This window comes from Strix uralensis, chromosome 1 (assembly GCF_047716275.1).
Source record: "Strix uralensis isolate ZFMK-TIS-50842 chromosome 1, bStrUra1, whole genome shotgun sequence".
In the NCBI taxonomy this organism is placed as follows: Eukaryota; Metazoa; Chordata; class Aves; order Strigiformes; family Strigidae; genus Strix; species Strix uralensis.
In genome coordinates this window covers 32,957,023-33,029,111 of record NC_133972.1, presented here as the reverse complement: position 1 = coordinate 33,029,111, position 72,089 = coordinate 32,957,023, and the positions used below count along the sequence as shown (strand labels likewise).

At 40.9% G+C, this 72,089-nt stretch overlaps 2 protein-coding genes across 6 annotated transcripts in view; one reads left to right on the top strand and one right to left on the bottom strand.

Moving 5' to 3' along the window:
• Positions 1 to 25,981, top strand: part of WIPF3 (WAS/WASL interacting protein family member 3) — a 35,765-nt gene extending 9,784 nt beyond the window's left edge. For 2 of the 5 annotated variants that reach the window (XM_074861794.1, XM_074861829.1), the window contains exons 2-8: positions 4,552 to 4,684; positions 18,843 to 18,975; positions 19,617 to 19,745; positions 21,275 to 22,048; positions 23,606 to 23,752; positions 24,452 to 24,553; positions 25,501 to 25,981. In XM_074861794.1, the coding sequence (XP_074717895.1) occupies positions 4,607 to 4,684; positions 18,843 to 18,975; positions 19,617 to 19,745; positions 21,275 to 22,048; positions 23,606 to 23,752; positions 24,452 to 24,553; positions 25,501 to 25,541 (1,404 nt within the window). In that variant the 5' untranslated portion in view covers positions 4,552 to 4,606 and the 3' untranslated portion in view covers positions 25,542 to 25,981. Of the gene's footprint in view, positions 1 to 3,616; positions 3,710 to 3,782; positions 3,863 to 4,105; positions 4,685 to 18,842; positions 18,976 to 19,616; positions 19,746 to 21,274; positions 22,049 to 23,605; positions 23,753 to 24,451; positions 24,554 to 25,500 lie in introns of those variants that run through there. The other 3 variants (XM_074861810.1, XM_074861821.1, XM_074861804.1) reach the window with 3 other exon arrangements.
• Positions 25,982 to 29,074: 3,093 nt separating this feature from the next.
• SCRN1 (secernin 1) lies at positions 29,075 to 69,736 on the bottom strand. Its single transcript, XM_074861839.1, has 9 exons — positions 69,586 to 69,736; positions 58,995 to 59,154; positions 47,202 to 47,383; positions 40,075 to 40,277; positions 36,944 to 37,138; positions 35,156 to 35,321; positions 33,105 to 33,285; positions 30,875 to 31,034; positions 29,075 to 30,604 (listed from the first exon to the last, which is right to left on the bottom strand). Exons 2-8 carry the CDS (start codon positions 59,151 to 59,153, stop codon positions 30,876 to 30,878), a joined length of 1,245 nt encoding a protein of 414 aa, XP_074717940.1. The 5' UTR covers position 59,154; positions 69,586 to 69,736; the 3' UTR covers positions 29,075 to 30,604; position 30,875.
• Positions 69,737 to 72,089: the final 2,353 nt, after the last annotated feature.

The following is a 72,089-nucleotide window of genomic DNA, read 5'->3' as shown; positions in this document are numbered from 1 at the left end:
GTAACAAATCAGTTATTTTGCAGTCCTTTCTCCAAATTGATTAAAAGGGTTGCATTTTCAATTCTAACCATGTTGTTTTGTATTAATGACTATACCACGTAAAGACCTCAGGACTATAGCCATTTAAAAAAAAAAAGCTCCTAGTTAAGAAATATTTTTGTGTATAAATGCATATTATGTGCATTTAAGTAATTGTGACTTTTTCCTCTGTCTTTTCCCCTTCTAGATATTATTCTAAATTGAAGGTACAGCTGTTTCGTACCTTCCCTTTCCACGATGGGTGAAGGTATTTTAGCATAGTCTTTGCAGACAGACCTGTGGTGGTTCTGCTGAGTGTCAGTGTGGCAGGAGACGTGTGAGCTGCTGTCAAAAACCGCGTTGTTTCTTAGTGTGGCTCTGTGCTCCCAGCAGGACTTTGGCGTAGTGTGAGCCCAGCACTGTGGCAGTGACACTTTAGAAGGAGACCTTTGGGAAGCACTTGGATCAGAGCTTGTGTACATCTGTTAGCTGGGCAAGGTGAGACCAAATCTACATAAAAGCTTAGGCAGAGGTATCAAGTTTCCCACAGATGAGTTCAGCACAGGACTGAGAGCAGTCCATGAAGAAGAAAGATCTGCACCAACTGTCTTGTCTGACACTTCAAAATGAAAGTCTGGGTGAAGACTTTATTTGGGCCTTCAAGAAATTTGAAGCTTGAATTCTGTGTTGATGACTGCACTGTGGTTCTTAAACCCAGCTACTATTCAAGCAAGCAGTGTGAGAAGTAAGGAACAATCTGTGACATCTGAAATTACCAGTTTTAGAATTACCCTTACCAAGAGAACAAAAAAAAGACCAATTATTTTGAGCTCAGAGAGCAATAATAATGTTCACTGACTGATGGGATGACTTGTGAGAAGTAAAACAGCTCAAAAAGCATAACTAGTCCTTGTAAATGTATTTCTGATTTGTAATTCTTCTATTTCACAAAGCTGCTGCCAGGGAGTAGGAGAAACTTTTGCTTGGTACAAGGTAGAGTGATCTGCAGTGGAGTGCAAATGGGATCAACTAAGAAAAGGAGAAATTAGGCTGAGCGTCAGGCAATCTGAACAATGACAGTTATTTGACTGTGAAAGAGCTTCCCAAGGGAAATAATACAAGCCACGTTATTTGGGACACCTAAAATTAGACTTCAGAAAGCCCTAAAAAAAAGGTACAACCTTTCTTTGGTAGGGAGGTGGACTAGAAAAGGCAGGGTGTGGGATTTTCCTTTTTTTGCAATAAATTCTGCAATTGTTGGGCCTGATTCTGTTCTGAGTTGGAAGTCAAGGGAAGATTTACATTACTTTTTGCGTGAGAAAACAGGCTAAACACACAGTCTTCTCCCCTCCACCTATTGCCAGCTTTTTAAACTGTATGTTTTTATTTCTGTCCCTCAGGGTTAGTTCAGACCCCTCTCTTCAATTATAAATATGTATATTTAGAGGAGAGGAGAAAGGACATGTGTGCCTTAAGGATTCTTTGTGACATTTCCCTGTTGTCTGGCTCTTAATGGGCACTAGAACTGATCAACGTGATAATCCTTTTTTGTTTTTAATTCAGAATTTATTTAGCTTGTCATGTGCAAATACATAACCCTGGCACATTCTGAAGCTATTGTCTGAAATTGCCATGTTTTAACTAGCAGCTTAATGGGGGCAGAGGGAAGAGGCAAATGAAATACAGCCTTTAACCAAGGAGTAGAGGCCTCCAAGTAACATGTGTTGATATACTGAAAGTGTTGCAGTCTTCTCCATAATTTTCTTTAAATACAAACCACGTAAGTGAGATAGGTGCAGTAATACAAAAGAAGTTCTCATAGCCAGTTCTACATATTAAAATGTGCAGTTATAGCTAAATTTCAAGAGCCAATTTCTTTTATTATAAGTTTGAAGATGCCTACCTTTATCTACATACAGTCCTTCTTTGCTGTCAGTGTCTGCTTGCATGAATGACAGCACTTCTTCCAAAGTCTGCTTGAACAAATAGAGCCCTTATGTGGAAAATGGTTCTTCACTGTGTAGGGATTAGATGTGATCACCTTCACACTGCAATAGTACTGGTATGAAAAAACATGAATTTGTCTGTGTGCACAAAAGCACGCTAAGGTCAGGACATCAAGCCTCTGAATTTGTGATGAGACAAAGGAAGGCACATACATGGAATTTTCTGAAAGATAGTTCATCTGTAGAGGATTTGAAACAGCATGAGACAAAAGCTATAGGGCATCTCTGGTATTTCATTCAAGGGCTGTGGGTTATAACCCCCTGAGATGCAGTCTTCTCCTCTGTCACCAGACAAGAGGATTCAGGATAGGGGAGTGGGATACATGGTGAAGTGAACGCTTCCTCTGCACTGAATTTTGAGTTGTAGATGGCCACACAGTTTCTGGTCCTGGAACTTAGGCTGCATCACTTGGAGGAGCGGGTACAGGGACTGGTGAGAGGGGCAGCTAGAAAAGTAATCTGATTGCACTTCAGATTGTGACTTCTGAATACCAAGAGCCAGTTCCCATTTCCTTTCTCCCACTGCTGCTCGCCTCCAGTGTGCTTTACCTCCTGCTGCCATGCACATGGTCTGCCACAGAAGCGTGGGTTGTATTTTTTTTCTAATTTGACTAAGAGCATATTTCCCAATCTAAATCCTTAATGAAGACAAAAGGCCTGTATTGCAGGGTAGGAAGATACTAACCCGAAACATATTATTAGCAGGGAAGACTCATTCTCCTTATGTCCGTGTTTTTGAATGACTTAATTGAGGAAAAGAGATATCTTCTGATAATAGCTTTTTGCATAGGGCAACAATGAGGGTGGAATGGTGGAGATGCTGTGATGCTGGCTTTCTTGGAAAGCTTCATTAAGCCATTATTAAAGTGATTGTAATCATTTCTGTTACAGACCCAGAGTGCTTTGATATGCTAGTCCTGTACATAGCGATCTCGCAAGGGAGAAGACAAGTGTTGCAGAGGCTCTGCATGTTTAATTTTTGATCGATCTCCCATCAAGTATTTTACAAGATACAGCAGAAGGAAGATACTCAGTTATTATCTGGATATTGTTCATGTACACTAGGTAGGAAGTGGACAAGGCTGCACGTACATTTTAACTCCGTTGCCTCTTCTAATCTATCCCTAACAAAACAGTTAAGTATTCCCCTAAAGACCGTAACTTGCCTCATTTCTGTCTTGTTTTCCCTCCTGAAGTTCTCCAGATTTAACTGTCTCATGCCTCCTGCTTACACAGGTGATACTTCAGTTACTTGAACAAAAGATTTCAGACAGCTGGAAAAGTATGGAGTGCCTGCTTTTATAAAAAGAAGGGAGGGGTGAGAGGAATAGGGCTTGGGAATTGTGGTCCTTTCAACTTAACATCAATTTCTAGGAAAACAGCAAAATGAGTATAATGATTCTAAATGCTTGGCGGAGACAGGAAAACAAATTATCATCTACAGAGATGTATAAAGAGCAAATGTGTCAAATCAGTGTAATTTCCTGCTGAGATAAAGCCTTACAGAAAGGACAGAAATAGTGAATGTCATATTTTATGTTATTGTAGGGCCTTTGACACTGTTTCACATGATGTTGTGAAGAGTCTCAGAAGACAGCCATGACATGATGGACATAAAACTAGATGTAAAGCCTCATCCGGAACATTTATCCAAGAGTCACTATCAAAATAAAAGAAGTTATCAAGTATGGCTTGCAGAGGGCTCTCTTTGGCACTGCCTAGTACTTTCATTTGCAATTTTACTGATGAAATACAGGGGTTGCTTGTTAACTTTACAGATTACTTCAGATTGAGAGGGGATGAAGTCATGCCAGGGTCTGGGTTAAAGATGAAAGCTGGTAAGTGATGCACTGTCATTCTGCAGGAGAAATAAAAAAAAAAGCATATAGCTTTTGTTGGAAGGTATAAATCTTTCTCGTCAGAGTATTACTAAAGAATTGTGAAAAGTTAACATTTAAAAATGGCAGGAAAAACACATGACTTTAATACTTGAAATATCTGGTCCTTATATGCTGTCATTTGGTAACAGAAGCTTTAATGTGTAGGATTATATCTTCGTTTATTATTCAATCACATCTTTTTTCTTTTTCCAGTGAACCTTACAAAGTTCCTTACTCTGTCCTTAGCTTACTCTGGCTTAAAGTCAACAGAGTTTTTGTCCCAGCAGGAGTGTCTACGTGTAGTTGACTGTGATTTGTTCTCTGCAGAATTGCATTTCAGGGCTATGGGCTAGATTAAGGCAAGGCGTAATAGTTAAATCTGGACGGGAGGGCATCTATGCATTTGGTACTCATGGCACTTGTCCAGATCTGTGAGCTTGCTCTTTAGATGAATGTTGTCGTCAGATAACTATAACGAGGCTGTTCGTACTGTAGTTTTGGAAGCAGTGCACTATAAAAGTCTTCAGTCTGCTGAGAGCTAGAAATTTGGCTGATCTTCAGCTTACAGTGTATAAACACATTCCTCTTCTTTTTTTTTTTTTTCTTTTTATTTTTCACACTCTTCTTTCTCCTCCCTTTCCTTCAAGGACATAGACTTTGGCTATATTTTTCATAACTGCGTGAAGCTAGAAATCTTAACGGATGCCTGTGCCACCGCCGCCACCTCCTCCTCCACCGCCTCCACCACCTTCTGGAGGGCCCCCTCCACCACCGCCTCTGGTAAGATTGACTTTTCATCTCCATTAGCAAAAGCTTAGCTATAGTAGCCAGCTCAGAGCCCCTTAGAAATTTGGCATGGATATTCGTAGCAAATACCTGGGGCAGGTGCTTGTTTTGCTGGCTTTTGTTCTTCTGTTCGTTAGAGCAATAGTCTCCAAAGTAGGGTGTGCGAGATGATCCATTGGGGTGTGGGAAGAAAATATTAGAACTTCATATATATGTATAATTTATAAATAAATAAATTGGGGTGCACGCTCAAAAGTTTTTTTACCACTGAGGTTGCGGGATCAAAAAGTTTGAAGATGATTGCATTTGAGTGCATATGATGAGAATTTAGCATTTGTGAATATTTCTTCGGTCACAGGGAACTCATTTTTGTATTGGTAATGTGCAGGTGGTAAGTGTTAATTTCTCCATCCTCTTTCTTACAGCTTCTATTAAGACTCACAGTGTTCAGCTGTAGGTGTTGCCCTTTCTAGCACGCGCCGTCTTCCTGGGGATACAGCACAATATGCTTTTATATATGTGCAGGAACAATTACTGCTTGTAACAGATCATTACTGTATGTGTCATGAAGTAGAACATGTGCCCTGCCAGCATTTTTGCAGTAAGAGGAGGATGCTCTGAGTGGAGTTCCAGGGTATTACATTTTCATACCGTCACAATCCATTATTGTACCTATAGTAAAACATATTTAAGTAATTCCTTGTATTCTGCAATCGTTTGTTAATAGCCTGTTTCTGCACTGAAATTCTTAGACCATTTTTGAAAGTGAAAGCTGGTATGGTTGTGTTCAAGACATAAAATCTCTCCTGACTTTTTTTCATATATTTTTCTGTCACTGCTGTACTTATTTGCAGTGTATGTTAGTCCCTGTAGCAAAACAGTACATGGTACTTCAAATGTGCTTCAATTTGTTGGTTTGGGTTTTTTTTTTTTAAGAACTTTGTTTCTCCCTTGCATTTCCTGACATCTCTGCCTGTTTTGCTTCCATGAAGGTCTGTTGATTTTGTTTGATAATGTCCTTTACGTTATCTTCTTCCAGAAGGAGGTTTCATTGCATGCTCTTCTGCTATTTTGCAGGCTGAACCATTTTGTAAAACTGTCCGTGAATTGTGGAGATAAAGAGGAGGAAGATAAAGACAGGACATGAAATAAACAGTCCTTGATTCCTTTTATCATTCTGTTTTAACTTTGGGCACCATAAGCAGGGTTTTCAGTTAGCAGCTCTTCTGGGTTGGTACACAGCCTATAGTTAGATACTGAAATAAGTGGGCTGAATTTTGTGAGCAACTTAATGCCCGTAAATGCAATTAAAGTCAACAGAAGCTGCAAGTGTTCTTATCCTAATAAATTTAGCTCAGTAAAGTATCTGGAGACATTTTTAGACTCCTCTAACATACGCCAATTGTAAATGACTTGAGAAAGCTAAGAGGAAACTGCCTTGAGAAAGCTAAGAGGACCCCTGAGGACCTGTATGAACAAGTTTGGGGTTTTTTGTTTCCCCTCCTTTTCTGATAACTAAAACCACTACTATGATAGGGTTTTGATACGAAAAGATTCATACTGTATTTCCATATTTTAGTTAGATCATTCTATTTCAAATGTGATCTTCTGTGTGTAAGACACAGAATTTAGGGTCAGTTTTATCTTGGTGATATGATACAAACTAAATGTATTTCTAATTGATGTCTGATATTGAAGTCTTCCTTTTAATAAGTGCTGACACGAAAAAGAGCACATAAACCAACATAAAAAATTAGTAAAATAACATGGCAGAACATTGTTTTTTCTGTAACAGCAAAAGGATTTTTCCCTGTCAAAACTGATTGAGAGAGGGCTAACTTTGAAAGGATCTGTAGTCTGCCTGGTGAGTTCAGCAGAAGCGCAGTGTAAGAGTCAGCTCTCCAAGTTGCTGCCAAGTTGCAGAGTAAAATCTTATAATTGGGGAATCCATGAAAACTTGCTGGGGACCCTATTTTCTCTTACTAGGAAGTTATTTTCTAGAAATTGGCATCTGTCTTTTACAGCTGCCAAACTGTCCAACTGTTGTTACAGCTGCTAAATCTGCAGTTGGAGGACAGAAGAAGAAAAAATTCTAACAGGCATGTAGCTTTAAGAAAAACCTTCAAAACAAGTAAGTTTTATTTGGCCAACACCTGGAAACATTCCAGAGTAAACGGCACTGTGATTTTTATTATACTGCTATAATTAAACTAGAGTTACATTTACATGTTAGCAATTAAAAGTTAGGTTTTAATTTTGCTATTGATATGCGGCGAGCTGCTAGTTTAACTTACTTGATTTATGTTAGAAGAGAAATGTCTGTGTGTAGGTTGAGGTTTTAGAATCCTGTCATTTTGCATGATGCCATTGCATGGGTACCATAGACTTGCCTTGCTTTTCTAATTATATGGATAATAGCCGTACTTTCCTCTTGCTTTCGTTTAGAGATTTTTAGCAAAAGTAGTCACCACATTATCTTTTTTTCTGCACATTTTCTTAGTGAACGTTATGAGCCATGGTCCCAAATGATTTTACAGTCCTTACTTCATTGAAATCCTAAGCACTGTTGGCACTTGACTTTTTTGTACTGTTAACTCCCTCTTAAGGCAGAAGAAAGTTAGGATCTTTCCTACTGTTTTCAAAGATTTCGGACTAGTAGATGTTCTGTAAGTACTTGTACTGAATTCTGCTCACAAAAGGTGTGGCAAGGCAGTACTAAAGTGATTGGGAGATGGTATTTAAGACATGCTGGGAGCCACCTGTGCCCAACAGCTGAAAAGCTACTGGCTGTTAGAACACTTAAAAGGAAACCAGGTGGATTTTTCAGGAGGGGATGGTAGGGTATCTGCAGTAGCAGATGTAGGTGGCTGAGTCAAAATGTAAATATAGCTTATTGGATTAATTGAGCATGTCTTCAAATGCCTGCCTTCTGGGGGTCATAGATAAAGATGAGAGGGATGAGGAGGTAGAATAAAATTGTGTCCCAATATATTTTCTGGTGCTGGCTTACAGAATTCAGATTTTTTCTCTTTCCATTTTCCCCTCCACCCTAATAAAGGAAACTTAGAGAGGAGGCATTAGGATGGATGTTCTACAGCTCTTTCAATTTTGTAGGCATATGTACATCATGTAAGATCTTTTTTTCGTAGGTTTTTGTTGTTGTTTTCTGGGAGGAGGGTGTTGGTTTGTTTTTTGTTGGTTTTTTTTTTTTTAAAGCTTTCTGCTTGTGAAAAACTTCTTTTTATTCCCCCTCAATTTCTTTTACTTTTGCCTTTTAGTTTGGCATATGAGGCATTCTGGTTAGTTTTGGTTTGTCATATTTCCTCAAGTAAGATACCACCAGTGAGACTGATTAAAAATTTTCTCTGCTGAATCTCCCAAGAGAAGATCAAGAGAGAATTTTGCTTTGATAAACCATGTTCGCTTTTTACGTGCAGTAAAGGCTGCTCAGTGCTGTGCAGTGTTTGTCTGTACATTTGAATTCCTAATGTTATGATCAGTCATCTCCTATTAGTATTGAAGGAAGTGTGGATGTGTAGCAGCCCTGCTGGGTTGTGCCTTATTCAGAGAAGATGTTTGTTTAATGATTCATATGTTTGTGGAGTTCAAGAAAATACTTCTGTTCTCTTTAGAACTGTTATTACTAAAGTCTTAGCATAGAAATTAACCCCCAAAATCACAATGGATCAGACGATTAAAGCCAGTAAAGTAGTACTGGAGTTTATGTGCCTTATTGGCATACTAAAACGTAGGAGAGCAGGAAAAGAAAGGAATATGCTTACTTTGGTGAGAGAAATGTGAAACTTGAAATAATGCTGAATGCTAGAGCGGCATGTAGATTAATCTTAATGAATACCTCACTCTTATTTAGTTTAAAAAAAAAAAAAAGGAATACAATTTCTGTTGTAGGTAAACATGTGTCAGTGTTTACCAAGTTTGTTATTCTGACCTTATTTTCTACTCTTGTAATAAAAAACTCAGAAAAGCAATTCCTCATGATATAACACTGTATCATTTACACAGAGGAAACATTTCCAAGGTTAAGAAAACCATCAGCTGATAGTTTTCCTTGGGGGTTGGCTTTTCCCCTCCTTCTTGCATTTGTCAGAGCACAAACCTTGTTGAACTGTTTCTTTCAACCTTCCCAAGAAATTCAGAGAGCTGCATTGCTTATCTGAAGTTGTGTGGGAGTAGGTTTTGCTCCTATGACATTTAGCACTACTGTTCTTTGAAAAGAGAAAAACAACGTATGTAAAACAGCTTGGCTGAAGATAATGATGATTTATGGTATTTTGATTTGGTCTTACCAAATATGAGAGAATGTGCGCATGTAAGTGTGTGTATGCATAAATGTGTGTGGGTGCTTGCTAATTATTTACTGTAAAAATTAAGGTAATTTCTCAAGTTTTCATTTAGACCTCTAGACATGCAAGCATAACACTGAAAGAACAGAGTCATGCATAGTGCCAATTACAAAATATGTAGGAATGTGTTTATTAAAATTTTATGCGAGCTGTGAGTAAGATGATATTTAGTACTTTGTCATGAAGTCCCTAGGTCAGAAGATACGAAATCATGATGTTTATTGCTGATAGGTAAAACATACCAGAGTGAGGGAGAGTGCAGGCTTGGTAATCTTGTTGATGACTGGCCATCATACAGACTGTGCTAAGGACTGGGCAAAGTGCAGCTGAAAATTTTGAGAATGCTTTGTTCCAGCCAAAACAAAGGAAACTGATTTATAGTGTTTTAATAATGTATCACCTCTCACACCAGTCTGCTTTCATAAAGAAGTGAGAGGCAATTATGTAGAAAAGATGCTGTGTCTCTGTGTGGTTTATTTCACTTAATTTTCAGATAGGGGAAAATGTGGGATTGCATAGCTATCTGGAAGTGTTGCTGCTGTAGTCTTCTACACTTTTAGTCAACAAATACAAAAGGGGTAAGTGGGAGCTGTGAAAGGTGGGGAAGATGTAAAGAAAGCAAATACTAGGTTGGCATTGCTCCTTGTGTTTCATCTGAACAGGGCATGTACTGCATATATTCATATGTGCTAATCTTCTTGAATGCTTTACTTGAGATCTCTTAGGTCACCACTTCTCATGTATTTAGGTGGTGAGTTCTGTTTCGCAGGTTTCTTCATAATGTTGGTGTTGTACATGTCTGAATGGAATGGAAAGCATTTAAATATACTTTTGTTATTCTTGCTGTCTGATTTTCATTTGTATAATTTTCCATATAAAAGTGTGAAAGTTGCAGTGTGTTGCGGAGGTACCAGCTGTACACGATCAAGCCCAGGTAACAGAAGCAGCCTAGCTGCAGAGAGCTGATAGGTTAATTTACCATTCTAATCACAGGATACTATTGCCCAGAAAAATCAGTACCCCATCTGTAGTGTATGCAGTGGCTACATATTACATTCCCTCTGTCAATTAATATTACACTTGTAGCCTTTTAATTAAAAGAGAACCCAGAACTATAGCAATACTTCAGTTGGACTTCTCTGCCTGGCTGGAAGGTGACATCGCAAGAAATGTTCGTTTCTCACTGTTCTCCTATTTGGGGCTGACCATAATTTTGCATGGATGCTAAAAGGCATTTCAGAGTGATCCATAGCATCTACACAGGTAGCTGGGTAGAAGAAATGGCCTAGAGTTCTTGGAACAGGGTGAGATTAAATTGTGATAGGTGTAGGTTGTGACATGTTGAATATTTTGTTATCACTACTCATAGTAGCCCTTGTCATTCTGGGGACCGTGCTGTGGTAGACAGAGAGAATAAACAGTGGTAGTGTCACCAGCTCCCATTTTCAGCCTTGTGCTGTTTGACATTTTCATTTCAATGCCAGGGCCTCAAGTTTTCTTGTTTATGTAAGAATTTTCACTTCTGTTTTCACTGATGCAGAGGAAATCTTGGAAATTTGAATCCCAAAAACTTAGAAATCAGAAGGTGAAGTTCAAAATTATTTTTTGAAGCCAGTCTCAGGGTATTTTTGGTATCTGACTTGCAGTCTTTCTGAACTGCTGGGAAACACTTTTAGAGTAGTTCTGTTTTTATACTGCCTCCGTTTTAGTGGCTTTTGTTATTGCATATTTTCTTTTAGTGAAAGCACAGCCAGAATTTATGTTTGAAATGTGGGTGTCAGAAAGTTAAATACCCACAGAAAAGCTAAATGGCTCGGCAAGTATGAATTATCATATTGATTCTGTTGCATTTTTGCATTCAGGTAGAGAAATTTAGCAACCCACACTGGAAAACTTTAAGTACACCCTTGTTAATAAGCCCACTGCTCTGTTTGAACCAGGAGCAATTGAACCTTTAAGTATACAAGATTTTACATTGTCTGATGGAGTGATGCTAACATAAAATGAAGAGGGTTTTATTGGGTGCAGTGGCATTGGTTACTGGTGGTGTTTGAAATGAGAAGTGGAATATAGATGTAGAAGAGAGTAACTCCTGCTATGCTTTTTTTTAATTTTTTGTTCCCTGCCATTGTGTCTGCTGGTACGCTTCAAGCAGGTTGATGCTAGCACAGAGCAGGCACTGGGCTCTGCTGACACTGAAACACTTCATTATTTGGGACTCATGCCAGGACTAGGCGGTGGCTACAATGCTGGGAAGAGATCTGTAACAACTTTTGCTCAGTACTTCCCTTGCTAGAAGTTGAGGAACAAGGCTGGTGTAGACACAGCCTATCTAAGTACACACATTGCTCGATGACCTTTTCAACCCAGCAGGTTCAGATTGCAGAACTTCGTGTGATGGAGACTGAGATCATGGTTAATCGTTATTGAGCTGGGTGTAAATGGAATCGTGAAATGCTGGTCCTGTCATTCTGTTAAAACAATGACTTCATTAGCTGCCAGGAAGCTATTTGGCAGGTCCCCTCATGTGGGTTCCCTCAGAAAAGTTGGCTGGAGAGTGACCCCTCGCATGGGAAGCGTTTGAAGCTCGGCTTGCTAGAAGGCTGAGAGATTGCCGTGTTTACCCAGGTAGACCAAGTGCCAAGAATTAATTAGTTTCATTCTATGCTACACAGCAGAAACACAAGAAGCGGCTCTGATCTTACGATTGACTATGCAGGTGGAGTCTTGCACTGTGGTGAGGTTTCCCATAATTAAAAAGCTTTAAATCAGAGGTCAAGGCTCTATTGTGAATAGGTGGACCAAACTCGCACATACCAGATCTCACAAGCTTCTTTATAAACGAACAGTTTAAAATATTTAAAATAAAAGAAGTTGTGTGTTTTGTTGTTGAGACTTACTGGATTTTTTCTTAAGATGGAAGGGGGTGTTGTTTTGATTATTTTATTTTGCGTTTGACAGTGCGTGAGTGAAACCACACCTGATGCATATTTAAAGTAAATGCAAGAAGGATGACAATGGTTTTTTCTGTTATAGTTCTGTTTGTGACTTGCTAGAAACTGGGTTTATTTTACTATTTTAATAAGCCCCTGGTTTTTGTTGCAATTGCATTTCTTGGCACATTCCCGGGGGAGACTTTAGCTGCTGGTTTGAGAATTCTTTGTAGAAGCAATGCTCTTGCCTGCTGGGCAAACTGCTTCTGCCGCAAATATAAAATCATGAATTCTTGGCATAATTCTAATCTACTAATAGTGGATTGATCTTGAGAAAACAAGTTCTTCTGGCATTTCAGATTTCATGCTGGGCTGCAAATGTACAGATGACTTTTATAATCCTATGCTATGTCAAGGAAGACATACTGGCTAGTTTACGCTGAGATTTCTGGTCATCTTTCATATTCTACCTTGTTCTAAACCAACCTCATTCTTTTAATAAAAAGTTAAGACATTGTAGCTTGTTAGAACGTTCTGGCATCTTACTGTTGATGTTTTTTTCCTGTCAGTTATGTTTTGGAAAAGGATACAGTGTTTTAAGAGTTGAATTCACTTAAACACATTAGTCCTGATGGTTACAGGGATCTCCTTATGGAACACTTGTGGTCAGCAGCTTGTGGTTAAGTGGAAGGAAGTTACAGAATAAGTTGCCCACAAGCAGGTCTCCCCTGTTCTTAGTCTACTTTTTTTCATCATCAGTCTTCCCAGAAGGGTATTTTAGCAGGGTGTTGCCCCTTAAGGCCCATTACTCTATGTCTGTGCCCTTCGAGACTGTTGTGAGCACCAACCCTGTGCCTGGCTTTCCTTCAAAGGAGCAGGAGCTTTATGGCTGGATGCAGACCCAGTCATCATCTCTCCATCAGTGCTCTCCTACTTAGAGAGCTTTGCTATGCCATATGGGTGATGAGAACACTCATCGTCCTTCCTCAGATGATTTACCACCCCAAACAAGCTGTGTTTTCCTCTTGATATTCTTAGCCATCTCTGACATGACGCACGTACAGTGTTACACAGCTAGTTTCACCTTTATTGTCCTCTTTCCTGAATGATCCGTATTTGTCTACGCCAGAATTCCGGTTACTGTTAATACAGGAATAATATTTGGGGGATTTTATTCTATTTCCAGTTGTTCAGGCTCTTCTTTGATGCTTTGCAGGTCCTTGAATTAAGGTTTAGATGTTTCAGTTGTCTCTCACTGTTGATGCATTGTTTCTTCAGCCAGACAGCACTGTCACATTACTGACTGCATTGCCTACACAACTGTTACTGGCTTTATGCTGTCTGTTGTTCTATGTGCTGGTCTTAATTGTCCATTGCCATGTTTGTAGACTTTTACATTTCTTAGTTTAAGTTTGGTCTCTGAATCATGTCAAGACTGCATGCCAGAGAAGGCCAGGACTGGCCCGGGAACTCTTGTTTTCATGAATGTGTGTCTGTGATCAAGCATCCGTTTTCCTGGAGCTTTCTGTTAATCCTTCTTTATCTTCCTGCAACGTCTTTCCCTTCCTTAAAAGCCAATCCTGAGGTGCTGCATGCTGCATTGAAGATCTCTTGCTCAGACCATATCTGTGCAGGTTTGGCTGAGCAGGGCAGAGAAAAATAATAAGAAAGCAAGGTTTTATTAAGGGGTGTCCTCAAACTCTTATTAAAATATATACTACGTATGCCTTCTGGCAGTATCTGTGCTTGATCTCTGCACTGACTCCTTTTTTTTGTCTGGGGGGAAAAATTGGGCATGGGAGAAGGAAGGGTGATTGTCACCAGATTCACAGAAGTAAATGAAATTGTCAGCAAAAGAGAGAGCTCTCTCTGCCCATAATAATATACTGCACGTCAAATTGATTGATTAATTTTTAATTTTATCATTATGTATCTCACCAAATAGGGATAAGCTAAATGTATTTTGACTTCTTTTTTTGGTTTATTGTTTATCTAGCTCAGATAAATAAATAGATTTTTTGCACAGCTTTTTTTCCCAATATTTCCTATAAAAAATGACCAGGAGAGGGAATCTACTGTGATGATACAATTCATTACATGTTTGGAGTATAAATACTCAATACTGTAAGTTCTCTGAAATAAAAGAGAATGTAGGGATAGAATGTTTGCATGGAATGGTGCTTTATTTTATTTTACTTATGGCTCCTACCTATTATAGAGCTGGAGTACTAGATCCTCTTTTCCCATCAGCTGATAGGCTTATTTTGAAACAAAAGTCCTCGACTGCCTGGCTACTGGATTGTCTAAAAGGCTGGAGGTACATTTGTGCTGCAACTGCCGTGTTTGTGAAGATCTACACTACCCTGAAGTATTTTTCAAATGCGGTAAAGAGCATGTTTAAAATCAGAGTAAATATAACCCATTTATGGGACAGTGTATGCATCCACTGTGACCTGAACCACCTGCCCAGAGTCCAGAGGATTTCCCCTTTTCTGTGTGCAGGGGTGCTCTTTAAAATCTGAAAGATAATAACTAGTACTACTATAAACTTTTTCAAATGCCTGGTGCCTTCTGCATTTACATCATTTTCGCATCTGAGCACGTATACGTCTTAAATATTTTAAGTATCATAGGAGCCCAGAGGGTAGGTCGATGCTCCCATCTGTCTTGCAAGATGTAAAGTGACTTTCCCAAGGTGATGCAAGTGTTGCAGCAGTAACGTACGCAGAAATGGAGCTCATTGCCATGGATTTTAGTCCATTTTCCTTAAAAAAAGTCTCTCGGCTCTTAATTTGTCTAATACAACCCAGTTTAGGGTATTAAGGTTATGATTATTCAGGGCCGAACCTGGCATGGTCCATATATACAATGTAAACAGAGTTGTTTTCCTAAACAAAATGATTCACAGAACTCATAACTGGAAGAAACTGTTAGGAACCACTGGCTACCTCCCCACTGCAAGGTATCACATGTCAGCAAGTCGCTCTGTGTGGGGCCCAACAACTTGTGCTTCACAAAAAGCACTTCTGCCAAAGAGGATCCAGCCTTGATCTGAAAACCAAGAAATTCATAGTCTGCTGCGTCCTCAGCCCTTTGCTGTGGGGAACGGTCAGTCTCACTGCTTCCATACTTGCTGCTTTCTAATCGGAGCTTGTCTGACTGTGTCCTACATTAATTCACCAGATACCTGTGTCTGCTGCCTGAGTCCTCAGCATGATTTCCCTGTAAAGGTTTCTGTGTTGTGCAGGCAGACCACCCCTCAGAAGGACTTCGGGGCTGATGGCCCAGACTGAGCTGCTAAAAACCGAACAGTTTCCTCTAGCTTTTTGAGTACCGTTTTGGCTCTTTCCTGGGCATCTCCAGTTTTTCAACATAATTTTAAAGACCTGGAGACCAGAACTGAACTTGTAATTCCATTTTTTCCCACATTATTTTTTCTGAAAGAATAAAATATATCAGAGAAGTGTGCTGTCCTCCTTGCCACAGCCCTGTGCTAGGAGGTCAGGCACACTTGCTCGTGCAGGCTCACTGCTGGAGCCCACTGCCGGGTTCAGGCTTGCAGCACTCTGGATGCAGGCTTTCATTCCAGAGGCATGGCCAGAACTTTTCATCCAATCATTTTCAGTTTGACATTTGTATATTGTGCATCTTCTTTTTTTTTTTTTTTTTCCTTCCCCCCACCCCCAAGCACTTGGGGAGCATGTTTTGGTTTGTTGTTTTTTTCAAATGGCCTCAAGTTGCAGTGATTTGGATCTCTCTGTATAACCACGCTGTCCTCATTCATTTTTCTGCAAGTCTGAGTTATCTCCTGCAAATTTTGAAATGTATATTTCCATCATTGGTGCTTTACACTCTGGAACATAACTCTAAATATTGTGATTTGATGGTATTTTCCTGTTTATAGGTACTTTGGAGACCTGTCAGGTTGCCCAAACATTGATCCTATCCCTTACTGAATGACATAACTGAGGGTGAAATTTAGGACATTGAAGACAAAAGTAGTGGAGTTTGGTGAGATGAAAAGGGAGCAGTTCTCTTAGGTTCAGACTATTTGCCTGTGTGGTTTGTTCCATTCTGTTTCCAAGTATGTACAATGAATGTGCCATTCTTTGTGTCTGAAATAGTAGCAGAATAACCTAATGGTTACTAAGGTAATGAGAACCCACCGTTCCCTTACCAATTCATGTAAATAAAGTATGGAATTTAATTTCACTGTGTTACCTGAGGCAGCTCTGGCATCTGATAAAACAAATGATCTTCACATTCTTCTCCACTTCCTTTCTGATTTTCATTGAAAGATCGAGATGTTTCTCTTTTTGTAAGTAAATGAGGCTGCCCTGCAGATGGTGGGGTAGAAAGTAGTCTTAAGAATTACATCTTTTGTCTTGCAGCTGTTTTTCCTCTGTGACCCAAAATATATTTGTCTTCATGCTGAAACATTTCTATTGCATGTGATCAGGATTGAAGATTTGACACCCATAAGAGTTCCTCTTTTTCTCTTGATACACAACTTGTACGTTTAGTATCTGTTCTTGTGCTATGGATTGCAGGCATAGCGTGAGTGTGAATCCCAGATTAATTTCTTAATCGAAGGAAGGAAGGTTTTTTCCTGATTGTGTATCAAAAAGCAATATGGTAAAAACATGGATTTGCAAATGCAGGACACCAGTAGATGAGTGGGAGATACTTACCTGGTGAAATGATTCTTGACAAGAACTGTCACCAGCCTTGGGAGTGTAGGCAGCAAACAAGAAATCCGAAGGAGCTCAGACCGCTGTGCAATGAAGCAACACTACACCCCAGACCATCTTGACTTTGTAATGGAAAAAGAGAATCCGTATCAAGCTACTCAGCAGCTAATCAATAACCCGAGTGCACCAGGCTGGGCATGGAAGATTGTATCTCTTATGTACATGAGGAGGAAGAAGAAACAGCTGGGGCATGGGATGGGGTTGTGCTTGAAGTAAGGGGATCTATTGTGAGAGAAAGGCAGCTTATTATGCTGCACTATGGGCCTGCAGAATAGCGTTCCTGCTTTTTTATCCTACAGATTGTGAACAAATTAATATCTTAACCATGTTAAAGTGATATCAAGTCATGGGTCACTCGCAAATGTTAAGTTGCCACAAGTGGGATATTTTAGCTTAATAGCTATTAGGATATCAAGACTATATTCCAACAGCCTACCTGCTCAGAGAGAAGTAGATCGGGGAGATGAAGTGGACAGCTGGCATAATATATGGACACTTGAACCCGGAAACGAAAAGACAGCTGCTGGATCTAATTTTAAACATAGGTCTTGATCAGATGCCCCTAGATCCTGGTTGTCCTGCTACAGCAAAGTCATTAGTGGGAGTAGAGAGGCGTGAAGTTGAAGATACCAGTAAAAAGCTTTTGTGAGAAGGGGAATCACCCTTGTTCCAGTTATGGTATTTCCATTTTTCACAGTAAGTATTGTCAACTTACTGAAAACGTGAGTGGAAACAGTTTCTGGCTGGTACGTGGTCTAACACTGCTTGTCACAGGCAACTTCTCTGGGTTGTCTTAACGGGCAGTGGGACTCGCTGTCCTGAAAGCACAAGGGCAGGCAGCGCTGTTTCAAATTAGGAAACTATGTAACAGAGTGGGTTTCTTCTAATATTTTAAATTAATATATGGTTACAGTATCAGTCACAAGATTATAATTCTGAGTTGTTACATCACGTGTCAGGAATGCAGCGGGCATTAGCAGCGATCTGGAGTGCCATCTAGTGGGGCTCTGCAAATCTGGCTTGCTATTTTTCTTTTAAAAAAAAAAGTACAAAAATAGCCACAATATCGTACTGGTATAATTCTTCATTTAGGATTAGCAAGTTAGACATTTTATTAATTCAGCAGCTGATTAAGTATTTTCAAGTGTCTGTTTTGCTTTCAGAATGCTATTATCAAGTTGGGGGGTTTGTTTTAAAGTGTGACAGCATTGTTCTGCTTTATTATGACTATGATGCTAAAATCAAGGGCTGTGGAAACATTTCAGGTACTCGTTCTCTTTCGGAAGTTAGCTGACCTGTGGGAATTTGCAGTAGACGTGGAAGCAGGCAGCACATTGCTCCTCTGACATGAAGATTCCTCTCTGTTAGATCACTCTGTTAACCACATGATAGGTTTGGAAATAACAGCTTTCTTGATTTATATCTGCTTCAGGAAAACGAAACTTTTTAAAGATTTTTTTAATAACCAAAAACTTGATGAAATAAGAATAAAGAATAATTTTGTTTGTTTTATTACAAAACTTTAAACTAGAGGTTGACTTTACATCTATGGACCTTGATTAGTCTAGAAAAGTTACAAAAATAGAATTATATTCTTCTAAAGACAGTCTACTTAAACTGGTGTAAATCTCTGACACAGAGACAGTCTAAATTAGTTAATTCAAATATAAATGCAATATCCAATTAGCTGTCTTTTTTCCTAAGGCAAAGTGGGTAAAACAGAAGGATGTTTATTCTCAGGTGGCATATAAAATCTTTGTTGTAAAGCATTGTAAATGGAATGAAAAGAGCTGAAGAGAGAGGCAATCAGAGCTGGAGTTGTGGAGCAGAGACCATAAATGGCCAAGCACATTTCATTTAAGTGTGTCCTCTAATATTCTTTCAACAGTACAAGCACAGCTAGTATTAGGTCTCTGTTATATTTAAAGTTTCAGCTTTCCTGCCTCCTATACAACTGAATGCTGTTCTTTCGACTCAAAGGCTTTGAAATGACAGCTGCCAAGGATGGTTTATTTCAAATCTTCTACCCCATGTTTGCTTATGTGTCCTTTCTAAGCATGTATTTTTGCCTGCACCTACCGTCTAATGCTCTTATCGCCAACAGGCAAGTTCAGAGGTACCAAAATTGCGAAAGGAAGACCAAAAAGCACGAAACGCTCTCTTAGCTGATATCCAGCAAGGAACTCGCTTAAGAAAAGTGACTCAAATCAATGACCGCAGTGCACCTCAGATTGAAAGTAAGTATGTGCTCCCGAGTAAGGTCCTTGGGTGAGCTTTGCTGAAGCCTCAGTCGTGGAGGTCAGCTGAACAGTTTTCAATTTGAAGGGCAGGTTTGAAGTTCAGCAGCTGAAGTTCATATGGCTTTTACGATGCGGAGAGGGGACACTTTATAAACTTGCATCCTGCTCTAAGGTCAATAACTATTAACAGTTCATAATAAATCTATAACTGGATATCACCTTAACAGGCATTCCTTGTCCAAAAAAAAGAATCACGAATGATTAAATCCTTGAGAGTTTCTCAATAAAATAATTGTTTAAGTGGGAATTGTTGGCTCTGGCAGAAGAATTGTTCTTTACTAGATAAAAAGAACAAAAAATGCCAAAAAATTCTTGAAGCATAAATTCAATGTTTAACACAACTTCTTGGTGTCATTATTAATGGGAGATTTAAAAGCACCAGAGGGTGCTGTGCTCCAAGGTATGGGTCAGAGAGTAATGGTAGTTTACTGTATTAACAGTGACTTTCCTTGCTGAGCCAGCTTGAAGAGGGAAACATTGGGTCTTGGCTGTGTTTGTTGGTGCCAAGTCTTAGCAGTCTGAGGGCAAGGATGAAATGACTTGCTGATATACCCTGTTTTTTTGTTTCTTTTTAACAGAACCCAAAGGAGCTAATAGAGATGGAGCTAATCCAGCCATTAATAAAGGTGGCTCTCAGCAGCCTCTGGGAGGCTTATTTGCTGGTGGCTTTCCTGTTCTCAGACCAGCAGGCCAGAGGGACATGCCGGGTAAGGGCTTCATTTGTTTGAAAGAGTAGCTATGGGGAACTGTGATTTGGGATAAAAGTACTTTGGGTTTAGCTTTATTGATTGATTTTCATTGTTGTTTTCTGAACCCTTAGTTCATTACGTGATCATGGAGGGCTCAATTAATAATGTGCTTGAAATCATTTTTCTAGATTTCAGGTGCCTTATTCCTTAAAATGTAAATATTAAGCTATCTCTACACTGGGTAGGAAAGAGATGGAATAGATTGTACAGAGTTATAATGGAGACTTTACATTAGTTTAATTAAAACTTTTAATCGTGCCTCAAATAGTGTATTGAAATCTGAGCTTATCAACTTCAGCACACATGGCAAAGAAGTCATATTTCCTTTCCTCCATTAGCATGTATTTCTGTGATACTACAGGCTTGTGTGCTACTTTAAAGATTCATATCCAAGATTTTTGCCCTCTGGATTTTATAAAGTACAGCTTTGATCCAGCAAGGTAATTTACTGACCTGAAAAAGGTTATGTTGCTTCACAAAGACAGGAGGAAGGCACGTGTGGGAGCCCTACTGCTGCTTTCAGCTCGGGAAGTGCCAGCATCAATGAGGGCTGACTTTTAGCGTCACAGCAATGACCTCTGGTGCTGTTGGACAGCTGGTGCCTGCTCAGACAGCACAGAGCAAAGTAGGCATTTGCAGGGAAAGACAGAACTTGGCTCTACCTGCAGGGTTTTTTTTTTCCTGGAATGCAAACCCAAGATGTGCAGCACTGCTTGGTGATAGGGCTTCCCCACATAGCTTCAGCTGCAGCAGCCTTTGAGTTGTTCTTAAAACTATGATGGTGCCTATCAGATTATGTGAATGTAGAATAAGATGCCTTTTTCTGACATCTTGCTTTGTGAAAAGTCCTTGACATTTACTCAGGAAAATACATTTTGTAAGATCAAGAGTCTCTGGGCCTTTGCTGTTGAAAAGGAAACATTTGAACCTGTGCCTTCTGGAAAGCCTTTGAGGCACTACTTTTAAGAACTCGGCTTTTATCCATGAGATTTATGTAACATTTGTGTGAATGTTTTAATCTTAAATACTTAACTTCAAGGATGCAAGTTGATGCATGTCAATCTACTTGTGTTCTTTGCGGCCTTTTCACTAGGACTGTGGATTCCTCCAAGCAGACGGCTCATCTGTGTTCGGTGGGCTGTGCTAGGCAGATGAGGCTGGTATGAAGGGCCCCAGGCCTCTGCAGAAAAGCACCTTCTCCTTAAACTGTTTCATTTTGCAGAAACTGAGGAACAGGGAGGGGAGCAGGGTCTCTCAGCAGATTGTCATATAACTAAGCAGAGTGTCCCTGGTGCCCACTGGAATACATCACCTTCTAAGCCCCATTGCACCAGCGGCAACCTGTTGGATAGGAGATGTTTTGAGAGAACTTGTCACTCAGAGTGACCGCTGGGGAGGGGAAATGAAGAGCTTGCTCTTTGCACTGTTTTGTCTGATGAGCAGGAACAAAATCCCGATGTATGTAACATGTGATGCCTGTTTTTCAGGCGGGAGGCCTGGGCAGCTCCCTGGAGTCCGAGCAGCAGCTCCCAAGACCTGTGCCCCACCGAACAGCAGCGCAGCAAAGGCGAGCGGTAACGCCTCGCACCCAGCCGAAGGCCCAAGGGCAGCTGCTCCACCAGAGCCTCCCAGCACCTCCCGAGCCGGAGCCGGAGCCGGCCCCGGGCGGCCCAGCCTGCCCGCCCCTCCTCCCCCTCCGCCTGCTTCCAGCAAACCTTCCCTCACCTTCCCCCCTCCTCCCCCTCTGCCCCCTCCAGCCGATCGCTCTCCCAAGGGGGTGTCCCCCAACGCTCCTCCTCTGCCCCCGCTCCCTCCTCCTCAGGCTGACAAACCCACGAAGCTTCAAGCAGGCGCTTCACACCCGCCGCCCCCTCCTCCTCCTCCTCCTCCTCCCCCCCCGCTGCCCCTCGTGCCCCCCAGCGGGTTTCCAGGCAGGACAAGCGATTTCTCCGCTGCTCCTGCCGCTTCCTCTCCGCCTGAAGGAAGGGACTGTCCCCCCCCCACACCGCCCCCGCCACCTCCTCCGCCACACGCGCACTCCCTGGCCCCAAGCAGACTCTCCTTGCCCCCCTCCCCAGGCTTTAGCAGCGCTGCCGGCGGCGCTGACGTGCCCCCGCCGCTGCCCCCCAAGTCCCCCCACCTGCTGTCGCAGTTCCATAAGCCAAGCAGCATCCAGTCGCTGCCGCTCCCTCCCACCCCCGGCCTCCCTCAGCCCGCAGCCGTGGCCGAAACCAGAAAGAAGAGACCCGGCCGAGGGGCAGGTGAGAGCGGCACGTTGGAAGAGGGGAGGTTGGCTTCTCCCTTTGGCTACCGGGAGAGGTCGCAGCGGTGGCTGGAGAGCTTGGAGGGGTGGGGATGGCGAGCACGCGTAGCAGGAAGGTGAGGTCCATCGTGTGGGAGGAAAGCCTGTAGGTTGCCCAGCGTGTAATGAGCCTGAGAGAGTCAAGCTCTTCTTAGCACTGGGCGCATATGCCGTATAATTTAATCTGTGATTCTTGGAAGAAACGTGGTGATGAGTGGAAGCAACATTTTGGGATCGCTGGGCTGCTTATGCTTTTGTGTTGGCGTTGGTGTGTCTTCAGCAGTGAAACAAGGGAGCTCAGGAACGGCCTCTTTACAGCCTCTGGGAGGGCAGTAGAGGGTACACCACGACGTGCGGCGGCTCGAGTGCCAGCCTACCCCTGACACCCCTCCCCTGCTGTACCCCCGCAGTCTGGAGCAATATTGGCAGTGGCTGGGAAACGTTACAGGAGAGAATAAAGCAAAGATGGGGCAGGTACAGCCATAGATGAGCAAAGGCAAATATGTATGCCTCTACAGAGAGGAGCAGTCAGTGTCTCCCACTATCAAGATGGCAGGGCCAGATGTTTCTCTGACTACTTGGAAAGTGGGGATATTGGCTAGTGTTTCCTTGAGCAGACGGCAGAAGGAACTTTGATCAGATTTCTCTGATATAATGAAGATAATTCAAAAAATGAGCCTAGATCTGTGTGGGTTTGAGAAATGGAGACAGCTACTTAATAAGGAGCATCTGAAGAGAATGTTCTGTACCCTGTACCCTGTATTTTAGCAGCCACGTGTTGAGAGAAAGATTACTGGTTCCCTTTGACAGCCACGGGAAAGGCCGTGTAAGTACAGATCAGGTGCTTCGTGACAGTGATTAATGCTGCTCAGGAACTGTCTGGTGAACTGTTATTTTATTGAGGTGCCTCTTTCTCATGGTGGTTCAACCTTTGAGGTTTCCATAAAATTAGCCTGCCTTTCTCTTGGTCATCCAGGGGGAGAAGCAGTTCTGAGAGGCTGCTAACTGGGAGGCCTTGGGCTCCCTCCCCTTACACAGTTCCTGTGGTACATCTGCCCAGAAGATGTAAACTTTGACAGCTCTTGCAATTCCTCAGTGAAATGCACAAGAATAATGGTAATTCCATGGCATGGCTGCCAAAGTGTCAGGAAATTATTTTCTTTTAGAGATACCATCTAGTGTGCTGTTTGGATTTTTTCTGAAAGAAACTGCTTGCACTTGTGGAAGTGGAAGGACAGTCTTACCCTCTGGACTAGGACAAAACCGTACTTCAGAATGTCAGACTTTCCCTAGAACTAGAAATAGCAAGCCACAGCCAACTCCAGTAATGACTTAAATGTAATACTTCATGCTATAAATCGATGGTCAGGCTTGACAAACAGTAGCTATGAAGGTGGGTAAGTTTGCCCCAAATCTTGCATTCCTTCTACACTCCCTCCACTTTTGTGCAAAGCTTACTGTCGGGTTTGTTAAGTCGTGGTGATGTTTATGTGCCGGTCTGCTGCTTCTTTTTAAGGAACCGGTGCTGGGAAGCTGGTCACACCTCCACAGCCACCAGCAAGATCACCAACAACTGAACTTACCAGCAAATCTGGAGTCTCAGCCTGGGCTACAGCTCATGATCCCTACCTGCCTCTTAAAAATGGAAATATGCACATGATTGGTAATATCATCTAAATTAGATTTCTTAACTTTAGTTAATAATTTTAGTACAAAAGTCGGTGTGTGTCTCAGACCTCAAAAAACTCATTCAAGACTTTCTTACGGCAATAACAGGGTAGTATAACTAGACCCATTAGAAACATTTTTGTATGACCTTATACAATGAGAGAAAATTAAGTCTTTTTCACAAAGGTTCTGAATCACCTGATGGACAGGAAAAGCATGCGCTACCTGCAAAATTATTTAAGATTGTGAAAAGTTGCTGTAGCATGCTTATATGACTGTTCTTAAAACCAGTTCATGGAGATTTAGTAGCTTCAGTCCTATAAAGCAAAGACTGCTAAGAATTATTTCTGTGGTCTGATGAATTGGCCATTCATTCTTGCTTATAGCTAAATGGCTTGAAAACCACATAGGAGTGCCTCTATTACCACAACATCATCAATGCAGAAAACTGGAACGGCAGCCAGAAGCTTAACTTCAGTAAGTAGCAGGCAGTGTTTGCAATTAAGCCAGAAAACTCGGATGGTTCACAGAAGTACTTATCAGGATTATGACTGATTATGGAATGAGCTACTATCAATTCCAGGGGAAAATGAATCAGCATTTTTAACTGAAATTACTTGGGGCAGTTTTAAACTTTCTTTTTTTAAGTATCTGTCTAACAGTGACTAATGTTTATTTCCCTGAAACTTCCCAGATGACTTTGAATCTAAATTTACTTTCCATTCCGTGGAAGACTTCCCCCCACCTGATGAATTCAAACCATTTCAGAAAATATATCCCAGCAAGATAGCTAGAGGTAAGTGTGTAAACATGAGAAGGTCTGATAATTATCCAATAGGACTAAAACAGGGAGTGAAAACAAAGAACAGGAACCAGCATTAACGTGAAGAACTGGGCTGCTAGCATAGGCACAGAGAGGGATGGGATTTGTTACAGTGGTAACAGGGACCAAAGCTATAATGTAAAGCACTTATTAATTACTTTGAAGTCTTAGTACCTAAAAATAAAATTATGTGGCTTGACATGCAGTCTATGTTCTTTAGATTGTTGAATTTGCAGAGCCCTTGATGTTAAAAACAGTGATGTCACATAAACAGACTTAAGCAGCTACTGAGTTTGTTTTTTTATTCATGAACTTGTGAAATCACAAAGAAAGGTGACTTGATCCATGTCTTCCACCATGTATTTTGATTTAAATCCCATGCATGGTGTTTTACACACCTGAATAACAAAGGGACTTAGTACCTGAACCTTGTCAGGAAAGTAATGAATGACTGAACCTTGCTTTTTCCCCCCCCCCACCTTAACTTAGAAACTTGGTATCAGGTCACTGTTGTAGGAGCAGAAGTTCACCTATCCAGCTTTGAAAACTGGTAGTTGAAGGTGCCAAAAGATCTCATGCTTTTTATAAAACCCAGTCTTTTCTGTATTATTAGATCAATTATTTATCTCTAACTTTTCATTAAGTTGTTTTCTTGTTTCCATGCCAAGGTACTTTGCAAGACTTTTCATAGCAGCCTCAGTCAGTCTAAATTGTCTGTTGTATGATCTGATCGCAGACTTTTTACTGAAGGGCTACAGAGCATGAGCAATGTGTGTATGTGTGTGTATGTATATATATATATGTATCAGTTCAAGGTAGGAGAGAAATTCAGCATCCCTGCTGTAGAATTGCATCCAAAATATATATCCAAAACGTTTATCTATCTGTCTCATGATTAAACCTGTCATATCTATTTGCAGATGCCACTAAAAATCCTCCAATAAGAACCCATGTGAGATGAGAAGAGTCTTCTGATGCTCTCTGGATTAGTATTAAAAAAGAACATCGAGAGAATACATAAAACAGAAGGTGTCCCCATTACAGTGATAGAGATCATATTTGAATTGCAAGTGCTGCAATGTTAACATTTCTATAAACTGGAAAAGCGATGTAAATGATACTTTTTGAACTGGCCTACATACTACAGGAATGTTAGTACAGGCTTTTAAATTATTGTATATAGGTGGATATTTTTTAAGCAAAGCAGCATAAAATTTAAATTCTTTGTAGTGTTGAAACAGTTCATTCTTATGATGCTGACAGATGTTACCTCAGAATACTTTTTGCATTAGATGCCCTGTAGTCCACTTTTCCCCTTTCATCATCATTTTTAAGTATTTTGGAAATTCTCCAGTTGTTATTCAGATATTTTTCAATGAACTATCAGAAACTAACGTGCTACCTTTAGTCTCTTTGTATGTTTCTTCACTTCTCTTCTGCCTATCCTCAGATTGCAGCAGAATGTCTACTTCATGAACAGATGGGCCCACAATCCTTTTCTCATCAAGCATGAAGAGGAAAGATATGACAAGGAGCTGTGGCTGCTGTTGTGCCCACCTCCTGTTGATTACAGATCCTTATAGGATAGTGCCTGAAGAAGCCCAGCTGGGTAGGGTGGTCATGGACTTGACAAAGATGATGGAACTTTTCCAAACTGGAGGAAGAAAAAGTTGTTCTACTGTAAGCAAAAAAAAAAAAAACCAAACCATCGTCTGTGTGAAGACACATCCCCCAGAGTATGTGTGTAAGGGCACTTGTCCTGTCTTTTCCTGCTGGCAAAGTGGATATTTACCATTTGTGTGTGACAGACCATCTTTCCCTGGCAATTAGGAGGCCTTTGGATGAGGGGTCAAACACCTACATTTTAAGGAGGCTACTACAGTTCACCCATAGCAGCAGTGAGGATTCATTGTCCAAAATACACCACATGGAACAAGCAGTCCCCAAAGTGGTTGTTCCCTTGAACAGAGCTGGTTGAAAAAAGTAACAACCTACAGTGGACAAGACTTTAGCTTCTGCTTTTAATATGCAGCCGGGGGTAAGGTCTTTGGATCACAGATGTTCATGAGAGATCTATTTTGAGCAAGAATTATCCTTATCCTTGTGCATTTCACTGCATTAGGAGGAGTGTTGGCAGCAAGTCAGGGGAGGTGATCCTTCCCCTCTGCTCAGCACTGGTGAGGCCACACCTGGAGTACTGTGTCCAGTTCTGGGCTCCCCAGTACAAGAGAGACATGGACATACTGGAGAGAGTCCTACAAAGGGCCACTAAGGTGACAAAGGGGCTGTGGCATCTCTCCTATGAGTTAAGGCTGAGAGAGCTGGGACTGTTCAGCCTGGAGAAGAGAAGGCTCAGGGCGATCTCATCAATGTGTATGAATATCTGAAGGGAGGGTATAAAGATGGAGCCAGGCTCTTTTCACAGGAGGCTCTGTCTGAACATCAGGAAACACTTCCTGAGTGTGGGGGTGACTCAGCACTGGCACAGGTTGTCCAGGGACATTGTGGAGTCTTACTCCTTAGAGAGACTAAAAAGCCATCTGGGCATGGTCCTGGGTAACTGATTCTAGGTGGCCCTGCTTGAGCAGGGAGGTTGGACCAGATGACCTCTAGCCACCCCTTCCAACCTCAACCACTCTTGGATTCCCCTACTTACAGCTTTCCTGGGTTCCTGCACTTGGGTCACAACCCCGTGCAATGCTGCAGGTTTGGGAAGAGTGGCTGGGAAGCTGCCCAGCAGAAAAGGACGTGGGGGTGGTGGTGGACAGCCAGAGGAACACGAGCCAGCAGTGGGCCCAGGTGGCCAAGAAGGCCAATAGCATCCTGGCTTGTTTCAGAAATAGTGTGGCCAGCAGGACTAGGGAAATGATTGATTGTCCCCCTGTACTCAGCACTGGTGAGGCCACACCTTGAATACCGTGTTCAGTTTTGGGCCCCTCACTACAAGACAGACACTGAGGTGCTGGTATGTCCAAAGAAGAGCAATGAAGCTGGTGAAGGGTCTAGGGCACAAGTCTTATGAGGAGCGGCTGAGGGAACTGGGGTTGTTTAGCCTGGAGAAAAAGAGGCTGAGGGGAGACCTTATCACTCTCTCCACCTACCTGAAAGGAGGTTGTAGTGAGGTGGGTGTTGGTCTCTTTTCCCAGGTAACAAGTGATAGGACAAGAGGAAGTGGCCTCAAGTTGGGGAGGTTTAGATTGGATATTAGGAAAAATTTCTTTACCAAAATGGTTGTCAAGCATTGGAACAGGCTGCCCAGGAAGTGAGTCACCATCCCTGGAGGTACTGAAAAAATATGTAGACATGGTGCTTAGGGACGTGGTTAGTGGTGGACTTGGCAGCATTAGGTTAATGGTTGGATGCGATGATCTTAAAGGCTTTTACAATCTAAATGATTCTGTGATTCACCAGCTTGAAAAAGGGCACTGCTGTTCCAGGGTGAGCCTGGTGCTATAAGCCAGGCTATTTACAGTTTTGGCATTAATTTATATAATTGCCATAAATTTCCCTCAGCTGCAGCTGTAATAACATTATAGATCAGGGGTGAAGATCTTTCCCCCATGGTCATACCTTTGAACAAAACTATTTGGAAAAGAGAGGTAACTGTATCTTTACCTATCTCTGCTTTTCTTGCAACAGCTCAGTTACGCTGTAACGCCTGCTCCCACACACATGGATGCTCATGGTGTGGAGATGGTGTAAAGGTAAGAAGCTCTTCACCTGTAGCACTCGTAAGAAAGCATCATTAGTCTTTTTGTAGCCTATTATGATACCTTGCTGTATGTCACGTGAAAAGAAAATTAGTGATGCTTTGACCAATACTTCCTGTCACTCATTATTATAGTTACTTGATATGCATGAATATAGTAATAAGCAGGGGTCAGCATATACATTGCTTCTCAAACTGGAAAAGTTTAATACTGCTTTGAAGAATATTTTGTTATAGTACTATTAAAGGTGACTTACTGTTGGTTCTCATTTGTTCTGGAACTTGTGTACTGTTCTGTACTAAGTACCTTCATAAGGATTTTAAAACTATTTAATGCTAGACTACCTACCAGAAGATAGCTAAAGGAGAAAAAGTTTTACTCCTGTTTTTATTATGATGGGGGTATTTTAGAAGCAAACAGCATCTTTCAGGGATTAAATTAGAAAGCCTGTGCATATTTGCAAGTGTTGGTGAAATTTTACTTCCATATATACTGAATTGTTCAAGATCTGTTGAAGCTTCTGAAGCTGCTCTTACCTGGAGATAGAGACTCACACTGTCTGTCACCCAGTGGCAGTTGGTCCCACTGTGTCCCTCCACCAAGCATCAGATGCACTCACCACCACTGGAATTTTTAAGACCACAGGGGTGCTCTGCTTTCTGAAGCTTGTAGGACTAGTGATTGCACTCAAGCATGTTGCTGTAGCACAGTATTACGGGTTTTTTTTAAATGCACTGCACAGCTGAAGCAAAAGCAACTTCCTGTTAGAAAATTATTATCTGGATCACTCTGCTCAAAAACAATTTATTAGTTGTCATATAAGCAGTTCCAAATAAGAACATAAATTCCCACAAGATAATTGCAAATGTTGGTTTCTTCTTTCTTAAGAAACAGGCAAATAAGAGATACTATGTTTTTAGCAGGAACACCCTCTTCTTTCATCTTGCCTCCTTCACAGCTCTCAAAGGTTAGAGATCTGAGTTGTGCAAAAGAGCTGTGTGAAGTGGTATATCCTAATTTTGGCCCTCTGGCTGGGGCAATCGTTGAGGTGTTGCTGCCTTCTAAGGAGCTTTTATTTCTCAGTACAAAAGTCCGTGGTTCTTCACCATCCCCTTCCCTGAACAGTGAAGGTTTTTAACTCCATATGCTAACTTCCACTTATTAAAGACACGGACTTCTTGTCTGAACCTCCTGTTAAAAAAACCCCAACCATCTTCACATGACACGGGAAGCAGTGTTTACCAGCTTAATTCTTGAAGCGTTCGCCCCATCTCACTTCTACAAGAAGAAAATATGTGAAAAGCAGGTCTGTCTAAGACTGTCAAGGAAGGGAAGCATGCTGCAGAACTGCACGTAATATAAGGAAGCGTAAGCCATTTCTAAGCCTAATCAGTTGGATTGCCACACCCACCAGTAACTCACTGGTACTTGATGGATTCAGCCATGTATGCTCACCACAGAGACTACTAGGAACTGTTCAGCACCTCAAAGGCAGAAAGGTGGCAAATAGTCAGGTACTGATCAATGTCCAGCATCTATTCCCTCCAAAAATTCCAAATTTGTAGCATGTATATAACCATGACACCTTATTAATTGCATTTTAAGAGCCCATAGTTATGTATAGATGTCTTGGGCATCCAGGCTGGTGCTGCAGTTTAGTACTCAGAACTAGAGCAGCAGCCAGGTGCATTACAAAGCCAAGCTTCCCCAAGTTGGGTGCAGGTGAAGGCAAAACTTAACCTGGGGGACCTAATTCTGATAATTTGTACAGGAGTAATGTCAGATGCTGAGTTCCTGTAACCAGATACACCCATATAAGGCCAGTACAGCAAGGTCAAGAACCAGGACTTACCTTCCTGCCCCCTCAAAACTGGGATTTCAACTCTACCATTCTTGGTATGAATTAGCAAGAAGAGAAAAATGCAAGTCAGCTTTGCTGCAAGCCTAGTCCTGAGCAACAGAGGAAAAAACGGGTTGCTTTCAATGATGATATGGCAGGTAGCCTGATGAAGTTAATCTTTGCTTTAATTGGTTGCCCAACATACATATTTAAACATTCTGTACTAAATTAGCCAGCATGCACACAGTAATTGGACCAGTCAGTGACTTTCTCCTTTCACTATATACATACACAAACAGGAACACCACAAGATTGGACAAAGGAAAGCAATTTGTTAACCAGATACAGCTAGCAAGTAACATTTTTTTCCTCTAGAAACGTTTTTCCTGCAAATTCACAAGTGTGAAGACTTTCTTTCAAGGCTTGAAGAACTTTGCAGTCTTCCAGTGAAAAGGCTAACAATAGCCACCATAGCTGAAATGAGATAAAATTAATTTAAAATCCATTCCAAGCAAGAGTGAAATTGAAAAAAAAAAAAAATTGCTTGTAGCATAGGGAAAAGGGACTTTGGACACAATCTGAGCAGATACACTGAAGTAGAAAGGCGGCTTTGGACCCAATTCTGAACACCCTTAGTTTAGTGTAAAAGAGAAGGAGAAGGATCAGAATCAGATCCAACATTTCACATTCATTGATACCTGGTACCAGAAACTCAGTATCTAAAGAACGGAAGTGTTTGCTTACTTTATTTGAAGAACTTTAGTTCTGTGTCAACACAGTCATAGAAAAGATCCACTACTTCAGCAGGATCCAGAACCTCTGTACGAGTAAGGATATCATCCATTGCTTCTAAGCCTTGTTTTTCAAGGTCTAACATAATCCTCATCAGTTTCTGGCCTTTATCCTAAACACATGAAACAATCAAACTCAATTAACCAGCAAAGAGGCTTGTTAAAGCATTGCACTGTTCTGTTATGGAGATATTTTCAAGTTTTTTAAAAAACGAGAAAGCCTTTTTAAGTACAAACTATTTTTGTTAATAATTTTTTGGATGGTGAGAAGCTAAAAAGAACAGTGCTGGACACTTTATGCATTAAGAAAAATAACCTAGAAGGAGTTACTAAGTTTAAAGCAGTGAAGGAAGATGAAGTGAAAGATGGATAGAGGAAAATGGTATAAGGCTTTTACATGTGATAAAGAAGTAAAGCAACTTCTTAAGCCTAAAAACCTGCATCAGAACTATATGAGAAGACTAGAAGCCCCAAGGATTCTACAGATCATGGTATGTACATGTGTATCCCTCAGATCACCACCCGCACGTTGATGATCAGATCTGAAATTATGTGTAATGTAACAGCATTAAGACTCCAGACCCCAGGCAAGGCTTTGTGTGCCACTCTGACTTACTGCTCTTCATGTTTCTGGTCAGGAAAATGGTGTCATTTTGGTTTATCCAGATGTCATTTAAAGTCTCCTATTTTTTTAATTTTATTTTTTTAATGGAGAAGTGCTGTTTGTTTTGCTTGCAGCGTTCAGCATTGAATTCCAGAAAAAAAAAGGTATTTAAAATGAGTGGTGGTCCCGAGCTTTCCATGATTTATACCAGCATTTGTGCAGAAAGAGTAGAGCACCTACGCAAAGATTTAGCTCTCAGGTCGCAGTTTTTATAGCACGAAGCCTGACTGAAAACTAAATTTCCTTTTCTACCACAACTGTTGATGTCACACTGTGGGACGTGAATAGGGAAGAGTTCACAAGACGCTAACACACCTCTGCTAGGTCTTCCCTAAATCATCGTCTTGCATGATGCTATGGGAGCCAGATGCACATTCAGTCAATGTTACCGCAGAGGCCACAGATTTTAAGTTAAACCATTCCAAGAGATTAAAAACCACATCTAGCCAAAACTGCGTTTAAATAAAGTTTGTACTAGCAAAGTTTACCAAGGTTTCCTTAATCACTAAAGGATAAGGCTGAATGCTGTTATGATCTTAGCAAGACTCTGACCTACACAAACACGCACAGAGGAAAAATGCAGAAAAGCATGTCCTCTGTGGAAGTTCAACATGACTGCATGGGTCCTCCACAAACTGCCTGAAATACCAGTACCAGCACGACTGGCATGCCCTGGTGATCTCTCCCTCTGTTGTACTTCCTTATAATCACTTATCCAGTTTACTGCTGTGGTTGTAATAGCAAATGTCAAAGAACAGTTATTGAACTACTTGCACTATGACAGCAAAAGTTGTAGCTCAATCAGTTGGAAAAGCTGTCCAGAATAATCCCCTTCCTGCCTGCCTTTATTCCAAAATGTATTCCCACAAGAGAATACACTGGAAGGTTCTTAGACCACAAGTACCTGATGCATGGCATTGGAAAGTGGCCTTTCTTCTCGCATGGCGTTTTTAGTTAATTCTTACAAATTAACAGAAATGCATTATATTGACTTGCAAAACTGTCATGTGCAAATTATTCCTTCAAGAAAAAAACCCTCAAACCATGTAGTTCTTAATCCAGCATATAATTGAAATTACAGCATTCTGTCATATAATTGAACTTACAACATTCTGTCCATCTTCCTGTCATGTAATTCTGATAGCACGTTGCACTAGCATCCAGTGTTCAGTGATCATTTAAAAAGACTATATACACAATGAGAATTGAACAAGCTGATGAGCTTGTCAGTTTGACTTTTCACTTTGTAAAAGTAATGGAGCAGAGCAACGCTCTCAGGATAACAAAAAACCTATGCAGAATAGTTTGCCCTTCAGAGGGCATCATTATTCAAGCTAAACTTGCAAGGATTCTAAGAATATTCAGAGAATGCTCTTGGTTTTGGATTCTGATAACATGGAGGAAGAAATGTTTAACCAGAACAGGTTGTATCCTCGTTTTTCAGTGAGTAACTCTGAAGTACATGATGGAGTTAGGAATCGACATTTACTTCTTTAATTCCAGGTCCCACAGCTCTTACCTGATCATTCTCAAGAAGAGATCGTGCCCATTCATGTGCCTTGTACAATTCATGCCTGCGATCAGGTTTCTCCTGGAATCGAGGTATCTTTTTAGCAGGATCATCATTGCCAAAAGAAGGAGACTGTACTTTTGGTACTAATTTTACATCATCAACAAAAATAAAGGGTTTAAATATGGACCTGAAAGAAATGAGAATTACTGCTTGCAGTAATAAGAGAGATTTTATATATGTTATTGAAATGTTCACCAGGCTATTTTAAAACAACAGATACAGAACAGCACAGGTAATTCATCTACACTAGGCATGGACTAGGTTAGAGAGTTGGTACTGGTCACAAGCAAAATAAATCTATGTGCTTTAAAAGAACTGGGTTTGCCAATTACTGTAAAACTTTATTACCCCTTTTTACCTATAGGCTTGTTTGGTGTCCTTCACGCCAGTTCTGCCACTTCTTTAGAAAAGTAGCACTGTATTTTCCTTTCCAAGTTTTTTTTAAACAAATCTCAGCATTCAGCCTCGCATCACTTTTTCTCCTCTGTTCACACTGACATCTCTCCTTCTCCCAGATTTGATTTTCATTAAAAATCACAAACAAACACTTTTGTGTTTGAGCAGAGATTACCTACCTTGCTCAGTACCAGAGGATTTGCCATATAACCAGCAGCACTTTAGGATTTTATGTCAAGAGAAGGAAAAGACATAGCTACCGATATTGTGACATTTCTCAAACAACTTCAACACTGAGTTTCGATCTAAACTCCTGAGACCTACAACAAAACCCCAGCGATCCAGGATCTTAATTCCCGAGAATCTGAGACCAGGTATTGGCAAGTGCATGGAGAAACTGCCTGCCTTCCCTTTAGATACACAACAAAATAGCACCCTGCATTCTGCAGTGAAGAAGCTGCCAGAAGTGCAAGACTTCTGCAAGACATGATTAATAACCACTGCCTGCATACAGTCAGCAGGTTCATTGCTGCTAACCTTTCCATCACTGTCATGAAGCCTTGCTGACTAAGAGTTTGTGACTCACTAGCTGCACTTAAAATAAAGCTTTTTTAATTCGAGTGTAAAATAAAGCAAGAAAGGCCTCTAAACAAGGATTTTACAGCTAGACTCTGCGTTTAAAAGGACAGAAATCCCACCAAAACAATTTGAATCCTTGCTCCTTTTAATCTCAAAGGATTTGCATCAAGAGAAGTTTTAGCAAGCAAGCTCAAAACTTCTTACTTAACTCTGAAGGTCTGAGTTGCATAATGCACGGTGGGTGGAAAGTCCCTTTGGCACGGATGACGACTGTAGCACTCGGTAGCACCTAATGCTTAATACCACTCTCCTTTTAGGAATGACTGTCAGTGGTTCGAGGGCACCATTTTCTTCTCATCCATTACCTCTTTACCTCAATGCAAGTGGCAGATCTCCTAAATAACTGCAAGTGGTTTAATTTAATTTCTGTGAATCCCAGGTGGATTTTGTTTAAAACACAAGATAATTCATTAGTTCTTTGATGATCTGGTCCATGAGTTCCCTTATCTCCTCTGCTGCTTTCAACTAGAGAAGACTTCATTTAAACCACCTGGAAATTGTCCCTCCAATAAAAAACAACTTGGAATACCTGGATTTGCAGATGTTTTGCTCTGTTAACATTTTGATATCATACAAGGCTACCTAGAGTAGCCTTTTTGCTAGTTAGATACTTTGTTTCAGTTTTGCACTCAGTTCAAGAGAGAAGTGCCTGAAAAAGTCCACAAGCTCATCATCTCGGCAAAAATCCACTGGAACTCCCTAAACTGCATTCACTCTAGAAGCTCCAAATTTAGGCAAAGTTCCAGATCTGGTCTTTCAGGCCAGTGGTGTCCATTTAGAATTCCAGCAAGATGCAGTTCAGTAACACAGGCCTGTCAGATTACACACCAACAACTGCTGATTGCATTTCTGGTTAGAACATGCTCTTGAAGCAGGTACCAATTTGGGTAGCAGGGTTTTTTTTAATATCTTTTAACCCATCATCTGCTCTGCACCCAGGAAACCTCAGTGCTGTGGCTTACCTTGAAGGGTCTGGTGTGCCAGTGAAGTAATGAACACAGGGAAAACTAGGGTCCTGAGGCAGAACAGACACTATGCTAGCTGTAGTAAGGAAAGATTCAGAGTCCACACAGACACCACTATCTTTGTCACGCAGGACATCAATCATAGCTTGTGCAGAAACATCACCTATAGGAAGAGGGGGGAATAAAAGAAAAATTGCTGAGTGAACAATGGCTTGAATCCCAGGGAAGGAATTTAACCTGAATGGGCTTTGGCCTAATATGACCAGTGACACAAGATGGGCATGTCACCGGAATGAACTTGCCTAGCTAGTAAAAGAGAACAGTAAGAAGCATTAATTAGGCAATACAATTTCTAGGTAGGGAGAAATGTCATTAAATGGTATTTTTCAGAAGGCGGCCATCACGTCTGTAATACCGCTTTAGCAACCACTGTGAACAGACTACTTTCATGAACAGCCATTTTCCTCTAAGAAGCTACTTCTACCCAAGCTCAGGCAAAATGGGCACACCCTGATCTCCCACTTCTCATCTATTTCCATTTCAGTCAAAATTTTGAAACATCATCTCACATTCACAGGGTCTTACAGCAGCAGACCTAGACACTGAGATTTTTCTCCAAACCACTACCTACAAGAATACCATGTTCTCATTCTATTTCCTGCCTGTGTCTTATCACAGCTTTCTCCCCACAGCACCTCCATGTTTTCTTGCATTACCCCCTTGGCAGGAAGGGCTTCCTCCCCATCCACTTCTTAAATCCTGCACTGACTCAACCCTTCCATGCACAGGTGCCTCAATACACCAGAAGACACAGAATGACCCAGCAGTCTGCAAGATTTGCAGCCATAGGCCTCTGTCTGTAGGGGCCCTCAGGTTTTTTAGCGCTATAATCCAGGTTTATTAAGACCTTTTACCTATGGTCCTTCAGAATTGCTGTGCCTGCCTCAGACACAAACCATGCTCCATGTAATTAATTCTATAGCCTTAGCAAGAACTCTGCATTGCAATAAATATTTCACCTAAACACTCTTCTTGACATTTGCCAACATGTGAAAATGCTAACAATCTAGTAAATTCACCTCTGTAGTAAAAGGCTTTTTATAAAAAGATAATTTGTACATTTTTCACACATGAAAGACCAGATATCCGTCAACCATGCATTGCTGCAGGCTGGTCATTTCAGAGCTATTTTGACCAGCTGCAATGAACTTAACTCACTAATAAATTTTGGTCTGGAAATAAACCCTTTCTTTGACTGAAGGGAATTGGCACATTGTCTGTTCTGGTAACTTTGTTGTGCTTGACAATGAAAAAGGGACTTCCGTTTGCAGCTGACTAACATTACTCTTCCTTAAACTATGATCTTAATTCCTTCCTCAAAAGCCTAAGCAAACCTCCCAAAACGTAGAATCCATTAAGCTCAAGCTTTCATATGCAAAGCCATTTTTTTTTAAAATACTATAATTTCAATATTAGGTAGGACCACTACAATTACACCACAGCACAAATGTAGTGGCACATCATGCACATCAGAACAGCAGTGAAGAAAGTTATTTTATAATTGCAATCCTGTTTTAAAACCTTAAACTTGAGGGGGACATTAAGGGCTTCATCCTAAATTGTGGCAAGTTTAGGGACAGTCTTCAGTCCTGGTCTTCCTTTCCACACGGTTTACATGTAAAGGTATTCTCCTCAGTCACATGTAGTTCTGGATGGAATGCCTGGAAGGAGGCAGTTGTGACTAAAAATCCCACTTCACACAGAGAAAGATGGTTCAACACTTACCACCTTGCTTTTCTAGGCTCTCCCTGCCAGAACAGCAGGCTAAATGGTCATCAGCAAGAGAGAACACTTCAGAAAAATTGAAGTCTGAGTCTCCGTTCCACCAGCCTTGACTTCTCACGTAATTCCTTAGTTCAGGATGCTCAGCATCAATTTTTGTAGTTAATGAAAGCTGATTACAAATGCATTTCACTCCCTCTGTAGAAAGAGCCACACATTAAAAGAGAGCATTAATACAGTTTTTCTGGGAGAAGCTGGAAGGACAACGTAATTTCAGTTAGGAAACAAATTATACCATTGGTTAGGAGGTACATTTGGCATAACTGCATAACTACACAACTACACATGCACAGAATTACTAGTCACTGCAGGTTGCAGAGCTCAATTCTCTGTGCCCTACTTAGATATGCACACTGCCTTGTGATTAATAGTGGTATTTAGTCAGAACACCAGTTTCACAATCTGTACCTCACACATTCTGACCATGAAGTAATAGTGGTCTCCAAATGCCAAAGGCACCTGCCTAATACTTTCTCCAATGGTGTATTCCACTGCCACAACAAGGCTTGAGGTCTGACTTGATTTCAAAATACATTTCAGCAAAGCTGCATTTAGTTTAGTGAACCTTCTTTGCCTCCCAAAACTGAAAATTTAATTTGGAAAATGTTTTTTAAAGCTTACCAGTTGCTTTAAGCTTCCCAGCTGAAGAACAATTTATTGTAAGCAGCAAGATAGGCGCTTAAATTAAACTTAATTTTTAATCTTAAATTTTAAAATGGCATGAAGTAAAAAGTGTAAGCAGATTTCAAAGAATATTAAAGGGATTTTTAATTCGCTTTTCTCAAAAATACTGCATTGCTTACATCCATATATCTACAGCATGACTAAAAGTGGCTGCTCAGATACTCCTCGGAGAGAATAAAGTGTGTTGGAAGACAGAGAAAGAGCTGAAAAAGTAAATCTGTAAACTAAAATAAAACCAGATTCTGGAATTTGGCACAAACTTTTTCTTAAACAGAAACCAAAGCAGTATTTGTGAAAGTTATTAATACTGCCTTCCACAAAAGTAAGCTTGCTTTTGTAATGCCTCATGCATACAATTTAAATAATGAGTAACAACTTATAGTAGGAAGTTCTGTGCATCAGTCTGCAAAAAAGTCACTGTCATTCAATTCTGACTTACCGTAGGGTCACTGACAGCTTGTTCTGATTCACACTTTTAATCATCATACCTTTCAGGGAATTTTCTTGAGTGATAGGAATATTTGTGTTCATATCAAGCTAGGCAAGCCACTCCTTAAGAGCTCTTTAAATATTACATTTAGTAACTTGTGTAAAATAGTATTTCATGGTTTTGATCCCCCTCAAAAAATGAAAATTTATCAAGCAAATAAATTTTTCCACTCAGACTGAAGAACAGTAATAAGAAGGATTTTAAAGTGTTTATCCTTAAATTACTGTCAAAGAGTGGCTTGATAAATCCACTATAAGCTTTACAGAACTGCAGCAGTAATATTAGAGCAACTCTGAGGACAGAGTCAAGGAAAAAAATGCCTTCACACTGGGGAATGACACATTCTTCCTGTTTTAGCAGCATTTGTGCATTCATTTGAAAGCTTAAGAGGCACATTTATGGTTGCAAAAAAGAACCCCCTGAATAAAGTATGAAATATAGAGCTCTTACATAGCCAGCAGCCTTTCCCTCTGGCAGCCTTAGCAGGCTGCAGGAGATGGGAACTACTTATCTGCAGCTCACAGGGACCTCCTGAAGAGAAATGCGCTGGTAAAAATCAGAACAGAGCTGCAGTATCATTCCAAAAAGCTGCAAGCAGCAGATGAAGGCAATAGTTTATTTGCTGGGAAGAAGGACATGAAGGTTATGTGTTGCTGATGCAGCTAAAAAGGCTAAGTAAAAACCACTGTTCTTCAAATATCAGCCAGGTAGGTCAACAGAAGAAGGCAGGTTGTCACTGCATAATCCCAGGAACCTCAGGAGCCAGCTGCCTTCCAGAATCTGGATTTTATCAGGACAGCATTATCAGTCTTCCCTCCTCTATGTTTGGTATCTGTGCTAAAAGACTTCCTCCATCTTGCAGGTATCCTTAAAATGCAAGCTTTGCTTGGGGAAACACCATCCCTGCTAAAGTAAGCCGATTCATTTTTGATGGCATGAACTGACAGTAGGCCATCACACAATATTACACAGCCTGGTGTTACTTCTTTGCTTTGGTATTTTCAACAACATTAAACCTTCCTCCTCCCTTTCAATGAAGCGGAAATGAAGATAATTGAATGGATCTGTCATAGCTCAAAACATGGATGATAACAGTCTTCTTAAATGATCTGAATTTTTAATGAATTCAAATGTGAGTAAATTTTTAAAATCCCTACTCTTATGAAAATAAAAATCCCTTCAAAGCTAAAAACAACAACTGAAAATAAATTAAATATATGCCTTAGACAATTGTATTATATTAAGGCAGCACATACTTGCCAGCAAAGTTTTAAATAAGTTCAGCCACCAAGCCAGTGAAATCTAGAAGTTAAGTTTGGCAGGTCTGGCTTCACACATATTGAAAAGGAAACCACCTACAACTTCAAAGAGCAGAAGAGTATTGTTTTGCAGTATCAGATAAGAAATGGGGATATGGGGGGACTATATCTATTGTGGTAAAGCAACCAGCAGCAGCCCCATTCAATTTACCACCTAACACAAGCTCTTTTCTCAAAGCTATCAATGCTTATCCTGCCCTCTTAGTATTTTAGATTTGTAAGTAACAATTTGGGCATTAACTCTATTGAAAAGACATTTGGCACATTCCAAATAGTAAATAAATCTGGAAAAATACACTTCCCAAAGATAAAAATTTAAGCATTATGATTATTACATAGCTTACGTATACAGGTAACAATCTCCAGATTTACAGAAAATGCTGTTACATCAGCCAATGCAAATCAACATTTAAAAAAATTAAGAGTGGTACAAATATAGAAGGTTAAAATTGATGATTTAATCAAACACTTGCATAAATTAGTCACTTATTTAAACTCAGTGGCTTTAAGGTAATTTGTTCCAAGACAATTCTTTACAGTTATTTATAAGAAGAGAGGTTTGCTGAGAGTGATACACTGACCTGTGATTTTTTCTGCTGCCCAGTACTTTCCAGAAGTCTCCAGTATCCAGGCTTCATTTCTGTCCACAATCAAAAATGCACTTTGGAAAGTATGGCATGAACTCCCATCTTCATAATAATTTCCACCTTGTCCATGCTCTTCCAACAGAGCAACTATTACATCCAATGCTTCTTTAGCTGTTGCACCTCTTTCTAGGCCAAGTCTGTAAGAAAAGGGTAAAACAGAGATTCAGACAGACATGTAATAGTGAGGTCTCCATAAACTATTCATTTTAAACATCAGCACCGACCTGGTTTTAAAATACCGAAGTATCAGGTATGCCTAGTGTAAGAATTCTTGCTTTAATGAGCTACTAGAATTACAGGATGAGATATTAAATTATTTAATTTGTTTCAAGTCTTTATTTTCTACACTGGTTCTGTATTTTCAAGCCTATCATAGCCCAGTTTTAGTTTTTTAAAAAAAAGTCCAATTACCAACAAATGGTCTCAACTGCACTGTAAACATGCAATGCTCTATTTATCCCCCCCTCAGGCAGAAGAGATTTGAAGGACAATTTGCAAAGGTCTTTTCAAAGTAACAGTTGTATGCAAGTTTACTTTTCTGTACAGAAGAGTGGGAAATTGCAAATTAATATTACCAGAGATCAGAAAAAAGGGAAGGAGTATTCAGTATTACAATCTCTCTACAACCTCTCTTTCCCAATGCTCCAATATTTGATTGGCCATAGAAGCTAGATGCATGTTATTCTTTGATGCATATTGCATGCTGTAGACAGAAGCATTTGTGCACAGTGTTCCTGAAGAGGCTTCCCCAAAAAAACACTGAACAATTAAGCAACAGATACGGCTTTTGTCTGAACTAAGAGTAACCATATGTCTAAAAGAACATGATTTTAAAAAAAGTTTGAGCAAAACAAGGGTATTTTAGGGAAAAGTAAACTGAGGCATAAGAATAGGTTTTACAAAGCTATAGGGAATGACTGTATCCTGCCTTGAATAAATGGGATGAAATAATCCCTTGAGATAATTTACAGTCCTAACCAAGTCAACAACAAAAGCAGTAACCAGAAGAATCCAAATCAGACCTGCAAATGATTCCACTGGTTCCAAAATGCACTTACTGGTAATGAGGAAATGCAGTATTTCAAACAACAGCCTATCCACGCCTCATTCCTTTGGGAGAGTTACGTGGATCAGTCCAAAATTTCTGTTGGTTATGTCACCTTAATGTTCTCCACTGTGTTTATCTTTCTCTAATAGCTCTATGGACAAAATAATTTTGACGGATAGTTTCAAGAAATTCACCTTTTTAAATTTAAGTACTATGCTAGCCCTATCCATTTCCCTGGAAATCACATGACAAGAAAACACTACTCTGATTCTTTCCTGAAAACTACAGTACACAAATCAGATCCTGATAACTTGAATACAAATTTGTTATCTAAATACTTTTTAATCTGATCTGCACTGGGCCTGCTTTATTAAGTAGTTTGCCACTATTAGCCTTGTTTTAGGTTGAATTATTGAAAGCAGTGTTTTCATATCTCTCAGCAGCACCTACTTATCACTTAGTGACAAGGGAGAGCCAATTAGAATTTTAGGTCCTAACTAACAGCGACAATTTCTTCCCCGTGAAGAATTTTAGGTCCTAACAGTGACAATGTCTTCCCCATGATCTTCTTACTTTGCATTTATAGTCTTTCCCTCTTGTCTTGTTTCTCTTATTAGCTGAAACTTGGTTTGTATTGTTGACTGAATTTTTAGTCCCTATGCATTTATGTTATTCCTTCATTCTTTTCATCACTGGTGCAATCACTTTTTCAGAGCAATACAGATATACCAGTCTTAGCACATACCACAGACATCTTTCAAAAGCCAGCCCAAAAGCATGTCTTATTTATTCCCTAAGAACAACTCCGAGAGCTGTCTCTGCCACAGGTAAATGAATGGGCTGACTACTACCTTGGTGACCACGTAGTCACTAGATTCAGTGATAATCTGCTCCCTTCTCCCCAGTTTATGACCAACAGCATTAGGTTATAATTAGGATCAAAACCTGCCAAGAGACATAACATTCCACTAAAACTGTTAATAACGTCTCCCTGAAATTTTCCTTCCCAGATGGTTATAGTCTAGCTTTCTCTGTCAAAACTACGGCCGAGATTCAGGTTGAAGAAATATCTTTTAGATCACTTTTTTTGCAATGGTTCCAATGTTACATTTACTTCCATTTAACCAGGGCCTAGGCTCTGCTTTTGTTTGGGTGCTCCTATCTGTCAGTCACAAGGGACAGCAAAAAGAAAGAAAACAAGAAAACCCACCCTACACAGCAACCACACAGCTCATCTCCACAAAACTGTAGGTCTTGCCAGTTATTTCAGCATCAGTGTCCTGGGTAACTGCAGCATAACCCTCCCACTAACACATTTCACAGTACTCTTCAAGGCAAGCTGGAAGAAAAGTTTTAAGTAATTTCACCCCCAGATGAGAGCTTGAATTAGTCACTCAGAAAATTTCAGCGACTTCGTACAATCCACTGCCTCAGCACCTCCAATATGCTATCATAGCATATTATAACCTTGTCAAAACAACATTATCTTAAGCTTTTCAACTTCACATATCAGTTACAGATGCAGACTTTCCAAATGAAGTAACCAACATACATGATGATGACATTCTACTTTATCCAGTTTTGATGTCTCTAAGGAAAGAAATTGGTAAACAAATTGATACCATTTTAAAGAGCATTCTTGACTCCCTGCCAAGATTGGCATCTCTGTATGGCTCTGAAAAAGTGATTGCATCAGCGAGGAAAAGAATGAAGAATGAAGAAATAACACAAACACATCAGGATTAAAAAATAAGACAAAAATGCAAAAGGGTGTATTTTACAGGTTTCTTCATATATACCTTTTTTATGATAATGTTGTCCTGTTCTAACTGTACCAGCATAAGCAAAACAATACACCATCTCTTCAGATGAATGTACTTCCCTAAGTAAACAGGCAACTGTGCCTCAAAGAAAACCAAAACTGCAGCCACACTAGGAAGAATATCTGAAGAAAACCCTGATAAGCTAACCAATACAGCAATACTGGTGCAGCTATCAAAGACCAGCTTTTGAATAAATTCCCAGAACAGAAAAGCAGTGTTTCTTCGGAATTTGTGCTGGTTTCTCTCAATTTTTCTGTCTCTTGTGACTAGGTTCACATTCTCCATTTAGATAAACTGGCATGGGGACAAGCCTGCATGGAATAGGACCAAGTTCTACCCCTCAAGTCAATCACACAATCTTTATTCATTTTCATTTCTTAAGAATCATTGTGCAGGGTTTGTGTGGTGGGGTTTTTGGTAGCTGGGGAGGGGGCTACAGTGGTGGCCCCTGTGAGAATCTTCTTGAAAGCTCCCCCAGCTCCAAGTCAGACCCACCTCTGGCTAAGGCCAAGCCAATTAGCGATAGTGGCTGCACCTCTGCGATAATATATTTAAGAAGGGAAACCTGGGAGGAGGTTGGGGGACTTGTGAGTAAGAGTTACAAGAAGGACACCTATGTAAACACCAAGGTCAGTGGAAAGAAGGAGGAGAAGGGGGGGAGGTGCACCAGAGCAGAGACTGCCCTGTATCCTGTGGTAAGACAGCAGGGCCGCCCCCCTGCCACCCATGGGGGTCACCAGAGAAGCAGAGATCAGCCTGCAGGGGACCCGACACTGGAGCAGGCAGCTGCACCTGAACAAGGCCAGGACTCTGGGGAAGCAGCAGCCCCCACAGTTGTAGTTCAGCACTAGGACTGCAACTTGCAGGGGTGACCAAGGTCGGAGCAGCATGGAAACGACCACAGCCCGTGGAAAAACTCACAGCAGAGACAGATCATGGAAGACTGTCTCCCATGAGAGGGGAACCACGTGGAGCAGGGGAACGATGCAGAGGGGTCCCCACAAAGAAGAAGGAGCAGTGGACTGACTGAAAACCCTCCATTCCCTTCCCCCCTGCTAGGGGGAAGAGGTAGAGATATCAGGAGCAGAGCTGAGCCCAGGAAGAAGGGAGGGGTGGAGGGGGAAGGTGTTTTTAAGGTATGGCAATGCTTCTTACTTGCCCACTCTGTTAAGTGTCATTGTTGTTAGTGTTTGAATTAAAGTGATTTTTTTTTCCTTCCCCTATTAAGTATGTCTTTTTCCAGAACCGTAATGGTAAGTGACCCCTCCCTGTCTTTATCCCAATTCCCAAGCCTTTTCTTCATTTTTTCCTTCCCAGCACTGGAGGGGAAGGGGTGCGTGAATGGCTGCATGGTGCTCAGTTGCCCTCTGGGCTCAAATCACAACAATCATTCATATGTTCTGACATGCTATGACAAGCTATCAAGCTACAAATATGTAGGTGTCTGTCTTAATCCTCAGATACAACAGTATACTACGTAACACACTGTTTTCAGTCATTAAGCCAGCAGCCAATTACTAAACAATCTAAAAACTTTGACAAATACATCTTTACTGATGTCCATTGTGATCTTTATTGGAAAAAAAAATGCTTTGTCTATGAGGTTGAAGGATGAATTTTCAATTTCCTATTTCAACAACACAACATGCTGAAGGATGCCTCTGGCCTGTTTAACACCATGTGCTCTCACAACACCCACCTTCAGCCTTTGCCATGTTGGCTGGATTTTATATCCTAACTGAAAAGTGACAATTCCAGATGACTTAAAAGAGAGAGGTAGTCTCCCATACAGAAAAAGAATAATCACTTTAAGAGAATGTAGAAACAAACCCTTAGGGGAGCCTGAGCATTCAAAAATGTGATTCTACTATCTGGATGATATTGCTGGGTTGACAACTCTTATGCCTGCTCTGAAGAACATGTTTCAGAGTATAAAGTTTTTAGTTTCTTTTGCAAGCAGCTAGTCATACATGCACACACACAGTGTCAGTCTTCATCCTTCAGCTAAGATCTGACTCAGACGCAGAAGTCCAACATATACATAGGTGTGACAAAAATTTGGCCGGAGATGTGCATTTCTTAATTAGGCTTAAAACATCTCAGTTTATTTTATTCCAGTAAGTCCTAGGCAATAGTATTAGTCTGTTCTACAGACAGGTAAATAGAGGCAGAGCTAGTGCCAGCTGCTTTATCACAGCTTATATGATTGATTTTGTACTTGATGGCTCTCTATTCTATGAGGTGATCCAAAACAGGTAAGCTTAATGCAACTGGCCAAGTCTTCCCAGTAAGAGAAAGAATCACTTTGGCTGGAATAAGAGGCAGATGGTAGCCTGCAACACACCTCTAGCTCTCCCTGCCTAAAGCGCTCTCTATGTTCGAGCTACAGACAGTTTCTTCTGCAGATAAGAAGGAAAACAGGGAGGGTAATATCTACAGGTGGTGATCCCTCATATTTTATGACCAGTTTCTCCTTATTTTGATATCTCCTGATTTGCTACTGTGGGTAAATCTAGAGCTGCTGGATGACATATAATATGAATGTTAAACAGTATTTTGAGACTGCAGCAACTGTGACCAAAATAAACAAAACTCTGCATTAAACCAATGGTTTGTTAAAGTTTCAAAAGGATGGTAGTAGGAGGGAAAAAACAAAAATGGAGCTTGGAAAGTGACCTAATGTATCCCTCTTCTTGACAAAAGCTTTTCCTGTATTTACTTAAGAGAGCCCCCAAATCTATTCAGTCTCCCTTGATGCAATTAAACTCACTAGTCCTCCTAGGTACAGCTTCTCCACAGATTCCTTCAGTAATACAGAGTTTAGAGAAAATATTGAAGAGAAACATAACCCAAATTCCCTCATGATTTTCTCATTGGTCAGATTCTATGGATCTCTGATCATATTTCCCATTTCTGCTGCATTCTCTCCTACTGGTTCATATTCTTCTTGATTTATGGCAGCTGGAACCAGATAATGTATTTTTGCAGAGACATTGTTAGAGAACATTTACCATTACAGTTTCAGGCAGCTATGCACCTAACAACAATTTCTTCTAACTCATGCTTCCCAGCTTGCTTATGAGAATACCCTCTAAGGTTTTAACACACTCTTAAAAGTCAAGGTATCTATTTCCTACCCTCTATCCATACAATTTTTTAACTCATTACAGAAGTAGAATGGTTTGACTAACAGTTATTATTGCACATGGAGCAACTCCTTGATATTTAAGTAGGTTTTTTCCCCTTCAGGAACTGAGGTTAAACTGGTCTATAACCACAACTCTTTTTAACTCTATTAAGTATAGCCACAACATTTAACCTTTTCCAGTCATCCAGAACCTCTCCCATCTTTCACTAGTTCTCAAGAAAAATGAGAATTTGCCTGAAATTGGTTTGGCCTGCTCATAAAATATCCTAGGGCAAATGCCAGCAAGAACACTGGGTCTAACATTGATTCGCTTAAGTAAGCAGTTGGTGTTCTGTTCCATCTTTAACTAAATTGAGCCCGTTTGCTCCCTTTCTCTTTGTAATAAGTTTGCACCATTTTCTCTTGTTCTCTCATCTTCAGCTTTCTTCCCCCACACAAGTCTCCCTTAAATTCTCTTCACTACAAGATCAGCATGCAGGTTGAGACTTACAGCGCAGCACAAGCCTTTTAGGCAGACAGCCTTCAATGAACAAACTTACAGGAGTTTGTTTGCCAGACTTTAAATAAGGGCAATGGTTTGCATTGGAATGCATGGGCTGAAGCAAGACATAGTAGTTTGTTTATGCCTACAGTTGGCTACATGCCCAGGATAAGCTTTTTAGGTCAGAGCAGGCTGTTGTAAAGTGGGGGAGAATGAAGGGCACACCAGCAATCTGATGTTACAAATTAGTAGGCAGTTCCTTACTAACAATGTGATCGTTTCTCTTATCCTGTCAGAATAGCCACTGCTAGACTGTAGGGTAGGTAGACAAGGTAGGCTTAGTGAACCCACAATAGGCTGGTACATACTTGGCAGCCAAATTCAGATTCCAAGTGTTTCAAGCATTAACTCAGCTGCATCTGGGGCTCTGCCTAGAGAGGTCTCCTGCTTATATTGTTTTAAAGTCTCCTAATGCCAACACCACAAAGCTGTTACCTGGTATCATCATCAGCTAAACCTTTGGTGTTTGAAAGGCTGGTCACAGCTCAGCAATCCACCCACCTGACAAGATCCATTCCAAGCAAGGCTTCAGATTCAGAAGCTGGTTCTCTGGTCACCACGGCTTCATTAGCTACACAGACTCCATGCTCGTTAGCTCCCATTTCTGCCCCCCAAAGCCAAGAGGGCCTGCTCAGTACAACAGCATGAGTCTTCGGCACCTGCTCAATCTCAATATATGTGCACTGCAGAGAGAGCAGGAAGAAAAAAAGCAGAACAATTGCAAGCACTTTAATGCTGTGACTGAGTAACATAAACCTTCAACGTACAGACAGGACACACATTATTTAAAAAAAAAAAATCCTTGTCTTGTGTATGAGCAAAGAATTTTTTTAAACAACATTTAACTGTCATGTTTAAACATTTACTTATACATCTACTTATACTGCAAAAGTCTGGGAAGATACATCTCTCTCCACAGTTGCAGGCTTCAAAGAGTCAAGCAGAACCCAAGTGCTAGAATCAGTGGAAAGCAGCAGTAGACAGACTGTCCTGTTACTGTAAAGAAACACAGGTCATGTTTGTACATAGTAACAGCACCAAACCATTCCACCATCTCAACTAAGCACAATCTCCAGTACTTTATTAAGTACACTGTATAACAATGGTAACTGGACAAAGTACATTAGAAGGCTTCCCCCTCTCCCTTACTGCCTCCCCTGCAGCTGCCCCCAGGACTGAGACTGCTGGTACAAAGGAAAAAAATATCAAGACTTGAAAAGACTCAGTGGAATGCTTTGATAGTCACAGGAAGTAAAACACAGGCATTGTTTTTGCTTAAAACTGCTGTTTCTGCTATTTTAAATGGCCTACTGTAATCAGAGGTCTGAGAATGTATTCTGACAAGTCAAAAATACAGGGGAAAGCTGCAGAGAAGTCATTGAAACTGTAAGGAAAAAAGAAATTATGTTATCTTTCAAATATATTTACTTTTCCCTTACTCTAGGACTTAGAAACAAGCACTGTTTTCCCAAACAGCATGGAAGAGAGCTTGATCCATCATTAGATCATTGGCTTGTACAAGCGAAAGGAACAGGCTTCACATTTTACTGCTGGGGTCCCATTAAGTTTTTCAAGGACCAAACTCCACAGAATTTTCTTTTGAGGAAACTGAAGCTGCCTGTGGTATTTATGAGACAGCTGCTAGTGTCCAGCATTCCTGTCATAACATCTTTCTTGCAGGAAGTAATATGCAACATTTTTCTGGAGGAGTATTTGGTCAAACATATCAAAGTGAGCAGGATGAGCAGAATGGACTTGAGGACTGAAAGTTGTTTGCCATGAAAATAGATCTCTGTCTACATTAAAACCTAAAGCCAAAGGAATCAGTCCAAAATTATTAGCAGGGAGAAGCTATTTTTTCCCTAACCTGTCTTTCCCCCTCTAAGGACTACACAGCATGATCATCTTCAGTCTCAAGTTTTGAGCAATGGTTTTTATAGTTATTCTATCATGCAATTAAAATGTATAACAGACCATCTTTGATCAAAAACGGCATTTTTAGAGTCCTTTACTCTGACAATGCAAGGACACAAGAAATGAGCTTGCCACCTTCATTAGGAATTGTGTGCGAACAGGTCAAACTGTTATCTTTCTATAAAAGCAGACAAATTACAGGTGAAATAAGAGGATGATTTCTCACAGAGGGCACATGATTAAAAAAAAAAAAGGATGGGCAGGGAACTCTTTCATTCTAAGGAATTAAAAATAGAGTAGGGACATGCTTCCCTTCTCCTTTCTGCTGCATGCTTAATTTTGATTTTTGGCTTATGCAATAAGACCCCAGCAGGGACCTACCTGCTGTCTTTGTTGGAGAAACTCCCTATTATTTGACCAAGCTGATGGACCAAATTGCTTATATAGTAATACACTGTAATTTTGTAGAGGCAGATTCGTCATCTACTGAGGTGCAACAACCTCCGACGCTGGCCAGGAGCTAAGATCAGACTAATATACTTTATACAGTTCACCCTTTGTTTCATTTTCTAATTTCTTATCAAGACATTTCTCACCAAGACTCCCCCTACTCCATTTGAGCTGTTAACAAGCAAATCTCATATTTTGTGCAAATTTTTTTCAAAGCTTTAGGTCACTGCTGTTTGGATAAGCACTAATGCATGTGTGTGAGTGAACAGAGAATAACTGTATTTCCTGGATGTGCAAAGGAGATGCCACAGCAGGAAAAGGTGTTAGGCCAAGCACCTTCCCCCATTACACGTGAAGACATGACTGGAGCAGCTATCAGGAGCCAGGTCTGCAGCTCCGACCTCTGCACAGACCAAGTCTGGGCTCCCTACATCTCAAAGGTAGTCAGCTATCTGGAGCCATCCTGCAGAGCCATCCAGGGAACCAGCCTTCTCAACTCCACAGCAGAAAGCAAAAACCTAGACGCAGTGTGGAGGAGACTTCAGCACTCCATAAAGCCCCACTTGCATAGTGTTCTCTGGCTGAATAGCCCTATTATACAAGCTTGCTTACACTGACACTTTAACTTTCTAGAAAGAAAAATGATGAAAACACTCTGAAAAGTGATAGTTAGGCTAAAAAAATGCTGAATGCCTTTTCTCTGCAAAACATATTCTGGCTATCCTTGCTACCAAACACTTATTACTTGGGGCCTCATTCCAAAATCAAGCATTTGCGAAGCTGCTATTCATTATAAAGATTTTATTGTCAATGGTAGCAGTCGAGAAAGGGGAAAGAGGAAATTGTTTGTTCCTCCTTGAAGGATCCAGAGCATTTTGAAAAAAAGTGCTTTTGCTTTATAACTATGTAATCAGAGGCCAGAAAACATGTTACAGAGGCCTCTCTATGCACCCTCAGAATACGGTTGTCACCTTCTGTACTGCTTCTTTATGTTTCCCAACCCAATGACAAGTGAACACAGACCATATTTTCACATTGTTATTTTCAGCTTCCATACAATAACTCATGTACACAGACAATGTTCAAGCCTTATTTATATAAATTGCCTTAGAAGACCTAAATAACAGAAAACCATTCCAATCCGAGAATAGCTGACAGGCCTTGTAAAACTACCATTGACTTGATTCTTGTTCAAAAATCCTTTGCCACAGTTATTAACAATGATGAAGAAGCCTTGATGAGATTTTACCTTCCCATTAGAATGATTTACTCCAGTAAGCAGAAAAGTAAGCACTCAACAGGACTGATGTATTAAGACAGGTGTCTGGTTCATATTTGTTAATAGGTATGAGCTTCTCAAAAAAATAGGGTCTAGATGTGACAATAGATTACTAATTTTAAACGTAAACCTCTCAATCTTCATAACTCCACCCCCCCTTAAAATAACATCAGAAAACTCTTTTCCAGATAAAATATCATCTTCATGCACGGAACAGAGGAACTGGGCTATCCACCTGTAGCCGAGACACATCAATTGTAAAGGCAGGTCAACTAAAGCCAGTCACTGGATTTGCAGCACAGCAAACCGTTGCTACCTATTTCAGAAAAATCAGAACATATGCTTATAAACAGCTCAGACAGGGAAGGAAATAGTCAGGGAAAGACAACACTGTGCCCAAAAAACCTCACTGGCCACTAGATCTCTAGAAACAGGAGCTCAGATGATGACAGGATTTCAAAAGGAAGCACAAACCACAACCTCCCTGTCCCCTCTCCTGCACCTCACCGATCTGGCAAATCCCTCCAGCACAACAGCAAAGCAGCCTGTTCTACTGAGAGCTGTGCCAAACTAGGCAATGACAAATAAAACAGACATAAGGTACTGCTGTGATTCTGCTTGCTACCACCAACCCCATCTTTAAAATTCCTGAAGCATCCAGCCTCAGCATTTCCTAACACTAACATTTTTCCTTAAGTATGAATGTTAAAAACAGAACACCATTGATACATTTGGTGGCAAAGGCTGTGAGTGAGTGGTGTCAGGTTCCATTGATTTGCTAGAACTCCAGCCCTGAAAGCAGAATAACTGGCATCATGCCCTATGACAGTAAACTCCCATGGGGAAATATAAAAGTAGAGAACAGAGAATTCACATACAAGAGATGCAGCCAACAACTTTAAAGAGAATTGAGGAGGCTGGAAACTAATGACGTTTCTTTTATTTCACTTACCGTATCAAGAAAAGAATCTTATCAAGGCAGTTCTAAGTATAGTACAAGGCACAAATGTACCTCCCACCCTAGCTAGGGCATGCAGATTATGTTGGAGGTATTCCAAAAATAGACACAACAGTCATAAGCACAAGAGATTTCTTCTTTCATTAATGAAAAGAAACTATTGTGCAGCTCCTACTGTACTCAGGCTGCAGAAGCCCGATTCCTAGCACTGTCAGTCAGGTCATTATGAAATATCAATGAAATCACATAGGCTTCGGCCCTGGATAACAAAGGCAATAGTCAGGGAATGCTTTAGAAAGAAATGATCTTTGAAGAAGGGCCATGAGATCCTAGATTACAGAATAGATTCTTCCACACCACCCCCTCACCAGATCCAGGCTCTGACTTGGCATTAACTCTTTGTTTAACTACTTCAAGCACTGCCGTACTAAAGCACATATTTGAAAATAGCCAAAATACCTGTACTATTGCAGTGACTTGAGAAGTTCCATCACGGCTGCTTTTAACTCCTTCCAGAAGAGGGATGGCAAAAATGTGATGAGGCAGTCTTGCAGCCTGCTGCCTCTGTGGCCATCAAGACATCTAGACTGACATCTGGAACTGTCTAGAGAGGTGATTTCACAGGTGACATGGGCTACCTGGGCGCTCCCATTATGCTGAAGTGGAGGACTGGAAAGCTAAAACGTGGTTGTTCAAGAAAGCCCCTCAGACCATCTCCTGTGGATATGCCTGATAGAATAGGTCTTACAGATAATTCTTTTGCTGCTTATTTACAGGAACAAATGCAATAGAGCTCAAAAGAGTGGGAATAACCATTGTCTGAAAAGAGAAACATGCAAGCAGTAGCACACAATACAGATGTGGCTAGCTGATGGTGTTACCACTGCTTGCTTATGCACTAAGTCCAACTATACAGTGAAAGGCACCTGGACGACTTGACAACACCCATTAAGCACGCTCATGACATCATCTACTAGCAGCAAAACTGTTGTGCCGCAACGGAGGGGACAGCCGTACGCCAGGATAAATGTAGCTTGGGTACATCTCAAGTAGTCAGCCCTAGTTCTAGCCGTCACATAGTCAAACCAGAATGGTGAACAAAAGTCTCTCCAGTGGCAGGATGAATCCTCAGGTAGCTAGCTTTCAAAAACATATGCTATGCTAGTACTTGGATCCTCATGTTGTAGCCAGATATAAACAACAGCAGCATTTACCAAGTGTACAAATCAGAACAAAGCCAATTTCTGCCACAATAGAGTGCCTCTTACTACTTCACATTAAGAACAGTTCTTCCCTTCTTATGAAGGCCTTAGTACACTTTACTTAAGCTTCTGCATTTGCATATTGTTCTATTTGTTGCAACGAATAACTGTAAAATTTGAAACTGTATGCATCTGATCTCTAGTAGTGTCATTTCTCTTGAAGACTAAGCGTAAGAGATTTTATTCTAGAAGAGAATTAGAGAAACTAGAAAAAACTGAACCATTCCCCTCTCAAAAAGCAGAACTACAAACTCTTTGACCTTCTCTAACCTACTCTATCAAGCCACCAAGGAGCCTCAGGGACATGAGCCACAGTATGGAGATGTGCTCAACAAAAAGAAATATAACAATCTTTAAACAAATAAAATACCACAAAATGCATCAAGGCACCCAAGGCTGAGAACACTCTCTGGAGACATTATATGTCAGAGTCAATTTAGCAGTCAAGAATTCACCTCTTGTTTTTTAAGTTACCAATCTAGCAGTCTCCTGGGAGATGAGCAAAAGTAAAACTGAAATAGGGATGAAGCTTATTAATTTAATTTTTCAAAATAGTAAGAAACAGATTTCAAAGAAGCCACAAAAAGCCCATGACAGATATCCTTGGAACTCTCAGATATCCTAAGACTGATTTCTTTGCTTGGCCACTTCGAAATGCCTACTCACACATCTGTTTTGGCACAAGTAAACAGTTTGAGTCAAGATGGGATAGTTGACAGTTTTTTGCCCCACACAATTCCAGCACTCTCCCTCCTCTTCCTCTCTGTTTAATAAAAAAACTCCCATCACATTAAAGAGATTAAGGAAAAAAAAAATAGTCCAAGCTAACCAATTCTGCTTTGGTAGCAGAAGGGAGCAAAGAAGCAGCACTCCTACAGTAAAAACAGAGGCTTTGAGAGGGCAGAAATACCCAAGAGATTATGGCTTCTACTTCTGAAGTGCTGCCGGCTCATGCATTGTGTTACAAAGCAAAGTCAAACACATTAGTTTAAAGGCCAGTGGCCTGCAATGGAGCAGAACAAAGAAAAAGCCCACATTAGCCAAGCAACAGAGGCTGCTGAAGGCAGCAACCACTTTTTTTATTAGTTGCTGTCTGCCTGTACAGAGCAGAGCCTCTCCTCCATCTCTGTGTGAAGTCTAAAGGTTAGCTTAAATAAGGTAGCTTGAGGTAAGCCATCTGACTGCATGTGTCATGAGATAGGCTGCTTACACAGACAGTTACTGGGTCTCGGCTGAGAGGCAAGAAAAAGCAGCTTCCTAAGCTATTCTGAATTGTAAGCCTTTCGATTACGATCTTTTTTATCTACATAGAGTAAATTAAAAGTTTCATTGTGGGCACAAACACTGCTGTGTTTCATCAAGGTTTCCTGCCTATCAGCACTTACCCATAGAGGTATCATAGTGGGGGTGCCCAGGTTCAAGTTCACAGCTGCAGTAACACAACTGTAAGTGTGGCACTGTCACTCTAATCTGGAGGTTTCCCGAAGAGCAAATTCTCAGTAGATTCAGCTGCTGCTTGGCTTCTGTCACCAGATTCTGAATATCTTACCCCCAGATATAATGCAGATAACCCAAACAGCTGGCATAAGAGGGAACCAAAGTATACCAGAACTAAACTGCGGCACTGGCACAATGCCTGCCAATTATGTTACAAATACAATAATTAAGATACCTCCAGCTAATACAAAGCCAACTTTAATACAGTCAAAGTCTACTTTCCGAGCTTTATACCTATCTTGCAACACCAGAGACCCCTCAGTTAGCTTCAGGTGAAGTGCTGCAGTGCTCAGACCAACACAGAGCAAAAAATATTACTGCTCTTCTGAAAACTCAGAGTAAGGGGAGGCAGGATGGTATCCTTTAAAAGAATATATCAAAAATAGAGAAACCAAGAAACCAACTAAGGCATAACTGTGCCATGAAGTTTTGGAGAACACAAAATTCCTCCTGCCTCACAGAGGGCTGGCTTTAAGTCCAGAAGAGTGTTTAATACCAACATATTAGAGAAATTTTGCATAATCCACAATTCGATAGACTTCGTTGTAGACCATCCTTTCTATTTCCCCCCTTCCACTCCTCCATAAGAAGTTGCATGCTGTTAAGATAAAAGAGCTTTTACAACTCTATACTGAAGCAAGCAACCATGACTATTTTCTAATCATGGATAAAAGGTCAAATTAGAAGAAGGGGAAGTTGATCTAAGAGAAAAAAAAAATCCACCTGGAAAATTAATCTAAGAAAAAATCATCCACCCAAGACTTCTTCAGGTGAAAGAAAAAAAAAAAAAAATCACAGCAAGCAGTAAGTTACTAGAGGATAAGACAAATCTAGTCAGTAAAATGAGAGGCTTGCATCTTAAAACTTATACAATACGAATTCTCACTAACATGTGAAAAATTCTTAAAATCCAATCTGGGGAAAAAAAGAACACACTTTGAATCAAGGAATTCAAAAGAGAACCCGATTTATACTTAAGGGAGCAATATTTTACCTGCATGCACAAGTTTACTAGACTGACCAATACAACAAGGAAGTGTGCTGATCAGCATCTGCCACTGCAAAATGACAACGCAAGACAAGAACACACTTTTGAGAAAGCTGTCACACACACAGAATGGACCTTTATGAAAAGCCCCATTGTTCAGGGACTTGGGAACCTGCTGGCATGGGAGGGAGGAATTATGTTGATGAGTTAGCTGCAGGGTTACTTGTCTGGTAGATTGAGCCACAAAGGTCAAGCTTAAAATGATTTGCAGTATTCACTGAATTCCATTCTTTAAGGCCCTGCCACAAACCAGCTGATTCTATATAGCATAGCCTGCCTGATTCCTTCAAGGCAATAATCTAGCTGAACGACTGTGTCATTTTTGGTTACATCATGCATTATCACACTTGCAAGCATGAGCAGCACAGAACATAAACAGGATACAGGCTTCCCGAGAGAGTCTTACAAAACAACCCATGTTGTTGGCGTGTTGAAAACCACCTCTTAACAGAAGATCAGAATATGAGGGACAGCTAGAGAAGTAATCCAAATTTGATACACATTGGATTACATTACCTGCAAAGAATAGAATATAATGAAAAGCAAGTCCACCGTCATTGCCCAGTGAAGGTAAAGGATCACGCATCTAGCATAAGAAAACAATACAAATGTACAATATGGAATGGAGAGAAAAGCTGTTCATTTGGAAAAAAACAAACATGCTAGGATGGATGAGAGGGAAGATTTAGTCAGAGGCACAAAGGATTACTGATTTAGAAAAACAGTAGCATGAAATTGGTCAATCATATTTTTCCATTTGCAAAGTACATTTAATTTTCTCAGACCTGTTCAGTTAGTTTTATAAAACGCAAGGGAAGGAAAGCTGTAGCAAAAAAAAAAAAACACCACCCAACCATAACTGAACTGTTGGCAGTTTTCACGGGTTTTAAAAAACAAAGTAATAATTCTGAATATGTCAAAGGCTACACCTAGAAGCTCTGACCTTCCTCTCCACTCCCCCTTAGCTAATTACCTCTGACAACTCAGTAAATTGGCTTAAAAGCTGGATATAATGTTGCATGCCTGCCACTTAAAAAACATGATGCAGCTGAATTCAAGTCCTTCCTTAAAGCTTTTCTTAACTTTTAGAGGTACCACTAACAGTACACAAGGAAGTAACAGACTTTTCACAAGCTCTGCCTATAGGTAAGCATGTATGTGTCATAAGACAAGAGTATCTTAGACACATCGCTACAACAGGAGAAATACATACATTTCATCTAATTAACAAAAACTGAAGACCTTACTTCGCTTCTGCCATCAAAGAGTTAGCATGTTTGACATTGCAATCTTTTTATTCACTAGCATCCTTAAATTCATAAAACATCAAAATCTAGAAGAAAATCTAGCAGCCTAAAACTTGGATTGTAGAGCTTTTATTGATTCTGTCAATCTTTCACAATTTCTACAGCAAAGGGGATTATGATACTTCTTAAAAGACCTTTGAAGTGGCCAGTTTTAAAAGAAGAAAAAAAATGGGTTATTTCTAAAGAGAATTACTCTACAACATTGGTATTTGCTAGACTTGTTTGATTGAACACACTCTCTCTCTGAAGGTGGAAAAAAAATCTTGAACTTTAAAGAAAAACTAACAACTAAATCTATGCTTAGGTCTGTCCAAAGGAGAGCAGTTAAAGGACTCTGCAAAGCTACGAGACAGCCTTTAGATCCAATAAAACAATTAAAATCAGTATCTTGTTTTAACCAGCTTACTCTACTCAAAAAACCCATGAGTATTTTGAGAGAAAGAAGACGACATTAACAATACTTAGTGCTGAGTGTGATAAAGACGCAGTGATAAGCAATTGCTTGCACTGCTCCCAGAGCAACTGAAGATGTTTTTATTCTGTACTGGGAGGAAATCGAAAGAATTTCAGAAACATCTGGAGCCTGTATTTTTCTGTACAGCACTTACTTGCAAAACCTCAGGCTAGCTAATGAAAAATTATGCAGTAGCACAGACTAGCAGAGGACAAAGTACCTATCTAATTAGGCTGTAAGCCCCTGCTTAAAAAAAAAAAAAAAATTATTAGCCCACTCCAGTGCCTTGTCTAAAAGGGCATCTTCACCACATTACAACAAATTTTACCTTCATATAAAAAAAAAAATTCAACATTTAAGGGGAAAGCTTGCAGATACTGTTTGGGAGAATAAATCTACAAACTGCAGTGTGCTGGGCAAAGGGATTGTGCTCCCTGTTTCCAAAAGGGCTGGCAAAAGAGTCCAGTTTATGACTGAATTCTATAAAAGGTATTAAACTGGTTCATCATGGGGTGGGAGAGGGATCATAATAGATTATACATGGCTTAATTATACTCTTCAGCAAATTATGACAGTCTCAAAGAGTAAGATATGGGGCAAGGAAACCAAAAGAATCAAGTACTCTAACATTAAGCTCCTACAAAGTATTCTCCTTTAAGTATACAAACACTCCAGAGCAGGTTTTGGAAGTTCTTCTTCCACAATAACAGAACTTTTTTTTTTTTCCACTACTATGAAGAGAAGCTTTAAAAAAACTGTTCTGAAGTTTTCTTCTTGTCCTATTGCCACAGATTCGTTCCATATGCTAGCACAGGTCTACAACTGCACTACCGATATAGCACTGCAATTAACAGCAGTTAGTGCTTTTGGATGAGGGGGGGAATTTCTTTATATCCAAGATTAAACCATTTAATAATGCATGAGTTGTACTAGATGTTGGTAGCAATGGGAATCAAGAGAACGTTAACTGTTAGAAAGAGCAGCACCACATCCTCTGAATTTTGGAAGTCGTCCCACTTGAAAGACAATTAAAACTGGCACTGGCCTTAAGATCTGTTCTGGGGAAGCGACAATTATATCCACAAAGGACCTGTAGAGATGAGACACACCAGCCTGGTGCAGAACACCTCATGTCCTGAGCCTTCTGCACAGCCACAGGGACAGAAGGAAGCTGAATGCAGGGAACATCACAGCTCCTGCTTTCCCAGTTGCCAGACAGAGCAAGAACATGTGGACTCCAAAAGCTCCTGACAGTGCAGATTGATCAGGCTCCATGTTCTCTGCTAAAATGGCTACCTGCACCAATCCTTGTCTTTCATTCTGCTGTCTCAGTCTCTTCATTCCACCATCACTGAACACTCTTCCCTCTTCCTGTCGTCTTGTTTCATTTTTCCCCTCTGCTTCATCCTTCCACATCTGCTTATCCTTTCATTTCTCCTGTCAGTAAAGTGAGGCTGCAGTAACAGACTATAATTAAAATTACTTCCATCAGGGTCCCTTTCAACCTACATCCATGGCATCAGCGTCCAGCTTCAGCACTCCACATCCAGCGAGAAGGCACAGCACCAAAAATTGACCCTGATGAAGGTGCCTCAGCTGCAAAACATGTCATCAAAGCCAACCATATGTACGAGAGGTATGTTTGGCTTACCAAGCTTATGCTCTTATTTTCCTGCTCTCACATTTCCTTATTGGAGCAAAAGTTCTTTGAGGCAGAGAATTCTGGCTACTTGTTTTGCAACATGCCTAGCGTAGTCAGACCCCATTACAACGGTCAAACAAACACCATGAATGAGAACAACTCATATGGCAAGTGACAAACTTTGAAAATTTGCTTCTAGTTCCAGTTAGCTGGGATATTTTTCCCTTAAAAGGAAAAGGCAAGCGATAGACCCCACGGTGCAGGAATCTGAGATATGAACAGTTCAGCCTGTCTGCAGGAGAAAGTACAGATCACGGATTTTTCCTCAAACAAAAAAGTTACAAGTTTCACTTTCAGGACTTTAAAAAAATCTTGTCTCTACTCAAGAGAAGCTTGAGTGAAGGGAACAAGGACTCCACAATTTCTTCATTTCTTCCAATAATAGTAATTTCTCACAGTTTGAATGCAACAATTCACCCTTACCTCAACTTTGCTTCCTGGATCATGAGCTGCAGCAGCAAAGTAGACCACCTCCTGCACTTCATCCCTAGGCCGTGCAGAGTTCTTTCCAAACACCACCAGCCCTTCTTTAGAACATGGGGGAAAGGCTACAAAACAGTAACTTGGGGGAGCTGCAGCCATCCTGGAAAGGAAAGGAAGAGTGAACAAACAAAACTAGTGTTTGCTGAATTATAACTGCATGCATTAGAGAATCATTCAGTCTACCACTACTTGCTGTAGCTAAGAGACAATGCATTCCCTCTATCTGTCAGTTGATTGTCCAATGATAACAGAAGAGCAGGTCAGATCAGAGGAAGCTTATCTGGATTTAATAAAAAGATTTATAGTCATTTTCAGACATTTTTCAACCAAGCCTTGTGAAGGCATAAAGAAGAGGAAAACCAGCAAGATAACTGTACCTTAAGGAGTCTACTTAGTCCCCACAGAAAAAAGATATTCTGCACCGGAGCTGTTCGGAAACATATGACCTAGATGTATTCTGCTGACTCAGGCAAGTGCAGAGACACAGAATAATTTTTAAATAATTTACAATCTCTGTTTAGTATTTTAAAAAAGGAGAGAGAAAACATGTTTGAGGGATTCCTGAGGGAAGACAATGGTGTAACTGGAAACAGAACAAAGATATAGCACAATTATATCAAAAACTGTCTTGTCAATTTATCTACTCAGATCAGCAAGAGACTGAAGCACTAATTGCACTTTATTTTCTCTGTGGTTTGAGTGCATTGCTGCTCTTGCCTAAAGTTAATTGATTGCAGTTTATTTGTTTATGCAGGCTAATGTGAATATTCTTTAAAATGCTTGTAGGATAGCACAAATATGTTAAGATTTTAAGTATTTGCAATGACAATATATTAATAAAATATGTAAACTGTTTCAGGACTATGACACTACTGTAGCTGGTCTTGTGTGCACTGCCGTATCTGACATTTTTTCCACCATTCAGGGAAACTTCTGGCACATACGCCTACAAAAGAAAAAGGTGGGGTGTTTATTGCTTGTTAAAATATTACTCAAGACAGATGTCTGAGATTTCTTCATAGATCTTACCATTGCATTAGAAATTCCAGACCCAAAATGAACAAATATGTTCCTCACCTCCCTCCACAATATCCTCAACAAGTAAAAAATATCTGCACACATTTGGACTCCTTAGAAACAACCAATATAATCAAAAGTTTCCCCTAAAAAACTGGTAATTTATTTGAAAGACAACGCTAGGAGTGGGGGTGTGTGCAAAGCTGGTTTTGATCATTAACTTGGACATCTCTCAAACCATTCAAATTTGACTTTTTTTTTTAAGCAGTACCATTTGAGCACACACTTCTGGCAGAATAGCAGGCTTCCAATATTAAACTAGAAAAAGAATGCCTTTTGGATAAAGGCTATAATCCATAAAGTGGTAATTGTTTGTGACGAATACTCTTAAGAGTTTGCCTACAGACTATGAACAGGTCACACAGATGCTCAGCCTTGCAAAAAAAAACTTCAAGAGAAGATGTGTGTTAAAGGTGTCCTCTATCAACACAATGCGGGGTGATGAATTGTCTACAGAACTCACACAACCTTTTAATTTACATAAGATTATATACAAGAATAATCAGCCAGTTGAGTTGAAAATGCACTAAGGAACAAATCAACCCCTTTTTACAAGCAGAGTTTTGAGCAGTGGGAAAGGACAAGCTAATAAAAATTGGAATGACTTCAGCTGATAAAACACATCAGGCAGAGGACACCTACCTGCAGACTTCCATACTGTGCCACTAAGCCTCAGTACAGGTTCTAGGTGAGCATCTTGCTGACAGACATGAAGACAAAGCCCCACTTTAATTGCCACTCTTATCAGTTGTGAGTCATCAGACCATTTGTGATTAAACAGAAATGCAACATGTAAAGCATTGCCCAACCTTCATCACTAATGAAACCATTCAGTATTTTGCTATGAATTACTCCAAATATGTGGATTTACATTTATTTTGCTGTGTTGGTGATGTCAACATAATGGCTTTTCAGCACCCTGAGAGTTCACATCTACCTTCAGATAAGTCATCATTTAGTGCTCTAAATCTGTCTTTTGATGCCTTGCCAGACCAGTCAAAATCCTGAATAACTTCCAGGCTTACTGTGGATCTCATTAGAATAAAGAAAATACTTCTTTTGAATAAACACAAACTAAGGAGATTTATTTGAAATACTTAAGACAGCTGAAAGGCAGTAGACATCCAACAGCCTAGAAAGAAAGGCTAAAGTGATACACAGTACTAATTTTTATTACAAGTTCTTCAACTTACATACCAAACATATTGCGAGGTAGGCTTAAAAAGTTGGGAAGGAACACTTCAGCACTGTTACTGAACAAATTGGAAGGTATGCAAAGCAGACTTCTACATACCTACAGACTGAGTAGGCAGGGAAAAGAATTAAAAACCTGTAGGTATGTAATGTTCTACAGACTCCTGTAGTCCTCCTTGGAACAAGACAGGCTCAATCGTATTTGCGAAGTTTTTTATTTTTTTCCCTTAAATATACCAACAGATACTGAAACAAAACCAAATTGCCATTTTAGCAATGCTTTTTAAGTATGTAAGTATGAGTAATCTACTCTACATCTAGAGTTCACTTCAACACACAGTATGTTTCATACAGGGGGGTATAACAGTGAAACACTACGAGCTGAATGTTACAAGCTCGTACTGAAAACATGATTGTCCTAAGAGTTGGCACTGGGATCTTAAATTATGTTTCCAGAGAAGGAAGCTAGCTACTACAGTTTAAATCTACTTATTTTTCCAGGTAGAAATCTTTCCTAGAACCTCATTTGATTCATTTTAAATATGACAAATGGCAGTTTCTCAGATACACCCACAACCTGTGTGTGTTCAGAACACTACTGAACTTCATCTTCCTCCATCATGTAACTAAAGCAGTCCATTAGCAGCTACCTCTCTAAGCAGGACACTTCTACTTGCCTACTTCATTTTCTCTTTTCCTTAGTTCAACTTCAGGTTGTCATTCCCACACATTTGCCACCTCTTTGTCCTCTCACAACGTACCATCCTGACTCAATACCAAAGAAGCATCTTTCATCTACAGGAGGAACAAAATATTCCTCCTTCACAGTAGTCTGATAAATCAGGCTAGTTTACAAAACTACCTACTGTTAATCCCTACTCTTTTTTCACCCAGTATTTGCTCCTCCAATGAAAGGCAATCCTGAAAACCTTAGAAAACACTGGGAATGACTGCAAATAGGTCTTAAAGAACACCTTGTTGCTCATTCACGCAGTTCTTCACACAGAGCATGCTAGCATCCAGGCCTGATTTGCTCAACAGATCATATCTCAGAGCTACATTTTGTCGTAGACAGAGGTAAGCTTACTCTGTATGTCAACAGGCCCTAGATTTGATTGCAGACCATTACACTCATGGATGGGCCACTGCAAGTTAAGAGAAACAGGAACCATATAGTCTGTTATAGGCTACATCCAAAACCATTCTGCATAAGAAATCACTACAAACAAAGAGCTGTACATTATGCTATGTCACTACATAATCACTGCTGCAGTTTCCTGTAGTTAACAGGCATCACACTTGGTTGGCCTAGAGTTAGGGTGGGCACAAAGGTTGGAAAACCAGTTCTGAGCAACAGCCACAAGGTAATATACTCCACTTGGTATCCTTTTATTTGGCAAAAACATGCTACAGCTGGGGTGCAATATTGCACACGGTCTTTTTTTTTTTTTTTTTCCAGAGTCTCCTGGTCACTATGGCACTTAGCTTAGTTTGTGTTCTGACACTATGAATAAGCTTTGTTTAACAAGTTCCTGTATTAAGATCTTCTCTCATTGTGTTAAATCTCATTTAGAGACTGCCAAGTCAAATTAATTCTACAAACAAATCACCATTACTGTCAGATGAGCTCGTAAGTACTTTGATGCACCCACTGGGCAATGTCTGGCTCCAAACATCACAATGTGAAACAACAGGTACCACAATTATCAGGGCTTTATAAACATGTCCAAACATCACCATACTCCTGAAATAGGGTGAACATGAAAGTGCTATTGCCTAGCACTGCCTCAACAAAACTAACCCATAAATCATGATAGACATAAAATACTAATCTTCAGGTTGAAAATATCAAGATTTGGAACATTTCACTCTATTTTCCATGTCACAGTATGAGGATCTTAAAAATGCTAATGTGCATTAAGAAGGGTCACAAATTCTAATGAGAACAACTTGCCCTATTAGTGTCAAAATTTGTCCACAATCTGACTTTTACAGTGGTCAACAAGGAATAAAAGTCTGTACATAAAGGTTGTGACAATCTAATGAAAACATTGTTCGGATGTAGAGGCTGACAGGAAGAGACAAATAATGCCCCTATAACAACAGACATGGAGGACAGATAGTAGTATCCTGTCCTCCCCTCATGAACACATGATTGACAGAGACGGAAGCCCCACTCCTAGGAGAATAGGGACGGGCATAAATTATTCTGTGTGTTTGGGAGCCTTCCTCCTGACCCAGGAAAACTGAAATAGCTATGTATCCACAACAAAGCACTCTGAGCTTAGCAAGTCAGAGGCCAAACTTGCTAACTTGCTCAAGACTTGTTTGGGGTTTTTTTCCAGAATAACACTGTGTACTGTTTCTCTGAAAGCTGCAATTTGATACTGAAATAATCTTTTATGAAGTTCAAGAATTTGACTGCTACAATAAAATCACTTCTCAGAAAAATAACTTTATCCTCCCATATCAAATAGATATCAACTCTTTTCAAGCCAATTAATTTTCCTTGTTTGCCAAAATACCACGAAGACATTAAGCACGAAGTAATTACTAGTTTTACAGAGTTAAAAATTATGTGAAAACTGGCTTGCCAACAGCTTTCATAGTTGCTGTATTTATTAAAATCAAAAATACCCAAAATAAAAATTCAATATTATGAACTATTAGGTTTTGAAGCTCTTCTAACAACATATTGTTCAAGCAATTCCAAAGCGTATTTCTAAAACAGTAAAACTGCTTTTCCCAACAGCAAGTTATTTTCTCTGTCTTTTCTTTCAATTGGAAAACAAAACAATAGGCTTATAATGAAAGTGCAGCACTCACTAGGAAACAGAGGGCAATAAAAAGGATCAGCATGAGAAAGCAGGGTCAAAAGAAAGGTGTCTTGAAATTTAACTCATGCTTATTGAACTGAACCAATATTTGCTCTTCATACTTTTTTAATTGCTGCTAACTTAATGCCCTGCTACTTTGTCTCAAGAAAAGCTAAAGATGCTCCTAAACTCACATATAAAAACCTTTTGGTTTTAATACAAGTTAGGTTAGCTGGTGTTTCTGAAATGCTAATTAAGATTTATTGTTAATCAAGATTTACACCAAATGAAAAAATTCTGAAGTAGCTAGTCCTACACATAGAGATACTCCTTTCCTGACAAGGCACCATTTAGGACATGTTAAGTGATGCACATGTACAAACAGTTCTGCCCTTTAATACTCTATGCAAATAGTTTTTTGTCTACACCAATATAGTCTCTTGCCCAAAAATTTAACAATACATAGTCATCATCATGTAGAGCAATACCAGACCAGTAAAAGATATTACATGAGAAGTCAGCTACTGCCATTGTGAAGCTCCTCTTCACAAGAAATCAAAACAATGCTCAAGCAGATATTAAGGAAGAAAAGTTTAGTGAGACAAAGCAGTCAGCACAACAGAACAGCATTCACCTCATGTTACTATGAGAACTTACCTGTAAAATTTGCTTTGTATTGATATGATTTGACTCACAAGCTGGCAAAACTTCAGTTTGATCAAGCCAAACCTTCACCTTGCAGCATAACTGCTGCATTCATTACTTAGCATAGCTGTGCTAGCAAGTCTTCCAGCATGGATGGTAGCACGAACAACACACTTTGCTTTCATTCAACTTAGTGAGGTTGCATAAATACATCACACAAACTCGTCTTTCAAACATTTTCTAAGTTTGTCTTCAAGAGTTTTGCTGGCATAACTGTCGAGCTTTCTGAAGCACAGACATAACCAAAGAGTCATACAGGGTGAAGTCTAAAACTCTCCTAACCGCCAGTTATTCAAGCACACCTATGATTGTCCTAGATAACCCATTGTTAATGCTGTGATAATCAACACCGTGTTTTCAAGACAGTGCGGGTGTCCACAAAAACAAGGGTGGGAGGGTCAACACTGGAGTTTCATCTCAGACCTCCACAGCAGTTTGGTCAGAACATCAGCTTCACTGATCACACAGCCTAATTTTTCCACCCTCACTTCTATAGTTTCTTCAAATTAAAGCTGGTCTGGAACAGGTGCTTTAGGTACCAGAAATGCAGAGGCTGCTAAACTCCTGGCTGACAAATTCTGAATGCATTCTGGTGATGACAGCATTTTCTTTAACATTTATATCGCAAAAAAAGATTTGAGCTGAGCTGCTTTTAAAGTCCAGAGAGCATATTAAACCTTTTACGAAGACATACAACTTGTTTCTGTGTATTAAAGGATGACTTCTCTCACTGTATTTTGGGCTTTTATAAAACAGAAACCCAGCTGTGCTAATACTTCTGAACTATTTCAGTCCTGTTTAAAGATTTCAATAAATCTGTTTTCATGGCTACCAGAAACAGTAAGTGACCTAACCTGCAAGAAACATTTACAGTGAAAAACTGAGAGGCAGCATCTGAACAAGGGTCCTCAGATTTGGACCAAGGCTCTCTCATTAGGAAGGGAAGAATATATCAAATAGGCCACACATTATTTATTCTCAACTCTTACCTATTTTTAATGAGGTGGCAGGAAAAAGGTCAGCTACAACTGTGAAAACTTCGTTCAGGGTTTAGTTGTTGGTTTTGAACCTCCATTTTAACTTTCAAATTAAGATGTTTCCTGTGCCTGAGACAAGCTTGTATTTCCATTTACAAATCAAGCCTAGTGTCTTATGCACATAGAGACATGTGATCTCTGCATCCTGCAGAAAAGCAATGTTTCCAAAAACAGAAATGAAAAGCAAAATTCATTCAGCTGCAGGCACAGAACAAAGACAGCAAACTGAAAGGCACAATAATAATATTGTTTCCATCTTAGGAAACACTGAAAGGTTATTTTTTTAATTGGCAGTTTGGACAGTTTTAATGCATGACTTATCAGGAGAGAGGAAGGTTGCATTTATTAAGCAAATAAATGAAAGCAAAGGCTGTTCCTGAATATAAAGCACAAAACTATGCCAACTCTCGGTGTCGCTATGGTTTGGACATCTCATTATTAGACCTTGGTCAAACTGTTTGACTCTTTCCTTACTACCAATGGATGATGATACCAATTTACCATCTGAAGGTGCCACACTCAAATTCGATTGTCTCTGTCCCTCTAAGCTGTGTCTGAGAAGATATCCAAGAAGAGTTATCAGCAGCTAAAACTTAGCAAGCCATGCTCAACTTTTCTCTGTCTCTCTTCTTTTTTGCACATTAACTACATGCTGAAAAATTCTTTAAGATTTGCTCAAAATAAGCAACATCTCAAACTTCTAGTCAGAGATTTGGGGTGGCCATTTTCTCTAGAAAGTGTACTTTAATTTTTGAATTACAAGAAGTATCAATTCCCTAAACAGGCATAAAATCAAGTTGTGCTTCAAAGCGCTCCTAAGCAGCACGCCCCCCTCAGTCATTTAACTGAGCAAATGCATAATAGGCCTGGAAGGAATTGAAAATATTTCTCTTGCTGCATGTGGGAAAATTTGGAATATTCCTGGCAACAACTGCCAGATTTCTTAAGACTAACAAACTAGATACTGGCCATCAAATGAGCATGGCAAAACTCTTCAGCATGTAACGTCCTAAGAAATTGTAAGATTTCAGCTGTTAAAAAAGTTTACAGTCCCTTGACCAACCAGTCTAATACACCCTTGTCCAACCTTTCAAAGTAGGCATCTTTCAAAAGAAGATAGGATCTTATTTTTTGCCTCAAGTAATCTGAATTATGTTAATGAACACATAGTTCTATTTAAAAGCAAATCAGGGTCAGTCATCCAGAAGACAACAGATTTCAGTCTCATTTCCATCACAGGCTGTGCATACAGGGAAGATTCATTATTTATACAGACTTTTCACTGAGTGGATGTCAATGCACTTAATTAAGTCTCCAAGCAGTCACAGAACTCTATTCCTTTTGTAGCTGCTATTCCAGCCTGCAGTCTAAGGTCGGATTTGTACCACTCTCCATCTCATAGAGAAGCACCTGTTTCCCTGCTTCTGCCACTGGGGCACAGACCCTTGTTAGGAGCTCCTAACATCTAAAGCATCTTTGTACAACACACAACTTCATAACGCAAAGTCCCTAACTGCTGCATAACTGCTGCAGTGAAAGCCCATGTAGCTTTCACTGGTTGTCAAGAGCCAGCACAATCCAGTTTTGCAGTTCGGTTAGGTCTTCATCACTGCACAGGAGACTGTCCACCTCCACACACAGCTGGCTAACGCACACTGACTGCTGGTCATTCCAAATTAGCAACGAGGGGTAAAATAAAAAGCATCAAAGTATCTTGTTGGAAGTCTCCCTTTAGTTTAAAATACAACCTAAAACAACAGCAAGTTGTTGCAATACTAGCAACAATTTTCAAATGTTAGGATGTAATGCAACACATCGTGGCAGAAACTAGCCATTTGGTTACCTTACATAGAGGCAGGTGTAGTAGCAATTCCGTGCAATTTCTCAGTCTGCTGAATTTACAGGAAGAGAAGGCCAACACACTACAGGGACAATGTCCAGCTTCACAACTCTTCAAGTCCATAATAATGACATTTTTAGTAGAAGCTTCTAGCATAAACCAGCACACTTTTCCACATGCAAGCTGTGTAAAACATCCATGGTTGATGACTTTTGAAGGGGAGGACAGAGAGCCAAATTCAGTACCCTTTACCAAAACCACCAAACTCAGCAAGAGTAAATAAACGGAGCTTAAGCCATGCCCTACTTTACCAGGAAAAAAAAATTACAAAGGTCTTCCAAAAAAGGAGTTACCATAAAAATCTCAAACTCTAAATATCAGAAATACTCTTCTGGGGAGGACAAAGCCTACTCACATCAATAAAGGATTTCTATCCACCACATCTGCCTCAATATAACACCTGCCTTTTTAGACTGTCTATGTAAGCTCTGGGATCTAAACTGCTTGGAAAAGTTCACAACACTATGAATGGTTTAACTTCAGTCCTGATTCACTGCAAATCGGTGGAAGTCCCGTGTTTACAGAGATCAGCTTGTTAAATATATATGATTGAGGGTTTGTTTGGAGATTTCTTTTTGTTTGGCTAGCAGGTTTGGGGTGCATGTTATGAACAAACCAGCATGCTTAGAGGTGCTTTAAATCCCTAATTCTAAACCAGCTTTTAGACCAACAGTTGAAATGGTAATAGTCTATAACCGAGTCAGTCACTCCACTTCCCACAAGTTCATGTATGTATTATCTTCTAAACTACTGAGTAAATCTAGCATACACGGGTAGTTTGCATCACAGAATTTACTGTGTGTACTGCACCACAACCACTTCTCTGGGATTATTAAAGTTTCATATCTTACAGCTATGGATGGCTTTACTCAATTCTAAGGCCGTTTTTCATAGGTATAGATTTATACACATGTGCACTCATAGGATCAGGGTCCTTAATAAAACTGTCTTTTCCCCTCTAGTTATTGGTATTAGAGAAAATGTCCTTTTTTTTTTTTTTTTTTTAAGGCAGGTTAATCATAGTGTCTAGTATTATTATAGTACCACAAATAGAGATGTCAGTTTTGTAGCCTCTTACAGGAAGGTACGTCTGCTCATCAGCCTGCTCAAGTGAACGGAACCATCGCATACCCTACCTAAGCGTAACAGTATGCTTAGAAATGCACATGAAGGCATCTAGATTTCAAGGTGACTATACGAAAAGGCACCTTCAAAAATAAAAAAACCCAAGGAGGGACAACAACCCACGCCTGGTCATTAGGCAGCAGAAAGGAAAGCAGCAGCTAGTAGAGAGGGCAGCCAGCGAAGAGAGAGACCGGCGAGCCTTGCTTCGAACTGCACGGCAAGGGGCAGCCGGGGACGGCGTTTGCCGATGCCAGCCCCAAACACCAAGTCCCCCCCCCCCTCACCACCGGGGCCCAGCCCCCGTCGGGCCCGCCGCCCCCCCGGGCCGGGGGAGGCCTGCGGGGCAGCCATGTTACGCCGTGCCCGCAGCCCCCGCCCAGGGCGGCGCGGTGCCTCTCGCCGCCGCGGCAGCAGGTGCGCGGAGGCGCCTAGGGACAACGCCGCCGGAGGACGGCGCCCGCACCGACTCCAGGACACCGGCCCTGCGCCATCCTCCCCTCCCCCTCCCCTCCCCGCCCGGCGCTAACGGGGCGAGCCCCGCCGGGCGGGTCGCTGCCCGCAGACCCCGCACCCTCCCCCCTCGCCAAGCAGTGAGACCCCGGCCCGGTCGCTCGGGGGAGGCAGGGGTCGGGGGGATGCCGCCCTGCCCCACAGCATCCCCGGCACCGTTACCGTACCTCAGCGCGCCTCACGCTTCGCTCCGCTCCCCTCAGCCTGGCGGCGGCGGCCCCTACCGGTGGGAGCAGGGGCGGCGCGCGGCCCCCTCCCCCCTGCGCGCGCAGCCGCCGCCGAACCGCTCCGCGCCGCGAGTCCCGGCCGGTGCGGCGGCAGCGGAGGCAGCGGAGGGGTCGGCGGTGCTGCGGCTCGCTCCCGCCAGGGTCAGCGCAGCTCGGCCGTCCCACCGCGCCCCTCCTCCGGCGCCGCCTGGGCGGGGGTTGCCCCCCGGTCACCGCGGGCCTTGGGGACCGCCCGTTTCTGGCGTTTCACGGCGTAGCTGGCCGGCTGCCCAGGTGGTACCAAGCCTCCCCTCAGAGCCGCTCCCGACCTTGCCCGGGGTCTCCCCGACGCCCTCCGTGAGGGAGAGCGGCCGTCCTGGCTCCTAGCTTGCCACCTTCAGGGCAAGAGGTGGTGGCCGCTGGTGCCTCGCGTGGGTGGGTGCACCCTCAAACACCACACCGAGGTGAAGGCCACCAAAGTGCGAGGACGTGGAAGCACCAAGAAGAGGCGTCCACGTTTTGCAGGCGTGGGTGGCGAGCGGTGCACATGTCGCCCCTCAGCCCATCTCAGGGACGAAGAGGGGGCATGAATGCTCCCTTCACGTTAGGTGTTGGAAGAGAAGGGGCTCATTTATTCAGTTTTAGTCATATAATTGGATTGGTAACTTGTGTTCCTCCATCACACACACAGGATAAGTAGAAAGCAAAGCAGGTAATTTCATCACAGAATCATCTAGGTTGAAAAAGACCTTGAAGATCATCTAGTCCAACCATTTAAAATGTGCCTGCTACTTCATCGACCAGTCAAAGCACCAGATGAGTCCAGCAAACTTTACAAAGCTGAGGGGATGACCTTGCAACTGGGGACTTCTCTGCTGGCCATGTGTGAAGCGTCACAGCGGGCTTCTGCCCCTCCATCGGCTGAACCCCTGGGGACCTCTCAGCTCTTTGGGTGCAAGGGCACCAGCACTGCCAGGCCGGAGCAGGATGGCACTGACCATCCCTCTGAGGCCCTGTGCAGAGCACAGCATGCCTCGCCGCGTGGAGCAGGTAGCCAGCTCTGTTTGCCAAATCTACCCAAATGGGGCTGTCCCGTGTGCTCCATCCTCAGCACACAACCTGTGCCTCCATGCAGAGGTGAAAATAGTTTCACTGCTAGGTGTAATCATGCAGGTCCACAGCTACCCAGTTAAATGACTCTGGTTTAGGGAAACAATCATGGTTTGCTAGCACGCAGCAGCACCTTTAACGCTTCTATCTCTGTCTTCAAGGACAGGAACCTTGCTGTATGCTCTGCCAATGCCTGCCCCAGACCAGACACTTAGTGTGGAGAAGGGACTGCCAAGTATGTTTGACAGGAAGATGGGAAGGTTAAAAGGAAGCTGGGGAGGAGGTCAGAGAGGCAAGGATGAGCCAGTAGACAGAACAAAGAGCATTAAGAACTAGAGCGTTTCAGCATAAGCGCAGGAAGAAGCAAGTATGTTAGGTTGGTGCAGCAGTGTGGAACCTGGGGAAGGCACAGGAAATGTAGAAATCTATAAAAGAACTTTGTGCCTAAATCCAAGAGGTTTATTCTCAGCTATTGTCTCATTTTACAGATTTTAATGCTTTTTGAGAGCAGAACTAATTACCTGAAAGTACCCTGTCAGCAGCTGTACAACTTGGTGGTTGGAGTTGGGTTCCTCAAGATATTTGCTTTTCTTCCTGTTTCTTTTCAGGAGCCTAACGCATTAACATGGGCCAAGCCAGCCTAACATGTCTGCAGAATCAATTGCCACCAAAAGCACAGGACTGATAGTTCAAATTTCAGTTAGTACTACATGTCGTGCACTCCTGCAACATAGGAATCAAGACACTTAAATATCACACTGCATATTAGATCAGTAGATCTACTTTAGTAATCTGGTAAAAGAAAAACAAAAAGCCGTACAGAATCTGCATAAGGGACTCGAAACGAAAATTCTAGAAGAATCCTGGAACCATATGCAGCAAAAAGCATTTCCTGTCATCACCACAAGCAGCAGAAGGGGTCTGAATGTGTTCAGAAATTATGGGTAAGCTTTGGACACCCTTGCTGTCAAACTTAATCGCAGGCCAGAAGTTGCAACTTCATTATATAACCAAAGGAGAAAATGCTTTGCTGTTCTCAGTCTAAAACTCAGTGACTGTGAAATATTGTGGCATCTGCACCTTTGGGGGGTATATCAGTAACCTGAATAGGGACTAATTTATAAGTCATTACTTAGGCTCAATGCTTTTGTTTAAAAAGCAGGGCTGATCATTAGCAACATGGAGCCCTTCATACTCTAAGATCTTCCATTATGTATTTTAAGCAAGAGCTTTGTTTTCTTCTGCTATCAGTTTGCTGTCATCAGAATCACAGTTCAATGTGTTTTGCAATAGAAAAAAGCCTGGATATCTCCTGCTTAAAATACGTAACTGAAAGGTGATTTGAATCACTGAAA

Coding starts and splice junctions, on each gene's coding strand:
- SCRN1 (XM_074861839.1), bottom strand. CDS start 59,153: ATGGCTGCAGCTCCCCCAAGTTACTGTTTTGTAGCCTTTCCCCCATGT. Junction 33,286..35,155: donor GGCACACCAGACCCTTCAAG/GTAAGCCACAGC, acceptor CATTTCTTTCAG/GTCCATATTTAAACCCTTTA. Junction 31,035..33,104: donor CTCTTCTTGAGAATGATCAG/GTAAGAGCTGTG, acceptor TCATGTGTTTAG/GATAAAGGCCAGAAACTGAT.